Raw genomic sequence first — 69,017 nt, 5'->3', positions numbered from 1 at the left:
TCTGGAGTTTTGTTTTTTTATTCTCTCGTGCACACACACAAACACACACACACACACACACACACACACACACACAGGTTCCCTCTTTCAAAAAGGTGCTTATGAGCCAAAACAGGTACGACCGGCCAACCCAGCACAGGATGTAATGTCTGTGGATCATGCCTGCTCATAGCTAATATCCCAACGTGTAGGAGGCGTCATGTGCTTGGATATGCATGAGACTAAATTTCAAAAGAACCTAACTTTTTATCCGGGTCCCGTTGACTGTCAGAATAGTGCGACTGAGGTTTTAAATTGATGTGAAAATGTCCGGCCCTTTCAGATATCTCCATGGTGTCGTCCATTTCTCCTAGCTCATCATGGATCACTCCATAGGTGCGTGCTGCTTTTACTACATGAAGTATGACAGGACATGGCTTATTATCGCATAGTGGATATCTATATATATCTATGTATCTATATATGATATTAAAAAGGATTACTCGGTAACAGTGACACCCAGGGGAGGTTGCACGCACGCACCTGTGCCCATCCTTGTTTTTAATTTGTTTCTCTGTTGCGCGTGTCGTTGTCTGTCTCTCTCTCGCTCATAAATTCTCTGCTGAGAAAATTGTAGAAATGTATTATTTACAGCTCTGAAAAAAAACAGTTGTCACATCACCTTTTTTCTCTCCCCTCCGCTTCATTGTGTTTTTCTTTCCTTCCTCCTCTTGTAACATTCTAGTTTTCACTGTTGTGTTTCCTCTGTGCATTTACAAAGCTGTGCTTACAATAAAATAAAGAACTTGTACAGATCATGATAATCACTGCCTCTGGGATCTTTGAGCTGGGAATCAGTCCCGCGGTGAGACACCGTAACTGGAGCCAAAACAAACAGTCGATCCGTGAGTGGACAGGGAATGTATCTGTTTTGATGGAAAACAATTTGTTCAAGGAATTTTTTTAGCAGAAACACGAATAACATCAGGTGATTATCTGTTTAGAAAATTGGAAACTGAATATATTTGAGTTGTGGTCGAGCAAAGCCAGATACTCATCCACAACAATACCTCATTTTAGATTTATGAAAACTGCAAAAGACATTTAGTGTTATTTTCTAACATTTAACAGTCTATAGATGAATTAGTTGATAAAAATATAATAAGTAAATAATCAATTAAAAATAGTATTTTCTAGCTTTAGTAGTAGATTTTGATTTAGTCTTAACCATGGAAATTAATATAAACTATTAATGACAAATAAGTGATTAGAGCTTGACTTGTGTTTAAGGGCACCATTATGTTTTTATAAAATCGCTCTTTGAGTTAGTTTGTATCTCCAGCATGTTGTGATGACACTCATCTCGATTTGAAGTTGATCTGATGTAAGCCTTGGTATAAGTACCTCAAAGTACAGTTTCTAATCTTCTGCAAATTTGGGTAGGAATTTGAGCATGTTAAAACCCTCAAAAGCTAATTAATATGAATAATAATAATAACTAGTTGATGGAAACAATGTTATTTATTTGCGCAGGATGTGCGCAGTTCGCTTCTGCACTGGAAGTGCTCTATATTAGGATAAATACACAAGTATCCACCATCGCTACAACTGTGTACCCATCATCCATATTATGTTGTGTACTACTTTGAAGGAAGTTTTCTCCTGTTAGTACAAAACTTTTGTGTCGTTTGTACTGTATTCAGTGTTATTAATTCTAATTTTCTCCCTGACACAGTATGCTTGTTGCACACAGAGTACCAAAGGAGATGTGTTGGTAGTAACATTTAAACCAGGATGCTATGCTCTCAACGGATACTGCATGGGACTGTGCAGTATTCTTTCATTATCAAAGCTCATTCAGGACACAGCTGGAGTGCAGCTGTTTGGTCACAGCCATGGAAACCTAAGTAATGATACTGATGTGTTATGTATTCTCGTTTCTCAGGTTCGTGCTGCAGAAAGATGGCAATATAGTATGTTGGGCATGGACTGCCTGATATACCCCTGTAGTGTCCATGTTTAATTCATTTTCATGCCAGTGTTTTGTGTCAAAATGCTAAAAGTGTTTTTGGAAATACAGAAGGGACACATATTTGAATTTCAGGGACGCAGGTTGAGTAAAGCTTAGTGTAACATTGGGAGGACTAATTGTGTTGGTTTTGAATTCTATTGCATTTTCATTAACCCCAGTTCTTATATCCCTTTGTGTGTCTAACTGAACAGAGCTTTATTAGTAACTGAAGAGATAGGAGTAACCTTCATGGTATGAGAGTGAAAATCCAGTAGTATGTCCTGCTGCTAATGGTGAAATGAAACTCTTCTTTTCTTTCTGTTCATGCTGAAATAAAGTGGATTCACTTGGTCTGACATTTTCAATCGCATCTTTATAAAACACCTCATTAGCCTCACACTACAAACCCCGTGGGGGGGAAATGTTTTTTGAGAGAAGATTCCAGATTCATTCACTAGACTGGCACTCAGTAGAGCTCAACAGAGCCGTATAGGTTCATCTCTGATCCATGCAGCTTCCTTCTAGCAAGTTGTGTGGTTATTGGTCCAGTAGTTTATTACATAAACCTATTGACTGACAAATCAGCAATGAAAACATAACCTCCTTAGCAGAGGTAATAAAACCTCCACACATTTATCAAGGAAATATCACCAACATTAATAATAATAAGAGACATAACAGGAAATTAAAAGTAGAAATGCTTAGAATATCTAAATAGTTGACAGGTAATTTCTGTTGGTCGACTAATCAATTCTCATTTCCCCCTGCTTCTAAGTCTATAGACTTCTAAGCTTCTAAGTCTATAGACTTAGAAGCAGGGGGAAATGAGCTTTGGTTTTTATATTGTGTTTTATTTACATTAGACATATTGGTTTATTTTTGTCGTGCATTGATTGCTGGTTGTACATCAAATTGCCCTTGAAGGATAATAAAGATTTACTTTACTACATATATTTAAGATTTAAATATATGTAGTAAAGTAGAAAATATTTGCTCTGAAGTGTGGATCAAAGCAGCGTAGAATGACACGGACCGACACAAACACGATAATTTGTCCATCTTCTTATTGTGTATTTGTTACCAAAATCAGCAGGTGTTGTGGACTAGTTGGTAGGGCGTTGCTCTCTGACAATAAGGACCCGGGTTCGAATCCCACTCTTTCCAATTTTCATCCCGGCAATATAAAATTAAATTAAATGATAAAAAAAATGTAATTTAAATTAAATTAAATGATAAAAATTTTTTTTTATTTAAATAAAAAAAAAAAAAACTGCGCGCAATTCCTGCGCAAAGGGTTTCTGCGCAGAATGTGCGCAGTAGACTTCTGCGCAGGATGTGCGCGCGCAGTTTTGTTTTTTTTTATTAAATTTTATATAATTTTATTTTATTTTTATTTATTTTGTATTTTATATTAAAAAAAAAAAACTTTTATATTCATATTCAATTTGATATATCGACCCCTCGTCTTTATTGCCGGTACGAAAGAAAATAAGTTTTCACCATGTTTGCACCACGCACGGTCTATGTTAGATCTGTGTATGTGTGTTGACGTCTGCGTGCACGCCGAGGCGGGTCTTTTCCTGTCGAGCAGAAATAGCTTGGGCATGCGTGTTTCAGTATGTTCGTGTGCACCCTGGGCAGAGAAACTTCTCCACCCGGACACTTCCCTTGACTGTGTGCAGCGATCAGGGTCCGGGTAATCTTGGTAATAATTGACCAGGAGGACGCACAGGTCTGCAGACGGGTCAAGGAGGACGGGACGGGGCTTGTGTTCGTGTTCTCCGCGGACCTGAAGCGGACATGAGCTCCGGCGCGGATCCTCTCAGAAGCGGGAGTCTTGTTTATTTGTAGCCGCAGCTGGTGTGTGTGTGCGCGGGGCGCGGGTGGGGGGGGGGGCACGATGTTGTTCTGGCAGCCGTACACTGAAAACTTCCGAGAGGACACACAGAGACACGGAGTCAACTCTTACACACGGTACGATCCCCAGTGTGTGTGTGTCACATTATAGATCATAGCCACTTGTTTTGTCTGTGTGTGTGTCTGTGAGACTTGTGTTAAAGTTTGGAGCTTTTCCTTGTTAACAACGTGTCTGCAGCCGTGTTACAGTTCTCGTGAAGCCGCAGCCACACTGGGACACAATGACGGCAGCTCGGAGCTCCCTGATTGGCTCGTCCCCTCGCACCGGGGCACGGGAGGCGGCCCCCTGATTGGCCGGCCCGCGGCCTGACATCCTCCCTGGCAGTCCGTCCGCCGAGGGGGAGCCATGTTGATGCCCGCTCTTGTGTCAACCGCTGCGCCTCGGGTATGGTTAAAGGACTCGGAGAGTGGGAGCCTGCTGCGGTGATTCCTGCACCGCGACGCGAAGAGGAGAGCGGCCCGGGGACGGCACGGGGAGCGCCCCGCACAGAGTAGCGCTTCACCGCACACTTGATCCGGAGCCAGTGAAGTTAATGCTAGATAGCTTGTTAGCTGGGTTGGCAACAGCTGTGCGGACGTTGCGTGGGATGCGGCGAGTGGACTGAAACCTCTGGTCGGTTTCCTATTTCGTGGAGCTACGTGTGGCTAACCCGCTTCAACACTGTGTCCGGGCGGACACCGGCGATGCTGAATTAACGCCACTTGCCTTTGTGACGCTAGCTAGCTGTTAGCTAATGTTAGCATGCTGATAACTAGCCCGCATCTTCAGTCACGACCAACATTTTGTAGCTGAGCGGCCGCTAGCTTGTTGCTTGCTGCGTAAAGACTCTCTCGTCGGTCGTGGAGCAGCGTTTTGCGTGACAAACCCTCCCCGAGCTGGACAATATGGCTATACACCCAGTCTCTATGGAAAGCTACCAGTTTGCCTGTCTAGCTTGCCAGGGAGCGGCTAACGGGCTAGCAGCGTAACTTCCCCCCTCCCCTCACGGCGTCACCCACAAGCTGCGGAGCCCACTTCCTCGCTAGCCGACCTCCTCGTACCTGAAGCAAGCTGGCGGCCCTCCGAGTAGAAGCCGAGGACAAGGAGCTCGGCCCGATGGCCTGGGTCCTGAAGATGGACGACGCCTCCATCGAGTCGGGGCTGGTGCACGACTTCGATGCCAGCCTGTCTGGCATCGGACAGGAGCTGGGGGCTGGAGCCTACAGCATGAGGTCAGAGACGAGGGTCAACGCACCGAAGCCAGCTTGTTGGCTCTGTAGTCAGAGGAGAACAACACACACAAACACACTCTCTCTGGAAGTATTAATTCCACACACCCCATGTCTCTGTGTGTGTTATCCCCTTTGTACTGGCTGTGATGGCCTCTCTTTGTTTTGGGATTTGGAGTTGAGCAGGGAGCCATGATCAGGGCTGAAGATTAATTTCTCAGAGACCCACACTGAAGTAAGGGGGGGTTTGAAGTGTGTGTGTTAAAAAAGGGACCCACCGTTTGGTTGTTTGTTTCGAGATAACCCTGACAGTTATCAGATAGGTCTCTCTGGCTTTGTTTCTGTTGATTATTACTGTTTACTCAGTCTTTCATTGGATGTTTCTTCACGTCAATCAAGAATCTTCTCCAACTTTCGACAGGGTTTTTTCACTGAGCAATTTGGCAATAATCACACAACAGGGGCCCTGATTCATTGTCAGTGATATCAAATCATAACATCTCCCTGAGTGAATTTGAAGATGCAAATTTGCGCTTCTTAATAGTTTGATGTCAGCGTGCAACACATTTTTTGTTTTTTATACAATTACTGCAACAATGAAGCATGAAGTAGAGCTCAGCCAAAATAAAGCCTTTCTATTTGTGGCTCTTTATATATATTTGTTTAAATAGCGGTTTTGGTCCCCAAAAATCCATATCAATTTCTAGCTATTACATGCACCCCAGCTAAAAATGTGGGATTTGACCGTGTTCTCCAATGATGCATGGATAAAGCACCAGTGTCTGGTGACCCACACTTTGTTTGTTTCAAGATAACACTGAGAAACTCTGCAGGAAAGGCCCTGGTTTGGACTCTCAGGCTGTTATCAGAATAGGTCTCCGACTTTGTTTGCGAAGACCTAAGGTGTGTGTGTGGGTTTCTGATGATTTTAAACATTTATTAACGATTTCACACAAACCTCTTCATCTCATGTTTCCCTCTCGAGTCTGAGATTCCAGTTTATTTCCCACACATTTTAAACCCCATTCACAGATCATCAACAAGGAGTCCTGAGTTGACTCCTTGTTGATGATCTGTGAATGGGTTTTTAAAAAAAATGTCTTGTATCTTCTTGAGGTGGTTAAAGAATTACTCTATTGATATCAAACCAGTACTGATGTAAACCACCTGCTCAATTAGTAATCCATGGTATGTGTTCACTTAATTTTGTAGAGGTTTTCGGAGGTGTAGAAATTTATGTGATGATGTCAAGTAGTTCCCAGACTCATTCAGCCTCCTTGACCATCTGCTTTTATGTGCTTTTATCTTATTGGATGTCATTTTGCGTCTCCTGTGAGAGTAAGCAAGTTTACTGGTACTCAACTGATGGGTTGCATGTGTTTGTCAGTTAGTGACAAGTGTGCGTGTGAGTTGGTTGGTGTCACTGGCTGCACGAGTAGTGTTATCTGAGGTGCTGGGCTGGGTTGCTGGGCATCAGGGTCAGCAGTTGGTCGGAACAGAATGTTTCAGCGGAGCCACGTCCTCAGATTTCAGGAAGCAGAGGTAGGTTTCCTCTGGGCTCAGCGTGGTTGTGACACCCGGACTGCCGCTGTCTAGGCATAGAAAACACACAGGCGGTGATGAGTGAATAAATCTAGCTTGCTTCTGTTTAAAGGAAGGTGCTGCAGGATTGTCCTGAAATTGTCACGTTGTTGTTTTTTTTGGCTCAGGCTTAAAAAAGCATGATTAGTTGCCAGAAAGTTTTCAAGGTAATGAGAGTCCATGATCTGCTTGTCTTGTGAGTGGTTGGGATCCTTTTCCTGTACAGACACTGAGATCTACGCTCGTGCACAATGTGCCCTCATTGACACTCCTGCAGCATTTGTCAGGGTGAGCTGAGGACAGGTTGGTTGTCTGGAGTGGCTGCCAAGTGTGAGAGATAGTATGTGTCAGCAGCTCAGGCTATCTCTGGGTGTTTTTGTTCATTAATCCTACAGCAGCCTCATGCATACGTAATTAGAGAGCCATTTGATCGATCGGGAGTTCGCATCACTTATTCTAAAATAAGCCATCCATTTAATAATTCCACACGATGAGAAGTATTTCCTTTCTGAAAGTGGTGAATGCAACAGTGTAAACGGCACAAACCACCTAATTTATTTTGTAGAAATAATTGCATAGTTGAAAACAGGAACATCCAGTCTCTAGGAACAAAGGCAGGGTCTCACTTTGATTTCAGGAGGTCACAGTGATTATGAAGTCATCAGGATGAATCCCACATGATGCTGGAGTTTTAATTAAAGCCTCAAGCTTTTAGTCAATTTCAGACACAACGCAATACAAAAGGATTGACGGGTCAAAATTAAATACATTTCACGAAAATAAAGCTCTATATAAAAAAGTTTAAGCTGTCAAGCTTACTCTCTCTGGGGATTTATTTTTTCTCTGCCTGTCACTCCTGCATCATCTCAAAGCTGACGTGCTGTTTGTTTGTCTTCTCTGACTCTCTTTCTCAGTGATGTGCTGGCTCTACCGATTTTTAAGCAGGAGGACTCCAGCCTTCCGACCGAACGTGAGACCAAAAACCCCCCATTCCAGTATGTGATGTGCACCGCCACCTCGCCTGCTATCAAGCTGCATGACGAGACGCTCACATACCTAAACCAAGGTGAGACACAAGATACAGTACCTGCATTCCAAGGTCCTGGTGGTACTTCCCCTGGTTTCTCTTTTTGTTTAGTCCTCATTAAAACTGATTTGATCTGGTTTGTTTTCATGCAATCCATCTCTTTGTGTTATCGGGCTCAACACACCCATTATTTAATTATCACTTCCTAAATTTATTACACATTAGTACAATTACTGTAAAATATAATCTTTGCTGAGGTGAATAATAGCCTCTGCTGGCGTCCTGGCCCAAATGGATTTCTTTCTTATTTAATGACACAAAAGGATTTAAAAGAAGAACGTCTACAAACATGACAACAAACCTATTCTGTTGTTTTTTGTTTTCAGAAGTTTGAAAAGTTTTCAAGAAAAAATTGTTAGAGACAGATGTCATAAGTCCGTTTTTGAGAGGCACAGATTTAGCATTTTACTTCCTGGGACCATTTGGCTGAAAAGGAGGTTTTATCTTCAGTCACTCCCACAAATCAAACAAAGCCTGTACTCGTTGGAGAGGCTATTGAAGTACAAGGGAGATATTACTTTTCTGTTTCCACAGGTTTCTTTATCCCTCTCGATCTTTGGTTTTCTCTCTCTCAGGCCAGTCTTACGAGGTGCGTTTGTTGGACAACCGGAAGGCCGAGGAGTTACCAGAGCTCAACAACAAGATGGTGAAGGTGAGAGGATCCTCTCAGCTGGAGGAAAAACTTTTACTTTTTACGTCAAGTACACTTTGTACCTAAATGTGTGTGTGTGTAGAGCACAGTGCGAGTGGTGTTTCACGACCGCCGGCTGCAGTACACAGAGCACCAGCAGCTAGAGGGCTGGAAGTGGAATCGACCTGGTGACCGTCTCCTTGACATCGGTAATGACGCCTGGCAAGACTTGTTTACTTTACTCATCCTTTGTGTGATTTGGAGTTTAAATGTATATGTGCTTGTATGTGTCTTTTGTTTTTTTGCGGGACAGATATCCCCATGTCAGTGGGCATTGTCGAGCCGAAGACTCACCCCTCCCAGCTCAACGCTGCAGAGTTCCTGTGGGACATGAACAAAAGGACTTCTGTTTTTGTGCAGGTACATCCTCACCCACACAAAACACACAAACACACGCTCTCTGCCATCTGTAGGGTGTGCCACTGAATTTCCACATCAAACACATATTTTGATCTCCTGTCTGCAGGTGCACTGCATCAGCACAGAGTTCACTCCCAGGAAACACGGCGGAGAGAAGGGCGTTCCCTTCAGGATCCAGATCGACACGTTCGCCCTGGGAGACAATGGAGAGTACACAGAACACCTCCACTCTGCCTCCTGCCAAATTAAAGTCTTTAAGGTATGCAGTCATCCTCTCACAGGGGAAATCTCTCCACTGACTGAAATGTTTTCTTTGCCACCCCATGCGTCAGCCCTTGCCATCCCATGTGTCAGCTCTCACAGCAAAAACGTCTGTCCCTCTGCTGCATGTTTAGCCAAAGGGGGCGGACCGAAAGCAAAAGACAGACCGGGAGAAGATGGAGAAACGCACAGCTCAAGAAAAAGAAAAGTACCAGCCCTCTTACGATACCACTATCCTGTCAGAGGTCAGTATCCAGCTGCAATGGACTGTCTGGCTTCACATACATGGGTCTGTAGCTCTTACAAGGCTGGTGTATTAACAAGCTCACAGGTTCAATTTGAGGACCCTGACATTTTTACCTTGTACAACAGAAGAATCACTGCACAATTTATCTCAAACAGGCAAAGATTTATGTCGGCCCCATGAGCCGGTTAAGTTTGTATGTGAGTTTTTTGTGGGTCAGACAGACAGCACAGGTGTAGCCAGGATCCACGATGTGATTTCTAACACATTTTATTGTTGAACTTTAAAAGGTTAAAAAGAATATAAAAGCATGCATAGACTTGATAAACACTAGGTTTGGACAGATTTGATATAAAGTCTACACAGTTGATCTTCTTGTAAAATGTTTTTATTATACCTGCCAGCTAAGGAACACTCAGGGCTCAGGCCCTTCTTCAGCATCAACTGGTGTGCGGACATTTTCAAAGTTAATATCCACACATTTTTAATGGGGGATTTGATTTTATAACTGGGACACACAGAGGGAAGATGTTCTCCAAAATGTTTGTAGTGTGTCCACAACCCCACATTTGTTATGGGATATCCAAAGTGAAACGCTGAAACCATACTTGTATGATACACAAACATTTTCCTCAGGTTACTCACTGGATGATGGAGTGTGTGTCTTCTGTGTGTGTGTGTGTGTGTTTGTGTTGCTGACTGGCTGGTTAACCTCTGCTGTGTGTCTGTATGTAGACGAGGCTTGAACCAATCATAGAGGATGCGGGTGACCACGAGCTGAAAAAGTCCAGCAAGCGGACACTTCCCGCTGACTGTGGCGACTCCTTGGCCAAGAGAGGCAGTGTAAGCACTTCTCCTCCACTCCTCCCCATCACTCCATACACAACCTGAAGCTTGTAGGCACATTAAACCATCTACCTGACATTATGTGGGGTGGAGATGGTGCAACGCTAAATTCCTACCACACCCCTGAATATTCCTCAACCCTAAGCCACTTGTTTTTGTGAAGTTGGAGTTGGCCTTTAGTAATAGTTACCTAATAAGTCATCTTTGAGAGGTTTTGATATCACTGAGTATTTAGAATTGCATGTCTTTCCTTAGTGCTCCCCGTGGCCAGACAATGCCTACGTCAGCACCAACCAGGCAGCTACTCCCTCCTTCACCTCCACCCCGCTGTCCACCTACTCAACCTCCTCAGTACCGGACAGGTAACTGTGTATGTGCTGCTTTTGTGAGTGTGTGCGTGTGTGTCCACATAACCTAAGGTGAAGACGTGTGTTAAGGTTGCGGTTTGTGTGTGTGCTTGAAGTGAGATGTTTGTTGGACTTGTCTCTTAATTGTGACATCTTGTTTTCTAGTGACTCGTCCTCTCCCAATCACCAGGCAGACCCCACCAGCCATGGCAATTTGGAGGTTAGTCTGCACTTTACACACACAAATAAACTGTTCAAGAAGGTAGAGGAAGATTCTTTAAGAATTAAATGTATTTCACAAAAAACATAGAAATATTTTACCGGGGGTTTAAATATGAATTTGTATTAATATTGTCCTTATTTTTGGCATTTTCTTTAGTATAGAGATAAAAAAGGAAATAACCAAAATATGCAGCTCCATTTACGTCAGTCATGAATAGATTGTTGTTTAACATGATGGCTGATGATGAGTGGGGAAAGTAAAACCCAGATCTGCGTGTTGATGTCCTCTGTGTCTCTTCCCTCTACAGCAGCTGAGTCCCACTGCATCCATACAGGACGCACAGAAGTGGCTGCTGAAAAACCGCTTCAACTCCTACACACGACTCTTCTCTCACTTCTCAGGTACACACACATTGTCCCAACATAACAAAAACATGTGTGAAGAGAGAACAGCAGTGGTGCTAGTGACTCCACCTCTGTCTTTGTGTAGGTTCAGATTTGTTGAAGCTAACCCGGGACGACCTGGTCCAGATTTGTGGGCCAGCAGATGGGATCAGACTCTACAATGCACTTAAATCCAGGTGTGTAACTCTGCATGTTTGTGTACCTGCAAAAGCAACTGCGGGCCAGTGTATTCATTTCACTTTGTGCGTTCGTTTGTGTGTGTAGGTCGGTGAGCCCCAGGTTGACAGTGTATGTCTGTCAGGAGTCTCCTCAGGAGAGCCCTCTGCTGGAGAGGCATGGCAGTAATGAAAATGGAGAGCACAGCATCTCCTCTAATTTACAAGGTACAGATAGAAACACTTCCTGTATATCAACAAGATGTGGTATTTGAATGCTCTGAATTTTAAACCTGTCTCTGTTTGTGTGCAGTGTACCACGCTCTGTACCTAGAGGACCTGACTGCTGCAGAACTGATCCGCAAGATGGCGTGTGTGTGCAGCCTTCCACTGGGAACAATCAACCAGGTGTACAGGCAGGGTCCTACAGGCATACACATCCTGCTCAGTGACCAGGTACACAAACACACACACACACACACACACACACACACACACACATAGCGACACACAAACACACACACACACACACACACACACACACACACACACACACATAGCGACACACAAACACACACACACACAGGCCCTTTACCTCTCCCCTAGCACTCTCAGCTGTGAAGGGCTCTACATTAACTGAAACGTACAATTGAAAAAGTAACAAAGAGAAAACTGAGGGATACTTCAAACAGTCCACTCTCAGCAGGGAAACTGTCAACATGGAAATGAATGACTCTACACTCACTCTGTTTTCAAGATAGTATGTTGTATCTTTTGATGTTAGATCTGATGCATGTATTATTTCAAGTTTATTAAAACAAGTGAAGGGTCGAGGATTTAATAAGTTCATTTTAAGTGGCCGGCCTTCAACACATGAATTTTTTCTATACCCTTTTTGAAAAGCCTTTAAACAGAAAATATAGTCAGCTGTTCTTCAGCTGTTGAACATTGAGGTTAATATCTGCGACAGAAACTCAGTATTGCCCATGAATGTAAAAGTCAAACTGAAGTGGATGAGTTGAGAGTAAATGGCTGAGACAGTTACTTTGTAGAGAAAGATATTAACTGTTGGCCACTGTTTTGTACGATCTCTTATCAGGAACAATGGCTCCACTGTCTGTAGTGTCACTCACACTTTGCATGTCATTTACAGTCCTCCCTCATACACAAAATGTTGAGTCTGTGCTTTAATCAGAAAGGTCTGCCAATGCCAAGAAACCCATTTTTTGACAGTGACGATAGATGATGCAGCGATTCGTTTTGTCCTTTACAGATGGTTTACAACTTGCCGGACGAGAGCAGTTTTTTGATCAGCACCGTCAAAGGTGAGCTAATGAAGCAGCTCTCTCTATCACTGTATAGCTGCTTTCAGACAGTTATATCGCAGTTTCATGCGACACAGAAAAAAGAAACTCATGGAAAACAAATATCTCCCGGTGAAAAAACGCTGTCATACATATAGAAGTCACAGATGAAGATGTCCAGGGAGTTTGTGGTGATGAGAACCTACAAAGTTATCAGGTTGCTGTAAACAAGATCACGGGATCTACACAGCAGTGTTAAAGCACCACTTCCTGCCTTTGTCTGTTGCTGTTGTGAACCTGTCTGTGCAGAACCCCACCCCCCACCCCCGCTGTGTTTTGCATGCGTTAAATGCAAACTCTGGGTAAAATCCGTACCCAATTCTCCGGGTTTTACCTGGAGTTCATGTTTGAAACGACTTGTTTCACACAAAGGTCCAAATTAAAATAATGAATGTACTTCTTTCTCCTCCAGATGAACTAGGCGAAGGACTCCATCTAATCCTGAAGTAATGATGAGTACGGATGGCATCACTGAAACTCCACTGTCTGTCTTGGAGCAGAAGCCTCCCTCTGACCCTGTCCCTGCACCTTCTACTTCCTCCCTCTCTCTCTCTCTCTCTGAACGACGGCTCCATGGAAAGCAGAGAGACTGCGTTAAAGCCATGTTACTGTTAGAATCTGACATGGGTGTGTCCACTGTTTCATATTGAAAACACTATTAACGGAGGAGAGTTAAAAGAGGAGAGACCGGGGGGAATATGGGGTTTGGGGGAGTGATAACAATCTTTCTATGTATTTTGATTTTATTATCTTATTTTTTTGTCTTTTTATATGTTTTTTCGTGGGGAGGGAGTGGGAGGCCCCGGAGAGAGGGGGGAGTGATAATCTGGCTGACAGGAGGAGGAAAGAAAGCAGAGTTTCCTTATTGCTCGTTGCCCTTCCTTCACGACGCGCACAACCAGCATTAGGCCAGTATTTGATAACCTGTACTGCTGAACAGCATGCGATCTCGACATACTAACTTGCTTAAGGAGAATCCCAGCGTACTCTGCTTGTTTAACATTCTCTCTGGCTTGTCTTAGTAACCGTTTCTTGATCCCCGAGCTCGGTAACCCCTGAAATATCCCGGCTGATTTTATGGGAGAGGGGCGGCAACTTACTTTTTTTTCTGTCTCGATCTTTGTCAAATGGACTGATTTCAGTGACTCTTGCGACATTTGTCATCTCTCTGTTGACGTCACATCACACTCAGCTCTACACTCTGTGACTGTACGTCTTGTCTGGTCTGAGCTTTTACTGTTTTTAGTTGATCCTTTATTTATGGTTGGGCTGTTTCTATTGCTCTCACTGACATTTATCTGGTGCCATATCAAATTGTTAGCTCCATCTTTTACTCACGTTCTCACACACACACACACACACTGAGCACATTCATGTCTTTGACTCCTCTGCTTTCTGTGCTGACTTTAAAACACTGGTTCTAGAGTAGCGAGGGTTCACGTTTTCTGGGATCTCACACGTTTAAAAAAGAGGAACAAACCTCGATCTAAGACGGACGTGCAAAGTAGAAACGCCTATCCAGAAACTTCCAGTAATGTGGACCAAAAACGTTTCATCTTGAAAAGATTTTTCAATAGGCTCTGTTTAGCTCATTCATTAGAAGAACTGGTCTGAAGGTGAATGAAAGCCTCATCTTGTAGAGATGCTTGTGCACACATACAAAATAATTAAACCCTCCATTCCAGCATCTGCTCTTCAAATAACAAGTCACCACGCAGATGACTGGAAGAAACACATCAGTGCTGCCACCGGGTTTCTACAGACTTGTATGCTAGAAAGTCACATCTGCTCCACGTCCATGTTCAAAACCGCGTGTTTTTAATGTAGCCCAACATAGGAAGTACAGGTTATGTGTTTTGAGTGCCCTTTCTTTGAAAAATGACAGTAAAACCTCTCACACAGGTCGGGGAGTAGCAGGGAGGAGCTGTCGGTTTAGTTGACCCTCTTAGTTCTGGTGCCCGATGTCTGGTTTTGAAGTGCATTCAGTTTGCACGCCTCTAAGCATCAGAAAATATGTGTGTGCGTATCCTATTTTGTTCTTACAAAGCAAAGTTAATTATGTCGGTAGTTGTCACAAGCTTTTTTCCCTGTTGGAATAATGAAACTGTGTTTTAGCTTCCTGTTTAGTGACGAGCATGTGGGAGACAGGGAAGGGCGGGAGGGGGGGAAGAGCTTGGTCCTTGGTGTGTAACTTCTCCTTAATTTCCAGATGTTAGAGACCAAGCCTGCACTGAAAAATCACAAAACTAAAGCTTGATGTGTAGTGTAGTCCTACAGCCACACCCTCTTCTTACCCACCCAATGAGAAGGAGAAGAAAAATAATGTTTAAAAAGCGTCTGTTTCTGTCTCACGTCGCACCAGAGCCCAGGACTCCTGTGGCGTTTACAAGGACGCGAGCTCCACGGCACAGTGAAGCGTTCATCGACTCAGACACATAGTGAGAATATAGTGGATGTGATAAGAGTCAGGAAATCTGTGGCGAGTTGTTCTCATCACCTGACAGCCTGACCAATCGTCTGTCTGCGTGAGCGAGCGTGTGTGTGTGTGTGTGTGAGAGTGAGCAGGAGAGGTGACCACTGTTTCTGTACAGCCTAATGTCAATGATGATGCTTCTCATGTGCACAGTATCGTATGCTGGACGTGTACACAACCACGTGCTGGGAATAAATGATTTCATAACTTTCTCTGGTGTCTCATTGCATCATTACACAAATTGATTTATTATAAGAAATCTGTTTTCAAGACTAGATCTGTTCATGTGTTATATGATAGATATTTTGACTTACTGTTGGTGTTACTCTTTGGTGTTGCAGACAGTAGCTTCTGGTCGTTACTCTCCTTGTCTGGTAAAACCCTACTTACAAACTTCATCTTCCCATTTTGTTGAAGACCTTCTGTTCTAAATGTGTTTCCTCCAAGTCCAGATAACCTAGATGACATCATCTGAATTATTATCTGTGAATTATTAATCTCCCTCCAAAGCTGTGGAAGACAATTGGTCCAAAGGGATGATTACTTTTCTTCATTACGTAAATTAGTCCAGACGAATGTGCTTACACATCTTTTTGGCCATTAATGAATCTACCGAGCTCTTTTTATCATAGTGACCAATATAAACATTAATTATGTAGAAAACTAAAAAAAAATGTGGAACTGCATCTTATCAAAGGTGACTATTATTATTAACACCCTATTTATAATAAGCATTGTCATTGCGACTAGATTTCACTGGTGCTTTCATTATTAACACCTTTGCATCTTTAAGTATCACTCTTATTATTTTAATGATAACAGTCTAATTGAGATTAAAAATTATGGTTATGCAACTGTTCCTGGTCTCTTTCTCTTCTCTCTCTTCTTTTCCACCAACATCTCCTTTTCATCCTTTCATCAGATGCTGAATCGCATGTGGGACCTGCAGAGAATACAGCTTTGGCAATTATTAACCAGATAAATAAAAAATGTCTGTGTCTCAAAGTGCATCTCACTGACGGTTGTTCAGGTCGACCAGTTTCGTTTACATTATGGCGGTTTTAATTTTGTAGTTTAATTATAATGTTTTAATAATTTAACCTCATCAACACTCCCGAGCACCAGTTGAATATAAGGTGCAACTGCTTTGCAACTTCAGGCCCTCAAAGCTCCATGTTCACTGTGTGGCCGCCGGTCTGTGGTAATTTGACTGATTGGGAATATATGAATCATCTTTTATAGTCTTATACTGAAGTGTGGACCTGAGAGGGAATAGGTTTAAGACTTTAAATATTGTAGTTGGTATTTACAAAAAAGTGGTACAAATTAAACTACCTAAATAAATTAAGCATTATGAAATAAGTAAACAAATTCAGACATAATACTGTATGTGATGATGGTGTTTTTTCAGTTACTTCCTGTTTAGAGACTTGCTCTGTTCAGGGTTGGGTGGTTGGGAATTATTAGGGCCCGAGCACTGACAGGCACTGACAGACAGTGAGGCCCTGTTGAAATTGTAAGGATTATAATTATTATTTTTCAGGCAAATTCGTTGGCTTTTTAGGGCTGTAACATGCCCGAGTTCTTGCCAAAATTTGCAGAAAATTAGTAAGTGGTGATAATCTACTCTTCATTTATTTTCTGTTATTTATTTATTTTTAATTTAATTTTAAAGAAGATAGGATAGGAAGAAGATAGACAAATTATTGTGTGTGTGTGTGTCTGTGTCATTCTATGCTGCTTTTGATACACATTTCAGAGAAAACCATTGTATTTTCTACTTTACTACATATATTTGACAGCCTTACTTAAAAGTTACTTTTATATTTTTGGATTTTAGATACTGGATGATTTAACATGTTGTTAGAGAATAACCCAGTAGTTTCCAGCCTTGGCTTCGGACGCCTTACAAGAATCACAGTGTGGGACACATTTAATTTAATATAACTCTGAAAAATCAGGCAAAACCTTCAAGTTTATATTCGGTGATCAAATAAATGACATATTGTTCCCATCAACTAGCTCAAGGAGTAAGGGTCACTCATTAATTAATTATATATTTAATTTTTTATTGATTTTATTCTGTCTCATTCATCTGACTCACAATATCCTGATCATATTTTGGTCTATATCTCTTATTATCAATATATTATAATTATAATTGATTCATATATAGTAGGCTCATCTATTGATTGTTTAACTGTTTAGTTTCTACAGGTGACTTTAAGCTGCATATTGATAAATGTGTTATAGGAATATTACCCCACAAAGATCTAGAATATGAGGGAACATGTGGTTTATTATGAACCTGCAGGTACATGTTGTTAGTTCTCTTCTTGTAAGTTCACCTGAACCCTGGTAGAAATAAAATAACGTTTTTAATACATTTTTCTTCAGTGTTGTTGTTTCTAAATAAAAAAAAACGATCCCGATCTGGGCCGTGCTCGTCACCGCTTCCCAAATGACGTAATGTGACGTTCCCTGTGAGAAACCAGGAAGTGGGTCGCTCGCTGTTGTTTGTGTTCGTTGGTCGTCTCTCGTCTCTCTGATTCCGTACAGCTCGTAACACGGGCCGAAATGGCGACGTTTATTTCAGTCCCGTTAAAGAAGTCGTCCGAGGTGGATCTGGTGAAGCCGCTGTCTAAGTTCGTAACGGCGACATACGCGGGGAGCGAGGACCAGGCAGAGTACCTCCGATCCGTGGACGAGTTGAACAAGCTCCGCAAGAACGCGCTTGGGAGGCCGCTGGACAAACACGAGAGCTCGCTGGAGGTCCTGCTCAGGTACACCCCCCTCCCCTCCATTTTACCACACACCTGAACTAGCCCGCGTGGAACTGACACACGGAACAACTGTCACCTGTGGCGGGGGCTAGCCTAGTCATCGCCGCACCCAGCTGTCTTAGCCTATAGTTGCTAGCATGGGAGCTAAAGTTAGTCAAGCTAGCATGCTAGGAAGTATTTGTCCCCAAAGTATCGGCCTCGCGTGTCATTTATACGCGGTTTCCATGACAGGCGACCACTGACGTAGCTTGTTAGCTTGTTTTAACGACCGGTCCGATGCGTTCACGGTTAGAAAAAAGCCAAGCAGGCCGAGCTAGCTAACGTATATAATTCACTGACTCACATGATGAAACTACATGGTTTACGTTCACAGTAGAATTAGCTTCAAATTAACTTTATTGTCTCCGGGCTGAAAGACAAGGCCTTGTGTGTTCTATCCGCCAACCTGCTTGAACATGTGACATCTTAAAAGTGACTAAGATATTCATAAAATAAAACGTCATCCACACAAGCAACAAACAAGACACTCCGTCACTCAAACTCATCACCAACGTCATCGATTATTATCTTTGGAGGGCTGATTGTCAGCTGTCTCATTCTGATTTATTAATTGTAAAGCCGTGACACGAATAGAGGTTTTAGTTTTAAAATAAGTTATGTAAGTTTCTTGTTCTCACACACACACACACACACACACACACACACACACACACACAGTTAAACTGCTCAGCACACTGTCACATTAGCTTGATTAGCTCTGTACCGAGCCCTGTCAGCTCCAGGGTCAGGTGTCACTCAGGGCCAGGCTGTCACTCCACCTAGCGGCAGGGCTGATAAACCAGGTTTTCACATCGGTGTGAAAAATGTCCACACAGGTGTGAGTGTGTGGATCAGAAGAAAGGAGAAGCACGGAAACTCTGCCTGTGGATTGTTTACTAGAATTCACAGTTTGTAAAAATTTACAAAATGAAGGAAATACACACGTGCAAACTTATTAAAAGCGAAAGAGAGTCACGACGCTGAACCTTTTGCATAGAGGCGCTGAAGTAATGAAGGATTTATGTGACTGAACTTCCTCTCTGTCCCGTGCTCCAATGACAGCTCTAGCCTGGTTAACTACTCTCTGACTATTGTATAGCTATGCAGACTCTAAATTGTTTCATTATGACTCAGCTCTAATGGAAAATTCTCGGCTTAGCTAGCCTTATCCACAGATTGTCATTTATTCAACTCAACGTAGTAGCATACCATCCTCCCATCCTCTATATATAGAAGCAGACTTTGCCCTTTCTCACCTCCGTCTTTGTGACTCATGATTTATTCCATGCACAGGGTTTGCACTGATTACGTGAGTGGCCAGATATGCACTCGCAGGATGCCCCTCTTACGTTATTATCCACAGTTAGTCAGTGGTCTTGTATTTGCCAAGATGAGGCTCTTGAAAGATTAAATCAGCCGAAGCCGCTGAGTGTGAAGTACTGACCCGTGGAGAGCAGCCAAAATTGTACGAAGTGGGATTTGGTGTTTCATAAAGATCTTCCCACAGATTATTCTCTTCCTATAACCACCTGACTCACAATTCGCTACCCAACTGTCATTAGCCTACTAATGTATAGACCTTTGAACAGCCTTTATGTGTAAAATGTGGAGCCAGTGGTTCAGTAGCTGACAGGCTTTTGCTTATTAGAGTCAGGGTTGGAAGTTAGCATGTCTGTGCTGAACTGTCTGTCAGCATTGTCGCTGCTTCGCTCTTTGCACATGTCTGTTAGTGATTGTGCCAGGTAGCCAGGGCAACAGGGCCTACCCCTTTGATAGATTCACTAACACAGAGCTATTGTGACACTGTGGCGACCATGTTTTTTTTTTTCTTCGGTTAACTAGAAGGGCACACCTCATCTCAGCTTTCCTTGGTGCACGTGTGTCCTTATATGAATGGGAAACCTAAGCATAACTAACTGTAAATATAGGTTATTCTATTTGTAAATCCATTCTTTGTTTGATATTTGTTTGCATTCCAGTCTTTCTGGAAGCTAGAAAAACCGGATGGATGAGCTAGTTCTCTGGGATTCCCTAACCAGTCCCTCTGAATGTTGTCATTTCTCGTAAAAGACAGTTCACAGGCACGATACTTTAGTGTGCTTGTCTATTCTGTCATTCATGACTCATTGTCAAGTATCTTTGAAATGGCAGAGCATTCTCATTCCACAAAGCTCAGTTGTGTCATAACTTGATTATGATTTACTGTATGGACTCTTTTATGTATTTAAATTCAATTTGAACTATTCAGTAATAATCTAATATATAAATGTTTCTTCCTTTTTATGATAAAAACCTTGACATTAGATCTTTAAGAAACAAATACAACACACTTTAATCCAGTTGTTTCTCTCTCTTTGCAGATATTATGACCAGCTGTGTGCTGTTGAGCCCAAGTTTCCCTTCTCTGAAAACCAGGTAAGAGATTGGTCAGCTCATATGAGTGTGGGTTAGATGAAGTAGCCCAACAGAAGACACTCAACATAAAGCCTCTCTCTGTTTCCGTAGCTCTGCTTGACCTTCACATGGAAGGATGCCTTCGATAAAGGGTCGCTGTTTGGTGGCTCAGTCAAGCTCGGTAGGTGCAGCCTCTTGTCATGTACATTTTTGTTTGTAGAAGAAAATCTAGCTGAGTGCACAGGGCTGTAGTCAGCTCCAGATGGAGGACATGATGATACAAGATGGGCTTTGCCTTCAAGGTCCATTATCTGTAATAATAACTCCTAATCCATCACTGTTTGTGTGTGTCTGTCTCTCACACATTCGATGGGTAGCTAAGCTATCTCACGTTAAATTGTTTTACTTTGCATGCAGAAACAGGCCTGACAGGGGGTTAGGGTTAAAGAAAAACTCGCCTCTGAAGTGTGTGTCTCCGGGTTAGAAACTAACAGGTGGTCAAAGCAAAAAGGAAAGAAGATGTTAGATGTAAAAAATGAGACGGGAAAAACATGTCCTGACTCTTAAGATAGCTCTTTGTTGCAGTCCACACTCTGCACATTTATTCTGTTCACGCTGAATCTTTTGTCCTCTGTGGTGAATTGTGGGAGCTCATGACTGCAGGATTCTTTCCAGTTTACTCTGAGTGAGAAAAATGTAGAATGAAGCAGGAGAAAATGTCGGTTGGAGGAAAAGGCCAATTTCACAAAAACAGCTGTGTTCACCAAAGAGAAAGTGGTTGCTATGTGACAAAAATAACAGAACTATGAAATATTCTTGTCGCTCTATCCTCTTCACTGTCACTTTCTAGCTGTGAAAAGAAGTTTAAGTTACATTTAACTTATTTACCAATGAAAATGTATTATTTATCAAGTTGTCCCTAAAAATTACCACAATATTGTTGTGTTGCAGCTTTGGCCAGTTTGGGCTACGAGAAGACGTGTGTGTTGTTCAACACAGCAGCGTTGGCAAGTCAGATCGCCTCAGAGCAGAACCTGGACAATGACGAGGGGCTGAAGGCTTCAGCCAAATTTTATCAGGTAGGTCTAACAGCAAACAGTGAGACAGTAACGTGTACAGCATGATTTCAATGCCGGGTGGAAATTAGTGTTTAAAATATAAGTGTTAAGCTTGTTTTATCAGATAAATGCCTATTGACTACAGAGATATAAAGACACTGTCACTCCTCTGTTTTTGTTTAAATGTCCACTGGAAACCTTTCAGAAGATGAATGTCTTTTCATTAGAAACCACACTTCCACTATTATTAGGAGTTATATCGACTTATTGTTGTGTGTTTCACAAACATATTACAAACAATCCTGAAGCTCAATTATAATCAATATTGTAACGGCAATTAACTGGCGGTACTTTATTTATTTTTTAGATATGCATCAGAAGGAAAACCATACCTTTAATTCACCTGCTTCTCAGACTTTGAGGCAGGTGAGGTGAAATAAACAAGTTTCACTCTTATGTATGGTTCACAAGTCTAAAGCATCATCATTCATTTCAGTCAGTTGCTTGTAAATATGGGTATTGAACACCATGCGATTTTTGAGCATGAGCAAACAAAAGGCCAGGAAAACGTTCATATACATCTTCAATTTAAGACCAGCAGCCTTTTGTGAAACATGATGCCCCCACACTATCTTTGATCTGTGTGTAAACAGTGCCAGCAAATGGCCCCTGTGAAACCTGAAACTAGCACATAAAGGAAAAAGCTGCTGTTACTGAGACACTGAGTCTGTTGGATCCTGATTACATGAAGTCGTCTTTGCCTGAAGCCAACGGAGCGGAAATGTGATGCATTAAGTAATGATTCGGTAAAACTTAAGTTAGTGATGTGCGGTAAAAACAGTCTGGACTTATATTGAAGTTTAATACAAATTTAGGTAATGTGAATTTCATATTGTTGTTATTAGGGTCTCATCTGTGTTTCTATTTTTATTGAAATCAAAGTTGTTTCATTGGCTTAAAAGTTTCAAGAACAACGTTGCCAAAGCAACAAAATAGAACTGAGTCAAATAACCATTTATCTGTGTCTGTATGAAGCTGGCCAGTGGAGCGTTTGGTCACATTAAGGACACCGTGCTGTCTGCACTGAATAGAGAGCCCACCATGGACATCTCCCCTGAGACTGTGGGCACCCTCAGCCTCATTATGCTGGCCCAGGCCCAGGAGGTCTTCTTCCTCAAAGCTGCTTCAGGTACCAAAGCCAACTGCCCCCCCCCCCCCCCACCCCAAATGTGCAAGCCCACATTTTATTTAGTAACATACAGACACGTAACATTATATTATAGTCCACTGCACAGCCTTTCAATGCCCTCTCATTATGATTTATCTCTTTCTGTCATGCTGATTCTTTGTTTGTTTAAAAAGAGCATCGCACACAGAGGGCCAACACTTAGACTTTTTCCTAAGTAGTTTCATTGTTCTGGGACACTGGTGTCACACATCTACCAGTCTTGCTGATATAATGGAAGCAGAGTATTTGTGTGCACTTTTAATAAATAGCATCTTTAATTACACTCTTGTGATTTTGTTGCCCTGAGAGTACTTTTAGCAAAGGCAGCAGGCAGCTGAACACAGCCTCCGTCCCAGTTCTGTCTCCAGAGTTGCTTATAGGAGGTTTTAAAGTTATATCCCTTTAAAAAAAAAAAATAGACGCATTTTTTTTTGCTGAGTGGCGGTATTTTGTTTTTGAATTAGTTCTTACACTTTTAGTATTGTAAGGGCTATTTAATTAGGAAGACGTATTACCAATGTTAAATGGATGAAATGCACCAGATATCACAGCCACAGACCTCTCTGAAAAACACTTCTGCTGTTATACAATGTCTAATGTGTATGAATTAATGTCAGTGAAACCAAGCTGGTGTTATAAGTATGTTATATGTGAATAAAAAGAATGTAACTTCTTATGTGGTCTGTACTCAAGTGTCTTTTTCAACCAATAGATAGGATGAAAGATGCTCTCGTCGCAAAGCTGGCCAATCAGGCGGCAGATTACTATGGCGATGCCTTCAAGCAGTGCCAGTATAAAGACAACCTTCCCAAGGTATGTGAAAGACACGCATGCAGTGACACACTAACATAAAAACGGCTGTGGTTTAATAACAAACAACATGAAACACATTCGCCATGTGTTCATTGTGATGGAGACGCACACACTTCGGATTCTGTGTTGTGTGTCTGTTTGTGTGTTTTGTGTGAGACTATGGAGGAAAAAAGATTTGCGAGCGGTACTCAGGTTGTGGGACTGTCCACAATGTAATCTCTCTCTGTTCTCATTGATCCATTTCCATCCTGTTTGCATTCTGATTGGCTGGTTACCACTGAACTTCAGTTTGACCTGTTTCTGTTCTGATGCGTTTCTTAACATCTAATCAAGGACACGTGGAGAACCTACTTTCGGTCTTACACTTGTGCACACACACCTACACACACACACACACACACACACACACACACACACACACCAGTGTTAATTTCGTTGACGAAGACTATGACGAAATATATTCGTTAACGACCTTTTTTCCATGATGAAGACGAGACGAAGACGTAACGAAAACGAATCTTTGAAAATAAAAACTATGACGAAATCTATTTTAATTTTCGTTGACGAGACGAGACGAGACGAAAATGTTGGTGGTTGACTAAGTCACAATAATTTTTAAAACATCATCGTATCAGGCCGTCATGAAGTATCAGGAGCGGGCGAGTGTGTGTGTCTGTGTATGTGTGTGTGTGCGCCCCAGATAGCGCTCCGGTCCGTAGCTCCGCCCCCCGCCTCGCGCACTCGCTCAGAGAGACACAGTGAAAGCAGAGCGCGTTCTCGTGGAGCAGCCTCTCAGTGACCGACTGCTTCTTAACTATGGAAACAGTGAAAACCAGAGTTTCTCTGGTCTCAGCTGCTCAGAGATCAGCGCTTCAGCTTCTTCATCAGAGCAGAAGCTGCAGTTGGTTTGTACCGATGTTCAGTTTCTGTGTCCGGCTCCAGTCTGACCTGCTCTCCCTTTTTGTTTTCACATTTAAAATTAAATATATATTTTTAAGCTATTAGGCTGCAGCTATATGTTTTTATAGAAAAGGAGTTTAATGTGGCTATAAAATGTGACTAAAACTAGACTAAAATGGAATTAGTTTTCGTCGACTAAAACTAGACTAAAATGGAATTTGTTTTCGTCGACTAAAACTACACTAAAACTAAGAAGGATTAAAATGACTAAAAGGTGACTAAAACTAATATGCATTTTCGTCAAAAGACTAAGACTAAGACTAAATCAAAAATAGCTGCCAAAATTAACACTGACACACACACACACACACACACACACACACACACACACACACACACACACACACACACACACACACACACACACACACACACACACACACACACACACACACACACACACACACACACACACACACATACACAACCACAACCACAACCTCAGGTTCATGCAACAGGGTTGATATTTTCAGCTTAATGAAATCAAACTATAGTTAAAAGGAGATTATGTTTTTATTGGAGCCGGATGACGCAAAAACTACTGCACCAATTTCCAGGAGATTTTGTGAATGATTGGGGCTTGACCCAAGGAAGAACCTAGTGGATTTTGGAACAGGACCAGATAAACAAGCCGATGCAGGAATTTTTTTATTAAATCGCTTTTTTTTTTAAATATGCTAGTAGTTTCCATGAAGATTTCAGGGCTCCACAAATGGAAGATGTAATAATCATGGACGTGCGCTCAGAAAAAAAAAAAGATCAGGGTCTTAAAAGCAGCATCTGCATTTTCCCTGAATGCCTGAAACCAAGCATACACACAGTGTCGTAGACTCACTCAAACATACACACACTCACACACGGCTCTGGACTTTTGATGAAGGTGTAGCAGCTTCTGCTGAAAGGTTTAACACTCATGGCCTGTTCTGTTTTCTCTCTCGTCTTCCTCTCTTTCTGCATCCCTCGTGGTTTTGGTGGTGTTGGCATTGGTTATGTTTGTGTGGTTGCGTACGTGTGTGCGCATGCTTCTGACTGCTTTTGCATGTTTGTGATTGGCTTTCTTGATGTCATTTGTGGATTGACTTCCCTGGTGTGTGTTTGTCATTTTGTGGTTTGCCTTGCCATTTTTTGTGTGTGTGTGTGTATGTGTTTATATTTGTTTGCGTGCCTGTGTGTTGCTCTGTGGTTGCCTCTCCCTGGTCAGTATTTTTATTTTCAGGAAGTGATCCCGGTGCTGGGGGCCAAGCACTGCATCATGCAGGCCAACGCCGAGCTGTACCAGAGCCTCGTGGCCAAGCAGAAGAAGCATTTTGGAGAGGAGATCGCTCGCCTGCAGGTACGCAGCTTTCACAATTCTCTCTGCAAATAATCTCATTTATCATCATTTGGGTTGACTTCAAATAACAATTTCACCTTGACATTCAACATCTAAATAAAATAATTAACTTGTTAAGCTGCTATTTCTCTCCAGCATGCAAAAGATCTGGTGAAAACCCCTTATGACGAGTACGTGAGCGTTAAGGACCTGACTGACAAGATCAACCGAGCGCTCACCGCTGCCAAAAAAGACAACGATTTTATCTACCACGACCGTATTCCTGACGTCAAGGATCTGGAGCATATCGGCAAGGCAGCATTGGTCAAACCCACTGCCATCACAATGCCACTCAGCCAGAAATTCACAGGTATGATACACAGATACTCAATTTAAAAGCTATATAGGCTAAAGTCTGAGAGTCTGTCCCTCCCACAGAAAACTACTCCCGAGCCTGAAAAGCCTTATTTGCATTCCTGACTTTTTTTATTTCCATAAAGCATCTACGTCACCAAGTAACATGCAAAATACCTGCTTTAATCGATGAGGCAGAACTGACACTTTTGCTACCGTGGCTATAGCAGTGTTTACAGCCAATCAGGAAGCCCCTGGGTAACCATTAAAAATGCTGGGCCTATTTAGAACAGACTGGTCTTCGTGGAGTTGCTGTAATTTTTTTCTGTACATTTTTATGTAATCGCATATAAACCTATACTTGTAGAGTCCAATAATTATAATTTCAGTCACTGCCCAATTTTATTTAAGCACAATTCCATCCAAACCTCACCTAAGGCTCAATGTACAGGGAGCAGCTGATTATAGATGTGATCTGATCTGACCAAAAACTCTGACTTGTTTCTGATATTTGGCTGCGTTTTCCTCCTCAGACTTGTTTGAGAAGATGGTTCCCATGGCGGTGCAGTGTTCCATGAACGTTTACAACCAGAGGAAGGCTGAGACTGTGAACAGACTGGTGGGAACAATGAGGGAGGCGACCAACCTCTGCAACGGGTACGTTTTCCCGTGACTGACACAAAGCAGCGTTACAAGGAAGTTATAAATAACTTACAAACACATTGTGTGCAGCAGGTTTTGCATTACAGGGAAAGAGTGCTGCTACATTTATGTTATTCAAGGTCATACAATTTAAATCTTCTTGATTGTAGTGCTAGAAAAACGATAAAACCCTGAATATACATAGCAACATAAAATGTAAAGGTGTATGCACTCGTTATTGTAAAGATACTACTGTTGTCTGGAGAAAAGGAAGATAAATGCATAAAATGAAATTGTGTTATTAAATTATGGTGAAGGCATTGTGAGGCGATGTCCTATGGCAGCTGTAGGTCAGTGAGTGTGTGTGTGTGTGTTGGTTGGTACAGCGCAGTGCTCCCACCAGGCCATCCATAACATTAGAAAATATAAAATCGTCTTCTGATCATATTGATGTCGGTGGTCAGTATGTCAGGTTGATACACGCATTGAGGGTCGGGTGGGTTGTACAAAAAAAAACCTGACCCAAGCATAACTAATGTGAAGTATGCAAGTGTAATTGTCTTTCAATGAGCATGTCCATGAGTGCTTGTGTCTCCATGCATGGGTCGATTTATTAATAATTCATAACATAATGGTGCATTAAAAGTCAGTACAAGCACTCTGTGGTTTCATTGTAGTACCCTCAATAACAGTCAAGCACTTCATGGAAAATCATGGAGATGCTAATGAGTGCTTAACAATCTTTAGTATTTCATCCAACAAAAAAATTGCTTTAATATCCATTTGAATTAAAATAGTTTCATGGTTTTAGTTTTCCATTTTGATGTTAAGTGTTAATGTGAAATGATGTATAACAAGACAAGACTCAAAGTTAACCGAAACTTTTTTTGAGACCACAATAAATAACAGGTCATGGGAAACTGTCCAACAGGGTGTTGGCGTCCCTGAACCTGCCAGCTGCTCTGGAGGACCTGTCCGGAGACTCTATCCCACAATCCATTGCTGAGAAGGCCAGATCCATCGTGCAGCAGGGAGGACTACAGAGCATCGAGCAGCTCATCAAAGACCTGCCAGAGCTCCTGACTCGCAACAGAGAGATCCTGGACGAGGTTGGTGTTAGAGACAAATAGAAGCACACAGAATTATACACGTCTTCATCTGTTGTCCGTCTCACTCTCCTGCTACTTGTAACCCTAGATCCATTAAAAAGAGTAAAGAAACCACGTTCAGAAGAGCAGCCTCTTAAACAGCTTGTTTGTCACATGGCTTTGCTTTCTTGAAAACACAGCATATGAATCTAATGCTGCTGACTTGGACATCGTCAATGTTGGACTTCCCTACCACCACACATCAGAACACATGAACACTAAAAGCTCATAATCGTTTCTAATGGCGGAAATCCCAGATCAGGATGATCACTGAAATCTAATCCACTGATCTTTGGGCCAAGGACTGTCTGTTCACCAGCTTCAGCCAACACGTTTTTTTAGATAGCTTACTGACAAACAAATAAACAGACGGGAGGGAAAACATAAAGCACAATTTGCTTCCAGGTTTGTTAGCAGAGTTGAAAAGTCCAAACCAAACTGTTCTCAAAACTGAAAATAAACAATTTAAAAGTAGGAGACCACATTTATGATGGCAGAGTGTCAATAATTCATTTTTTATTTTTTTAAAAGGCTAACTTAAGCCATGATTTTTACATTTTGAAAAATATATATATACATTTAATAATTGGTTTTAACTTGTTTACCATTGAAACAATATAACATTTATGTGCTGATATAAGGTTGCAGCTCTGTTTTTCATTGACCTTGTTTGTTTTGTAACTCCGATATGTTCTCTGAGTTAGTAGAAGCAATTTATCTATTAGCTGCACTGTCCTAAAAAAATATGGACCATATTGTTGCCAGAAGAGTAATGATGCACTGAATTCTAAAACAGCGCTCAAAGATTAGTATTTATCTACACAGGACCCATGGCCCAAGCTTTAAAGTAATTAAGGCTCAGTCATCTTATGTGACCCTTGTTATATTTCCTGCACGTGCTCAGTGAGATGTTTTTATTTATTAGTCTCTGAAGATGCTGGACGATGAAGAGACGACAGACAACGAGCTGAGAACAAAGTTCAACCAGCGCTGGAACAGAACCCCCTCTGGAGACCTGTATAAGCCCCTTCGTGCAGGTACAGACACACACACACACACACACACAAACACACACAAATGTTTCTGTGCATTATTGACCATGGTCACTACTAACTCCCCCACCTCTTCCCCAGAGGGCGGTAACTTCCGGAACCTCTTGGACAAGGCTGTACAGGCCGATCAGGTGGTCAAGGACCGCTACAGCGTCCACTGTGACATGATCACCTTGCTGTGTAAACCAGTGGACGAGCTCAACGCTGCCATCCCCTCCGCCAACCCCACCAAAACCCTGCAGGGCAGCGAGGTCTGTCTGAGTTCTATTTTCCTCTTCATATCTTTGCTTGTGCCACTGGTTAAAGTAGCATGTAAACTTCTGCCGACTAAAACCTGAGATAAATACAGAAACCTGCTATATGCAAAAACCCAGTGGACATTGTGTACTTTATGGCTCGCTCCCTCCTCCCCACAGTCGCTCCATTTTTCATTTTGTGTGCTGACTTTGCATTGTTTTTCACTGGGGAACTTAAAGAAACGAAGCAAGCAGAACTGGGAAGGGGTGAGGTAGTGCGTGTCTCAAGCCACAATGCACTCGTGCTACAGTGGGGAAAAAAAGTGTTGAGGTGTAGAGAGCCGACATTATGACAAGGGTGAGAGGTCAGAGTCAATGAAGGACAGTTCACCATGGGGCGGAACATTCAAGCTGTCTCGTCTGTCTCCCGTCCAGGTCGTGAACGTGCTGCGCTCGCTGCTCACCCAGCTGGACAACATGAAGATGGAGCGGGAGACGCTGGAGGGCGAGGTCAAGGCCGTGACCTTTGACATGTCTGCTACCTTCCTGATGGCACTGGCCCAGGACGGGGCGTTCAACGAGGAGCAGCTCTCACTCTCCCAGCTCGACCAGCTGTACGGCACCTACAACCAGAGGGTACAAGCCACCCTCCGCACGCAGGAAGAGCTGCTGGGACAAGTTCAGGTATGTAAACGCACATGTGTTGGTGAAGAGACACTCTTCATGACAAGTTAATACGTCAAAAGTATGTGTTGGTAGTTGACTTTCTTCCGAAATTAAGCCAACAAAAAGGGAAATTCTGTAACGGGATCAATGAAACTTGAGCATAAGGAGTCAGTGGGCAGGTGCAGATGAAGTCCAACGAAGCCCAGTTCACCCTCTGAATCGTGCCCTTGTGTGTGAAGACAAATTATTTGTTTACTGTGCATGAACGTTCTAAGTCTGTGATCTTTCTTCTGCAGACATCCCACCAGGAGTTCAGCAGTCTGAAGCAGTCCAACTCCGAGGCCAACCAGAGGGAGGAGGTCCTGAAGAAGCTGGCGTCAGCCCACGACAGCTACGTCGAGATCAGCAGCAACCTGCGCGAAGGCACCAAGGTACTCGCTCAGCACAACACGCCGGCCCTCACGAGCCTCAGCAGGCTGTACTGCAGTAATGCATGTCTTGCCAGAAACGTTTTTTAATTTAAATATTACTTTTGTATATGTGTGTCAAGGTCTTTTGCAAGCCAGGCGATTTATTTTTGTCCCCCACTTGTTTTCTCTCCTCCTTCAGTTCTACAACGACTTGACAGAAATCCTGCTCAAGTTCCAGAACAAATGCAGCGACATCGTTTTCGCTCGCAAAACGGAGCGGGAGGAACTACTCAAGTACGTACATGTCCATTTTGTTTTTGCTTTTTAACTGCAGCTGAGGCAGGTGATGGCTAACATGCAGGAATATGAAGGAAACAGTTTTTGATGTTTCAATCCTTGTTTCAGGGATCTGCAGGTGAGCATCGCCCGAGAGCCCAGTGCTCCATCCTTCAATGTTCCTGCCTATCAGAGCAACCCGGCTGCTGGCCCGACCCCCGCACCCAGGACCGTATTTGTAAGCAGCACCTCACAACGCCCAGCACTGACCACCACTGAACTTTTATTAAAGTCTGACAGTTTCTTTGTCTTCTTCCCTCAGCAGCCTCAACCAGGCCAGCAGCCCCCAGCGAAGCCCCTGCCCCCAGCCCGGCCTCCCCCTCCCAGCATCACTCCTCAGGCTGCCTCCGCCGCCCCCGTCAACACACCAGCCGCTGGCCTTCCCTCCAACAACCCACCACCTCTGGCCCCATCCTCCACGGCCCAGGGACCACCTTACCCCACTTACCAGGGTTACCCAGGGTGAGTTTTTCACAATGGCATCCTAGTTTCAGTAGATGCATAATCTTTATATTGATCAGTCGGATTGTTTTTTGGCAGCTACTTCGTTTTTCTAGACTGTTGTGTTTGTGACTGCAAAATATAGTTTTCTGGTCTGTGTCAGACTTCTCATACCCAAACCACATCCACGCCACAGAGGTAGTCTCTCTTTCAGGTGTGACCTCTTCGTTTTGACTTGGTACAGTGAGGTTTTTGATTTGGGAATCTGATGAACAATATCTCGGCCCAGGAATTGGTTTAATATATGTTTTGGCCTGAAAATTTCTTTTGGGTGAACGTCAGATTTACTTTCTGTGTTGTGGTGTCCATGCAGGTACTTCCAGGTGCCGGTGGGATACCCCTACGGCTATGGTCAATACAACATGCCCAACATGCCCAACATGCCCAACATGCCCAACATGCCTAACATGCCTAACATGCCCTACATGCAATACCAGGCCCCTCAAGGGCAAGGAGGATACCCTGGAGCCCCCCCTGCTGGACAACCCTACCCTGGCTACCCCCAGCAACCACCACAGCAGCAACAGCCCTACTACCCTCAGCAATAACCCTCCTCTTCATCGCCTCATTCTTCTTCACACACGTTAACACCAAATAAAAACTTCCCCCCAGCAATAACACTTTATCTCCATCTACTCCCTTTGTTTCTCACTTTTAGCAGCTGTGAGTGAACAGTGACTCTAGAGCTGCTTTGCACTTCTTCTGAAACTTTTGATTACCTTGCTCTTCTGAAGGTTTTTTCTTTTCCATCTCTCACGTCCCGTGTTGTCTGGGCTCTGAGAGCACTTTTCCTCGACTATCTCAACTCTCACTGATGCACTAACCCCCTCCTCATGTTGGATGTACTCATATCCTTAGAGTTTTGTTACTTGTTTTAATTTAAACCTAGCCTTGTCTCCATCAATAACCGACTCTTCGTCCGGGCTGGACTGCTGTACAACACTCGTGGGGGCACGTAGGATCCCAGGATGGCTCTCTGTCTCCTGCTTTGAGAGTGTATGTCGGGTGGGTGGATGCCACTCATCCTCACTCCCCCCACCCACTCTGCTTCTGTATCAACTATAATCCTATTTTTGTAATAAATACCGATGCCGAGCTGATGTAAAAAAAACAAAAAAACTCTAAAAAACGAATGGCCTGCAGGTTTTGTAATGCTAATCAGACTGTTGAGCGCTCTGCTCTCTTTCTCTCTCTTTCTCTTCTTCAGCCTCATCCAGGGAACGTGGGTATATATTTTCCGTGTTACAATCAGACTGCATAATTGGGAGAAATGATTCTATTATATAAATATATGTATAAATAAGACTCCGTGTGTGGTTAACTGAGACACTGTGCGCTGCACCCTCATGCTCTTTGTGTTTATTTTTATTCCTTAGCTCTAATGTGATTAAAAACAACTGCGAGTCAGACTTTGTCGGTCTTTGAGACGTGTGTGTGTGTTTTACTGTGGAGCTTTTAGAAGCAGCCAGCAGAGGGCAGTCCTGCAACTCCCAGTTGAACCACAGCCTGAACAGCGCTCACTACTTCTGCTTCACGTGCCATTGTTGCTCTTTTCAGCCAATCGGGGAGCGAGTCGTCCCGTCCGACTAATCGGAGGCTTTTTGACCCCCTGAACATTCGGGGGCAGATCCCATTTAGATGACATGCAAATTCCGTTCCAGTGAGGTCGTGATCTCATCCAATCATATTTCCCCGCAGGCGATTTCTCCACAGACAAATTTCATCCCTAGATATTTATTCAGTGTCAGGAGAAGCTAATGATTTCACATATCTCCTCCCTGTGTGTGTGTGTGTGTGTGTGTGTGTGTGTGTGTGTGTGTGTGTGTGTGTGTGTGTGTGTGTGTGTGTGTGTGTGTGTGTGTGTGTGTGTGTGTGTGTGTGTGTGTGTGTGTGTGTGTGTGTGTGTGTGTGTGTGTGTGTGTGTGTGTGTGTGTGTGTGGCAGGAAGGCAGATGGCAGCGCAGTGTGATGTCTGGAAGGATGCATGGAGATGTTGGCAGAGAGCTGCTGGTCCCCTGCCTGCATCCATCACTCCAGCCCTCTCCATTTTCCTCTCTTCTCTCCGTCTAATCTGTTTTCACGAGTTCCAATCGGCTCGACTCTTTCTTCTAAAAACCCACCATATTCCACTTCATTTTCCCAGAGCGCTCCTTTTTTTGGGGGGGGGGGGGGGGGGCGGTTGCGGTTGCTCTCTTCATCATATTTTTCTTTGTAGCTCAGCTTTTCCCCTCCTGTTTACCACCTGTCTCTGTGTATGCTCATCTGCTCCCTCCTCCATTTCTCCCCTGGCTCGTCTGTTTAGTTATTCTTTTTTTGTTTTGCTTACCAACTCGTCTGTCCTCGCCATCAAAGCTTGCAAATCGCTGGCAGTGAGTGTTTTTCACTGGTCAGTATCTCCTGGTTCATTCATGTAGTGCAGCATCACGTCATTGTGTGTCTGTCTGTATGTGTGTGTACGTGTGTGTGTGTGTGTGTGTATGTGTGTGTTTGAGAGTGAAACTAACAGAAGGATACACACTTTTTAATCAGATCTAACAGCTCACATCCACTGGAGGTGACACAACACATACACACAACGCCGTATATCTATCTATACAGCATGCCGCTGCTGCCAAAGCCAATTGTAGTTCTGGATGTGTTTATCAAAGGTGTCTTTGTGTCTCAGCCGCTTAATTTCAACAAGACATTCTCCACTGGAGGAGTGTCATATTTTAATTGGTCTGAAACCGAATAAAGGCAGCGAGCAGCGCGCTGCGGTGACAGGTATTAATTACCTTCTGCCTAATGGCTCCCAAACTCCGCACTCAGCCATATTGGTGTTCACACTGTTCGAACTCCTCCACTCGCCTCCCTCGTCGCTCCGCTCTCCTCCTCACCATGTGTTTGTCCGCATTGGAGCCGAATCCAGGGTTTTTCTTTGGCCGCGATTCTGGATAAATATAGAGGAACATAGTGTTTTCTAATATATTTCTAATCCCTGCTGCCTGTTCTCTAATTTGACGGGGGCTGGCTTGAAAGACTGAGAAGTGGTTCAACTAAAAACAGGTTTCGCGATTGAGAAGTGTTAAAAATAGTTAAATAGGGACTCTGAATTTTAGGCCCTAGGTCTTATACCAGGTGTGTCTTCATTATGTTTGTTAGTTGATTGCTACTTCCACCTTGCTTTAGAAATGTTTCTATGATCTTTTGGCAAATGCATAGTTTATATTGCTATAACCAATCTGTAATAAAACTATAAGACTGACGTGGTAACTGATAAACACACAGGTAAAAAAAAAAGTCTCTGTAGAATATGAAACAACGTTGAGTTTCAAGGGTTATTCTCTACTAGGCTACTTAACCGTATGTTCAGGTTAAGGAATTGAGGAGGCTAATTCTGCATCTCTGGTCCTCCTTCATATCTGTGGTACTTCACAAAGGTACTTAGGTACTTGAAGAAACCTGTAGAAACCCTCTAAAATTAAAGATAAATGGTTGAAATGGCAAAATAAAATCAAAAAGTAATCGGTTCAAATTGCTTTTTGAAAGCCAATAATAAACAATTGGAATAGTTGTCTGAAAATGAATGAATTGCTATGGTACTTATTTAAAATATAAATGGTTGTCATTAGCTAAAAGTAATGGTTGTAACAGTTGAACTCGAATATCACTGAGTGAAGCACAACTGTCCCCTTATGAAACCACATTTAAATGCAATAGATTTATTTGATAATAGATTTTTATTTGGATCTGCACCTATTTGTGCACACTCATAAATAGCAATCCACTAAACATGTCTGATTATTTCATAATATCTATGAATTATTCTGAGAAATCGATGAAATCGTGAAAAATGCCCCGTTTCACAATGTTCCGAAAAGAGGAAATAAAATCCTTGGAACTGCCCCAAAATGTAATGGGTTCTTTCTTAAATTATACCTCATGTTTTCCCCAAATTTTGATGTGATCCATCCAGTTGGTTTGTTTGTTGGATAATCGGTTATAATTATGTTAAAGTAAAGGACAAATGGGTGAAACAGCTTCAAGTCCCACCTCTTTTTATTACTGCCCCGGAAATGCTTATTTTTGCTTAAAATGACGTATTCAAAAGGTTTGTAATTAAACCATAGCCAACCAATTTTCCATAGCCTTAATAGCCTAAATACATTTTAAGCTCCCGTGAATATTCTAATATGGCCCCGCCCCTGCTTCCCGGCTCCCCTCCCTTTCAGCGCCACCTGCAGTTGAGGAGCCTTTTCCCGTAACTGAGCCCCTCCCACAATTTGACAGGGGTATCTCCTTAGGGTTGTGACATCACAAACTCTGGCTGTTGAATCCGTTTTGGGGGTTTTCGGGTGTGTTAAAGTGGAAAAACCCAGCCAGGGTGTTGGCAGCTTATTTCACTCACGCTCATTTCAAAGGAGACACGTTGACATGTTTAAAACATTTCCCCTTTTCACCTCAGAGGGACTTTAAGTGCTGAATGAATACTTGAAATATGTTGTTAGAAGCAATTGGTTAATGCTCAGTTAGCCGACGTAAAAGTAACTTCCAGTTACAGTAGTTGGATCAAAGTAAAAAAGGATTTGATTAAAGGGTTGAATTAGACTTAAAGAAAAGTAATGGATGGATATGCATTTACAATAGTCTGCTTCAATTATCCAGTTTAACATCTCCTGAAATAAAATGAGGATCATGACGAGTGGTGTGGAGGAGGGGGGGGGCTGTGAAGCCTCGTCAGGCAGGTACATCACTTCCGTGAAGTGTGGTGTGAAGCTGAGATGCGAGAAGCTTTAAAAGGTAAAAATAACGCAGTGCTGAATTCAGGGTGTTAATTTGATCAGTCTCTCAGTTTACAAGTTGCCAGTATCAGTGCATGTGCGTTGGCTGATGATGTTGCCTCAGCGCCGCAGCTCTGTGGTCCTGGTGTTTTCTTTTCTTTTTTCTTTTTTCTTTTTTCCATAGAAGCAAGATGCCTGAAATAGCTCTGATTGACAGGTATAGAGACACAGTTACTATAACAACTACCTCCTGGCTCTCATGAGCACTTCTCTCTCTCCCTCCCTCTCTCCCTCTCTCCCTCTCTCCCTCTTCCTCTCTGCCTCCCCTCACCTCTTCTCTTTCATTTTCTTTTTTACCAGTGCTCCTTTTTACCCCTGTCTCCCTCTCACCCCCTCACAATGTGCATGTGTGGGTGTAGAGGGAAGAGATTATGAAAAAGAACTCGACTGCAATATTCCTTCACGCCGAGATGTTTGTGTTGCAGGATAGAGAGGCCTGGCACCAGCTATTGGATCTAACCCGAGTGGGTGTGGGTAGGCGAGAGTGGGAAGATGAAACATGCTTATACAACATGGGCAAATAAGCCTTTTATATTCGTTTCGTGTTTCCTATTCGGTGTCTGTTCCTCTGTCAGGTTGTGCTGCTCCACTTGTGTAATCAAGGCAGTCCAATGTGCAGCATTCCTGCCTGTGTGTGTGTGTGTGTGTGTGTGCATGTGTGTTTGTGTGTGAGGGGGGGTGTTTTTGCATGCATGCACGCCCTCGTGTCAGAAAAGCAGCACAGTGAGGCCACCCGATATGATGGGTGAATTTCAAGCACGATAGAATCTGGGGGGACTGACACCAGAGAGCACAGAGCGAGAGTGTTTGTGTGTGTGTGTGTCGGTGTGTCGGTGTGAGTGTGTGTGTGTGTGTGTGTGTGTCGGTGTGTGCACTGCTGGGAAGAAGACGGACGTCATTGCTGCCACCTGCTACAGCAGGACACAGGCCAAACGCATACACACACTTGCATATGCAGACAGCCAAGCGGAGGTCAAAGCAATCTCTTAACATAGCATTAATGATATGATTTACTTAACCTTCTTACGCTGAAGCCATCCTGGACCCTCCACTTCCTCCTGTCAGTGCCCCCCCCCCCCCCCCCCCAACCCTCTCCCTCTCCTCCCCCCCTGTCCCTGCCTCTCTTTTCATCTCTCCGTCTGTGAGTCATCACACAGGGTGAGAGGTCTGAGGAAAACAAGCTGCCAGAGTTGGACATAACATAACAATGCAGCACCTGTCAGTGTGTGTATATGTGTGTGTGTATGTGTGTGTGTGTGTGTGTATACCTGTGTGAGTACATGTGCATGCAGCTGTCTTGGTGTCTTGTCATCAGACGAATGCAGGGAACATATCCAAGTCTTACAGTAAATACAAAGGCACGCAGGTCGTGTGTGTGTGTGTGTGTGTGTGTGCGTGTGTGTGTGTGTTGCTTTCTCTAGAAGTTCCTCTGCCGCTTTATTGATTGCTTGTCCCGCTTTGTGGCAGGAAATGAGATGGTGGGTCTCGACACCTGTGTGACCCCAGCCACAGAGATCCTCTAATGATCTGAACTCGGCTGCCTGGGTCTCGTGCTGCATCCGGTTCCTCCGGGTTCCTCACTCGTCTCCGACCTGATCAATAGCGCACCCATCAGCCTCTCAGAAGACAGGTACTCCTAGCTACCTGTGTGTGTGTGTGTGTGTGTGTGTTTGTGTGTCAGATCAAATAACAAGAGCACCTGTAGTGGTCTTCACTCCCTACTTCTTGTTGCAGAAGTTCATAATTTAAAAAACACTGAGCTGTGCATCAGGCTGCATGTATAAGTGCTTTAATATTGATCCTCGTGATGCTCTTCATTGACGAGTGGAACTCTGATCTGTGCTTTTGATGTAAACTGGTTCTGATCACTTCAGCCTGGTTGGTGATTTCAAGGCATTTCTGCGCCGTTCACACAGCAAAGGGTGATAATTCAGAATTAATTAGGCTACAATGCGCGAGGGGGGAAAGGCACAGCCCATAATAAGACATATAAAACAGGATGGGATCTGGTATCCAAGTGCAGGGTATCCATAGAGACCGTTGCTATGGCGGAGAGAAATCTCACCTCATTAGGAACAAATATAAATAGCCCTGCGACTCAGCTTATGGTCATGATGCCCATGGCTGACGAACAGCCTCAGGGGCTTCCAGGTCAGTCACACAGGATGAGAGCCGGGATGTGGAGGAGAGGGAGTGATAAGTGAATAAAATGATTAAAGCAATTAGAAGGGAAGGAAGGAGGGGAAAAAATAAGGTTCAGATGGAGGGAGGGAGAAGATCGAGGATGGGAGAAAGAGGGGAGGAGGAGGAGGAGGAGGAGGAGGATGTATGGGGACAGAAAGACGACGGGTGAAGGGAAAAATGGAACCAGAAAGAAAGTTTGTCACCTCCGTCGAAAGAAAATTTCTCAAGTGTCAACTGGTTTGTTTTTTATACTCTGAGCTGAAAGTGTACAAGGAGACCTCAATTTTTCTGTGATAAACGGTGAATTTGAGGGAGTGAAGCTGGATCTCTGTGTGCGTGCAGTGGGATTCACAGTGCGGCAGCGTCACATGAGCAAAGACACAATCCCCAAAAACAGGTGAGAGAGAAAGCTTGACTAAAATAGCAATAATGAGATGGTAAGAACCACTTGTGAATATATATATATATATTTTTCTTCATCATCATCTCCAAGATCTGACTTTTTGCAGCGCCGGCATTCTCCTAGTGATGTACGTAACAGGCGAGGAGAGGAGAGGGGAGGAAATGAGGAGTTGTGGGAGGAAAGATGGAGGGAGGTGAGGGCTGCTGAGAGAGACGTAAAAAAGAGAGAGAGAGGTTGACAACCTGGTGGAGAAGAGACGGATGGGAGGAAAAGAGAAAACTGGAGACATCCACCACTGATTGCATCAACAGGTCTGAGCCCCTCCAGTTATGCTGCAGTGCACCACAGTATTACTACACTATTGACTCATCCCATTGTTGACCATCCGAAGGTCCTGGACTCTTATCCTCCTTACTTCCTCTTTGTCTCTAATCAGTGTGTGTGTGTGTGGGTGTGTGGGGGTGTGTTTAGTCATCATTTCTCAGTGACATAAGACCAAAGAGGCTGTGTGCACTGTACTGTACTGTACATTGTGTCTTGTTTAAACTTACAGACCTATTTTATTCCTCTTTTTTTTATTCTGGCTCCTTTTCCCTGACACTGTATCAGACACCTGGACTCAGGGGCAAATCCAGGGGTGGAGCCAGGGGGGAACTGGCTCCAGCTGAAATCTGACTGAAGAGCTCCTGTGCTGCCAGCAGACTTTTAAAAAGTCACATACTAACAATATTAACAATAAGTATCCCCCCACCAAAAAAAGCCATTTGATGTACACAATGTGCTGTAAAGAACAATATTCTAACTATGTTCAATGATATGTGGCTTAGCTCAAAGCTATAGCGCTATAGGAAAACAGTAAACTAGGAATAACTTCAATGTGAATTTTTTACCTCAATGGTTCTGCGCTGTTTTCCTGTCAAGCATGAAATAATACCAAATTACTGACACTGTTGCTCACTCTTGCTAAAGCTATACTACCAAAAAACACTTCTTCCCTGCTGACGAAGAAGGGATTTCTGGGAAAAGACAATTTTCCCTTGATGCAAGGCATCAACAATCTGCCTCCATCTGAGCCTGTCCTGGGCTACGTGTCAGATCTCCTTGTGATGTCCAAATTCTTTGCTTTGCGGTTCTGGTTCCATTCTGAGAACATTCCTGAGCCCTTTTTTCTGCCAACTTCTGATCTCTAGCTCCACACTCTTCGTCTTCTCGTACAGATCTTCATTTGAGATCTTTTTTTAGGCGAGGATGTGGCTTACTTTCCTGAGGCATGGGTGCAACAAATTTAAAGACGTGGTTTTGTATTGTTACATTGATTCGCTTACTCTCCGATGCCAGACCCGGCATTTCCAGCTTCATCAGAGGCATTTCTGATGCTGGTGGTAGTATCAGAACATCAGTACTTATTGCATTATGAAAGCCTCGTCTCCTCTTTCCTACTTAGCTGTAGTGAAATGCAGCCTCTTACATGTGAGACTATATTGTATCTCATAGGGAAAGTCAGGCACACATCCATTTGCATCGTGGATGCCCTCACATTAGTGGCTGCTGCGTAGCCTTTGTAGATTTTCGGGCAAACTGATGGGTCAATTAAGGCAGGAAAAAGCAGGCTCCCTCCTCTCCATGCAAATAAACCTTAAAAGCTTGTTGCAGCGTTCTGGTCTTCAAAGCTAAATAGTGTTTCTCTCCCTTTGTTGTGAACAGTGTGTTTTCAACCCTGGAACAAAGGTGTCTGCGGCGGCTGGATGAAAACTGCGACAACTGATGAAGATGGTATGGAGTTCAGACGTACATCTGTGTAGGCTGCCTAATTGAGGAGATTGTTTGATTCCTCTCCCACTGTGTTTCTCTCCCTCTGAAGACCTGTCAAACTCCACAATCAGCGAAAACAACGTGCATAGGCGGGTTTGAGGAGGAGCTGGGGGGGGGGGGGGGGGGGGGGGGAGGGAGAGTGAAGATGGAAAGACGGCATTTAGGAAGAAAAGGAGGGAGTTTACGCCCACCGACTGAAGAGATGAGAAGACAGGCAGAGGAGGGGAGAACGTGTGGAGGAAGCAGGGAGTTGGTTCCAGAGCTCGTCAGCCTGTCAAGCATCCGTTATAGACCACAAACCCACACAGCCATTGCACTGCTGAGGTCTCTCACTTGACAGGTGCACCTTCTGCACCTTCACACACGACTCTTACACTCTATAGACGTGTGTAGATGGCCACGTTTACGCACATCCAGTGTGAGCCTTGTCCGCAGAGCACAAGCCCGACTCGGATGCTTGGCCCCCGTGCAGCGGAATGCGATCCACTGTGCGTCACTGTGATTGATCAGAAAATAAAAGCAGTCAGGTGGATTCCTCTTGACTGAGGCTTCCTTCACCCCTACTCCCGAGCCACTCACTGTTTTAGCTCGGCACTGGCACAATGCGAGTGCGCGCGCTCAGCCCAACCCACGTTTGCACCCATATTACTCCTCTCTGTGCTCATACTTTTGTAATTCTGACTGCTGACGCACTGCATCTGAATTCATCATCCACTTTCCCTGGGGAGTTACATCAGGGATTCGTGCACTTTTTGTTTTTCAGTGTTTTTTTTTCGTACCTCAAGTAACCGCACACGTACAGTGGCAAGAAAATATACGTGACACCTTTGGAATTACATGTTTTTCTGCATTAATTGTTCATAAACTGGGATCAGATTTTCATATCAGTCACAGGCTATAAAACTCACAAACCATTATAATCTTGTTTGACTTGAACACATCCATTAATGTAAAGGGTGCATCAGAGAGTGCATGCCTACAAAGCTAAAGAAAGTGAAAAAAAGATTCCTATACATACAAATGAACGGGTTCTTCCTATTCGTAGCAGTTTTTGTGTAATCCTACTTACAAACAAACAAATGCTGACAAAAGCAACCTCGGTTGTACGTACTAAGTGAACCTAGTGACCCTAGGTGAAACCTCTTTTAGCAGCAACAACCATTAGCTGTAGATTAGACCCTGCAGCATACGGTCCACAGAGCTGCTTCAGCTTTGACTGAATCTTGATAACAAACAAATGCAGATGAAAACAGAACCTCCTTATTAGGGTTTATTACAGAATAGCGGACTAGCCTTTGAATATCCCTTATACGTTTCAAGGTTTTCTGCACAATTTAAGGTACCAACTACTAGCAGATGTGAGCAGGTGTTAGCAGCCACCAGCAGATGTTGGAGATATAACATCAGTTGTGCAGCTTGACGTCATCAAGTGTTTTTGCCTCCTAATCAACGGTATAAGGAGACGGAGACTCATATGGTTTATGAGGACAGTTTGCCGGGTTTGGTTTAGGAAGCCAGGTTCAGAGATGCTGGTAGTTTGTTACCAAACATGATGCGGACCATTATTCTTACACCGAGCCAGAGTTCATGAGAAAACAGAATCATAAAAATTATGTATTCTTAATTAGGATTAATGTGGCATGAAAGAGGGACGGTGCCGCAGCATCTCACCGAGGTTAAGAAGCAAGGGAGGAGGTCTATTTGTCTGTTTCTTGTCTGTGGCTGTCTAGTCACCCAGCCGCATGCTCCATCATAGTTTAAATATTCATAGTCCGCCCGCTGAATATTCATGAAGCCAACATTAATATTTATGAGCTTCACTTGTTGAGGTGTCACTCGATCTCTTGTACACACATGCACACAAAGACATTTACACACACTGAGGATCAGAAGAGAAAGCCATGTCTACTGATTCATAAGTGACGGTGTAAGTTAGTGTGGAGCTGTGGTGCAGCGGTGAATAAAAAACATGGCCTCCTCTTTGTGTTCATCGAACATATAAAACTATGGTTGGGTAGTAAAAAGAATATTGAGAGACATTTGGGGAGTTTAACATTTTACCCATCTCTGTTAGACGAGAACAATGATGCCACTCTCATGTTCATTCACCTGCTATATAGTTCATTGGTGGTACACAACCTTTCAAGATACATTGTGGGAAATAAAGAGTGCACTATATAGGGTCTTAAAAAGCTTTGCTAAACATTCGGACAAACAGTACAAAATGGCGTTACCCACTTTATAGCGATAGGTGAGTAATTTCGGACACAGCCTCTGAATCCTAATGCGCAAGGCGGGGTCGAGAGAAGGAGAGAACTGCAGCTAATGCAGCTTCCTATTCAACACAGACACATGATAGCAACACTAAGCTTACCATTATGTTATGCTATATTATTATTATTTTCCTGTTGTGTTGTGTACATCATGATAATAAAAAGTGTTGTTTGGGTGAATGGGCCGATCTTTGAGAAGCATGGTGGAGCAACGTGACACTCGTTTCCAAGGGTAAGGCTGTAGATTAACTTTGCTTGACTTTATATGTCTCTGTCGCAGAAGAGAGAGTGAGTTTACCCTCCACGGCCTCCCCGAGACAGGGGCCGCTCGAATGCCACTTCCAGTAAGATCTTTAAACACACGTCCCTGCGCCGACAGCGAGGCCCTGGAACTGATGTAACACTATGACACACGAATACACACAGACGGTCAGCTGTGCACTTTCTAATGAGGCGTGTTCATGTAACGTGCCACAACAGTGGAGGTATTTCTGTGCGCGTGTAACGGGAAACGAGCGCCACTGAGTCTCTGTGTTCGGCGTCCAACATGCCAACCATTCTGCCAGTGTGTGTGTGTGTGTGTGTGTGTGTGTGTGTGTCTGTGGTTATCTGCATGTCTCTGTGTATGTCTGGGTCTGTCAGTGCAAACTTTATATTATCTTCACACCTATGGACAAAAAAACATCACAAATTTCACTTTAACTGTCAAAATGATGTCTGCCAGGTTTTGGATGACGCACATCCTGAAGCTTGTGCTCAGTCATTTCTGTAGCTTGTGGTCGAGACAGTGGGTCTGTGACATTTTCCCCATGCAGTGTGTATACGTTTGTTTTTACCTTTGTTATACCTCCACAGAGCATTGTCACAGAGACCAAAGTTTTAATGTGTCAAGTTTCTTTAAACTGCCAAAACTCCCTGGAGTGACCACACTTATTGTGAGATTTATTAAGATGCAGTACAAGTGCAGTGGCTGAAGTGAAAGTGACAGTCAGTGTTGTTGAATGAAGAACAACAAATAACTTAAAATTCAAATCTGAATACAGCTCTCGACCCCCTGGATTAATGTTTAATGCCTGGAGGTAACAGATGAGAGGCTGCCACATCTTATCAACCCCAGAGTCTGTCACTTACAAGAGACTTCTGCTTTCAGGGGGTGCTCTGTTGATTCATTCATTGAGACATAATCAGACTTCTCTCCGTGCAGTGCATGAGAAATACTCACAGTAATGATGAAGCAATCAGAGAACTTGATGTTTTGTCATTTACAGTGTTGAAAACAGCCCTGAGATTCCAAAGAAAACCGAGTTTGGTTCAATACAGATAATAATTAGTTACCTCAGAGTGTAAAGGGTGAAGCTGTGGAGTAGGATTAGCCTCCTCCAGCCCACATTTATCACAGTTCTCGGGTTATAGCTCTTAGTGTAATTTTGTCTTTGAATAATGGAGCCAGTGAATGAATTTGAACTGAATGAGACTGGATTTAATGGAACTAGAATGAATCTCTTAAGGACTCGATGCTCTTACCTCTTCACCGATCTGTGTTTCCACTTCTCTTCCCTATTTGCTCTCGATTGCTTTCATAAAACAGATCGTTAAACTTCACAGAAATACGGCAGTGTCTAGTAGGAGTTGTGTACAAGCAAGACGAGTTAAAGCCCTTTACACAGTAACCTTGTAGGCGTGCACATGGTTTCCACATTTGTCTCACAGCTAAGCGAGGAGCAGCCTGCAGTTACAGTACATGCAGATGAAGGTGACTTATTGTACATGCAGTTATGCTCATGTCCTTCAACTGAGAGGGACTATTAACAAGTCAAGGTTATGCAAATGCTGAAATTCCATATATCGGAGGGAGACTTACAATAGCCGCCGTCTCCAGAGCCCAAACTTAATTTGCTCTAAGATTCCAATCGAGCTGTGTAGGTTCACACTGACGGTGGTTTTTCATTTTAAGAATGAACACCAAGAAAACAAACTATGAAAATCCAATTAATAATCATTATAACCCGGAAAGAACTAAAATGAAGATTTGATTAACCTTGCAAAATGGGCAACTATCGCTGTGACCCTTAAGATCCAGTATTACTGTGTATTAACTGTTCTGTGCAAAGGAAAAACAGTATCCTCTGACATAAAAAGAGCTATTAGAGCTTAATTATCAAAACGTAGAATCAAGGGAGGTCCAGTTTTGTCCAGCTTCTCACCCTTTTGTCAAAATCTAAATCCTTTATCACTTTATAAGTTCCGTATTTCTAAACGAATAAGTTAAATCTAAAGATCACATAGTAAATCTGGCACCAGGGATTGTTACGGCATTAGAATGATAATCAAATATACATTGCATGGGAAGGAATGGGAGGATTAGCAGGGGCCGGACAGCTCATTCCTTCCCCGGACCCTCAGTGGGTTTAACTCGGCCACGTTCCTCTTCATTATCAGGGGCTGCAGACCTCACCGAACTTGGACATATGACATCAGAAATTCCAAATAGGACCTGGCTGCAATACTCGTATGAAGCTTGGTAGCACTCAACAAGGTGTCATCCATGTAACAAGATACCTTATTACTTGGGCCTGTGTTGTAACCACAGAAAGCAACAGGCGGATGATTCAGATGCAGAGGGACTCTGTGGTGGTGGTGGGTGTAAACACTGTCTCCTGTTGGGAACACTGTGGACCTGTCCTGCGTGTACAGACTCATCACGCATGTTTGTGGATTTCCTTAAAGCGAACACGGATATTTTTAGACTTCATACTGTGAACTTTGACAGTTTGTTTTTTAAAATCGACTCACCGCCACTATCCCTTAAAAAAAACTCACCTAAAGTCGACAGAATAGAAAGGCAGAAAAAAGGGACCCACCTGTTTGGACTCAACTGTAAAAAATATATGCATGGGTGGATTTATTTGTATTTGTACCATGCATTAGCCACACAAATAAACGTTTAAACATTTTTCCACAATAAGAGTACTTTAGATTATCTTCTTCATCAATTAAATACATATTTACCTGCAGAGGCTCTTAAAACATTTGAGGTGACATTATGGAACATGTCTGTGTCCTGCGTCTGGATTTAGTTGCAACACATCGTGCAAATAAAGTAACTTCATCACACTCTCTACGCAACAAATATAATGTGGGGTACATATAAAACATATCAATCACCTCCTCTCTGACCTTTGGTATTTTAATCCAGTTTAGAATGATCTGTTGCTGTGCTGCCAATTAACTGTACATCTGTTCTGTTTACTTTTTGTGCAGGGTTTTTAAACCGTGTCATTACGAGAACTGAGAACTCTCTTCTCAGCTATTGTTGTTGTTGTTGTTATTATTATTATTATGAAAGACGTGTGCTGCTGTCATTAATAACAGCTGTCTCCTGTTCTTCTTCTCCCTCCCCCACTCTCACATTTTTCTCCTCTCCCCGAGTGGAGGCAGATGAGTGTGGTTCTGTTTCTTCCTGTTAAGGTGTTTACTTATCGTTGTGACTTTTGGTTTCTTTACAACACTGTAAGGTCTCACTTTGCAAAGTGAGTGTGAGGATATATGTTGTCATTTGGTGTCTGTGGGCGGGGGTGTGTGTGTGTGGGGGGGGGGGTGTCTTGCTCCTCCAGGGGCCTCTTTTCTTGTGCATGTTCCTGTTGTCTTATATAATTACTGCAGTTTACACTGCAAAGATGAGTCTTGTTATCTTTTATAAAGACATAATGGAGGATTTATTTCTGAGTCTCCCTCCTTACGTCAGTTCAGGATATGATTCAGGGCTGAAGGAGCCTGCAGACGGAGGGATGGTGATGGAGATTGTGGGATGGAGATGTAGAGAAGGGTGGTGATGGAGATGTGGGCGTGGAGATGAAGGGAGGGATGGAGATGGAGATGGAGAGATGAAGGGAGGGATGGAGATGGAGGGATGAGATGAGTGTTGGTGAGATAGAGATGAGAGATGAAGGGATGGAGATGGGGAGATAGAGGGAGGGAGGGATCGAGAGGAAGGGAGGGATGGAGATGCAGATGGAGATGAGCGATGAAAAATGAAGGGATGGAGATGGAGAGAATAGACGGGGACAGAGATAGAGATGAGTGGGAGCTGCTGCTGTTGTAGCACGAGCACCAGCTCTCTACATTCCTTTCGAGTGTGTGGGCGTGTGGCTCCTCTCACCTGTCCTCCTGTCCTCCTGTCCTCTCCTCTCCTGTCCTCTCCTCTCCTCTCCCCTCCTCTCCTCTCTCCTCACCCCTCCTCTCCTCCTCACCCCTCCCCATCGCTCCGACGCAGACAGGCAAAAGGCGGAGGAGGAGCAACGGACCTCCACAGTCCACAGACGCCTGGTTTCGGTGGCAGTCGATCGGTCGGTGGTCGGCAGCACACGGCAGCACGAGCCCCAGCGGAGGGAGGGAGACTCCTCGCAGCTCCACGGTAAGATAACCGACACTCACCGCGGCGGATGACGCCTCGTGCGTTTGGCGTGTCACTCCGCCGACGCGTCTTGTTGCCTGGTGCCCTCTCGACAGCACTTTCTCGATCTGATGATAAAAAAATCTGACAAACGAAAACCGAAGCAAAAATTACAATGACGGGTTAATAGCGAGGCAGAGACTCCCGAGCGAACGCGGCTACATGAGGGTCTAACTACAGCGATCAGTCGCAGTTCCCCCCCGGATCTCTAACGGCCGCGACACCGATGAATGAAAGATAACTGACGTCGCCGAGCCGGTAAATGTGTTTTATTATGTTTAATCTTTAACACAGCTTGTGTTACGTTGACCCGCTGGAGCTCAAACTGGTTTTATTCACCGGGGGAAATGTTCGATCAGCTCGTTCTCTCTATATAACCCGTAGCTCGGGTGTAAAAGGTGAGTTTAAAAGCCGGTTCCAGTCACAGTTTCCCTCGCTTTTTCACGGCAGGTTAACGCGTCTTGATGTGAGCAGTTATACAAGTGAATTATTCCCCCAGCCCCCCCACCCCCGGTACTCCTCCGCCCGCCGACCTCCGCAGCCCACACGCAGCTGACAGCGCGGTGAAGTCCCGGAGCAGGAGGTCCGCTCCCCGCCTGGCCGGGAGTAAAAATAGCCTGGAGCTCCAACTTAGCCCAGGTCACTGTAATGCGACACAAACCCACAGACACATGTCCGTCTTTCTCTCCGTGTGAGGACACGTATTGACACAATGCACGCAACCGGTAATATCGCAGCTGACTAACACAACTGAAACCTTATTGTCATTATGAATTTAATCAATACAAAATAACTTTGAATCTGTGGAGACAAAAAATGTCCGCATAAAGAATTTGAGTCCGAATTAGTCCTCACAACTACGTGCACACACTCAAGTTTGCGCACCGAACCTTGTTAGGACCATGCCTTGATTTCCATTCATTGTGGACAGTCTAGTTAAAACCTGATCCTTAACCTTAATTATGACCACTTCTAATCGTAACCTAATCATAACCCATACCCCAAAACAGATCACATTTTACCACCAGCTTTAACCAGGACCTCAGAATTATATTCTCGCCTAATTCGGACCTGGCTTTAACCCCGGTCCCCATGAGGTCCACTGGTCCTGAGAAGGTCGTTATATATGCTGGAGAGGGTCCTAAAGATACAACAAAAACAAGTACACACATGCCTACACACGGGCACAGCTCCCACTATCCCCAAAGTAGCTCACACTTGCTCCATCCAGCCTTGTCACTGCTTGGCCCCGTTATGTGGGTTAACAGGATGCCTCAGAGTTGTGCATGAAGATGACACCTGTTTCTTTTTGGCATACTCAACGCATCCTCCATTTAAACGTGTGTGAGCACAGTCACTCAGTTAAGATGGCAATCCGTTTTTTTTTTTTTTATTGTGAGCAGCAAACGGTGCTTAATTTTGTGTGAAGTCGCCCTTTAAAAGCATCCCTGCGTACACAGTAGTGTGTTGTGTGTATGTGCTGGTATTCCCCTCCCTCAGCTCAGGTTTGAGTTTGCAGCTGTCGCACCCACAAGTCGCTGCGGTGATATAAGGCTGCTGTGGCTGCCCAGGTGCTGGGAACTCAAAGGACAAAATAACCTAAATTCCACCAGCAGCCTACTTTCTGTTCTTTGTCTTAAAGTGGAGGGCGAAATAATTCATGACCTGTTTTATTTGACTCAAAAAATGCTGCGGCGAGGAGGTGAAGTAAAAGCTACCTAGAAATAAGATGTCTCTTACGGCTGCAGATGTAAAAAGAAAAAACAGCACAGAGTATGCGCCAAATATTTTAACCTAAAAAGCCATAAATCCTGTTTATGAGAAAACAATTGTAGCCCAATTAGAGGCTCAGGGGAGAAAAGCCCTGTGCGCGTTATTGATAAACAAAGCGCTGCAGGCTCTGAGTTTGCCTCGAACTTCTCAATTATTATTTCAAACCGGAGAGACCTGCTCTTTTCAGTTTTTAGTCTCTCGCCGAATCGTTTCCTAATGAGCTTCCAGTCCCCCTTTTAAATGCAGCTGCCGCCTCAGAGACAAAACACAAACAGCAGCTTCTGTGGCCACAGGCGATGATGAAGTCTGGTTTTTATAGGATTTTCTCACAATGGAAAACTGCAAAATAAAATGCTAAAAGAAGGAAAGCAGATTGTCCTAAGGAATTGCAAGATATGTAGATAAAGGTCTACTAGAGGATGAACAGAGGCATATTCCGTATGCAATGTGAGACGTCTTTGTTAAACAATGCAACAACCAATGTAATCCTGCTATTCACAGATACATTCTCAGCAGTCTTAAATATAAATTGGATGTCACTGGACTTAAGGACTTAATATAACTTGCTTGAGCTGACAATGACCATCTAAAGTAGCTTTTGGATGTTGTCCCAATTGCCCGCCTGTGTGTCAGTGTGGATGAGCCAGGCAGCTTTTGGCTGGAGAAGAAAGGTGTCCTGGTGAGTAAGTGGCTCCGAGGCTGGAGGCTTTGGGGAGAGCAGCAGATGGATGATGATGTAGCGGGTACTGGCGCTCCCTGCCTCCTGCCGCCATCCGTCACGCGCTAATGATCGTGTCACACCTTCTCCCCGGGCGGCCTGCTGCTTCTGCAGCGCTCAGCTCAAAAAACCTGGTAGCTCCACTCAAATCCCGTCTTCACGGACGTTGGCTGAAAAGCCCGGAGACAGACTGTGCCGCAAGCCTCTCCATCGCCTGCCTTCACCCCTCTTCACCTTTAAAGTCCCCGCAGACTGTTCCCTCATCTCTCCCCATCCCCTGCCTCCCTCGCCTCCCATTAATCTTGTTTTCTCTGTAGTGTATGTCGTTCTTTCTCCTCTGTCTTCTAACACAGTGTTCCCATTCCTCTCTGATTGCTGTACAGTCACAGCTCTCATGCATTTCGATACCTCCATTCTTCCGCTTATATTTTATTCACTTTTTCTTTAATTATAACGATTACGGGCCATTTATCACTTCTATCCCTGCCCCTCCTCTATGTCTGAGGTCAGCCACAGTGCAGCACATGTGGAGCTGCTCTGCTTGGTCAAAGGACACCTCAACAGGAGCCTGTCAACAGCACATTAGGAGAGTTATGTGTCCTTTAGAGTGTTTATATGAATCCAGATCGTGTCTTCTTCCCTGGACTGCAGCAGACACATCCCTGCAGCATCCAGCTCTGATAAACAACCAAGCCACGACTAACAAGTAGATTCATTATCGAGACGGCTGATTATTCCCTGATTAGTTGCCTTGTCTATAAAACGTCAGAGATGAGCAAATCAAATCATGATCATATATGACGGAGACAATAAGTAAACTTTCACATTTGAGAAATTGGAACCAGGAAAGTCATTTCTGCCTAAAAAGTAATTAATCAACTATGAAAATAGTCTCCGACAAGAATGTCTGTCTATCAATACATCAATACTTATTGAGAAAATGTCACTATCAAGATGAATCTTTCTGAAAAACCTTCATACGTAATGTTTTTTTCAATATTGGTTTGACATTAATCAATATATTTACCTATATATCAATAACAAACAAATGGATATGCATCACACCACAATGAGATTATTTTTATCAAACAAACCAACCAAACTACAGTTTTGTTTACTGCCTTTGTAAATATATTAGGACAAATTGTGCATTTTTATGATGACACCCAACACATCGTAAAATTGCTGGAAACAGCACGTGCAGGGATCTCAGACGCCTCCCCTCCCTACTAAGAATATTTTTGTTCTTGTTGGAATCGCTGCTGTGGCGTATTGTGTTTCATTGAGGCGGTGTTGCTTTGCTTTACTTTAGAAGTAAACACCACTTGGTACATGCGCTTAGAGGGGGCCTTTAAAAAAAACTGCTCTTATCTCCATTCGGGTGTTAAATAACCATGCTGTGGGACTCGGCATCCCCCGAGCTCATTATCCTGTCCCAGGTGTTACAGCAATAAGAGTCCCCATGAGCTCTATGTTACAGCGGAATGCGTCCCCACTGAACGCAGTTGGCCCTTTGAACAAAGATGGTGGAATGCCACTTCCAAAGTTTTGTCTGTCCCTTTGGTCTTAGCAGTATTCTCACCACCGGGACGACAAATTCAGCCCAGCATTCTGGGAATATCAGCGTGGGCGGATCGGATGATACCCTCCACAGCTGCTGCTTCTAAGAAAAGCTCGAGGGCAAACTCTAAACACGCACACACACCAGACATGCGTACACATGAGCCACACACATGTAAATACACAGGCAAATACCACGTCCAAAGCACAGGCCTATATGTTACGGTCACAGATGCACAGGCCCAGTTATAGTTCATTTACGGTAGCAATTAACTGTCAAGCCTGGGGAGTGTTTGGGACAGGGGTTAGTACACAGACATTGGCTGAGCTACTTGATATTATTCCCAGCAGCTATTCTTTCAAGCTCGAGCAACTGTTACGTATGAGTGTGTTTGTGTGTAGTGGTGTTTCTGTTGTACAATGACCACTAAACACATTTTTTTGTTTTTCAATCTCTTCAGGCTGTTTTCCATTGACCAGTAAAGAGCCAGCAGAGAGAAAAGCGGCATAGAAGGCGAGCACGGGCGGAGAGAGAGAGAGAGAGAGAGGATAATTGCGTTTCTGGCTGCCCTGTGGGAACATGGGATATATGACCTCATCATTCACCTGTGAGGCTCTCCAGTAAACAACTAGGTTCGGAGGAGCATACACACATACACACATGCAGGCAAAGATATTTCTACACAGTGAACAAGGCAAATGCCCACAGCAGACCCAGTCAGCATTGTGTATTTTTTTTAGAAAGATGACTGAGGCCGCTGTCGAAAGGGCAGATGTCCTCCTTAAAACCTGCGATGTGACACCGTGTGATGTCCTCGGCTGTTCCCCCCCGCCGCCATGCCTGCCGCTCTGCAACCAGAGGGAGGAAGAGGAGTGCCGCCATGACAGCAAGAAGCCAGAGCAGCAAGTAAGTGACACAACCATGCCTCCCGTTAAGTACCACATTAATAATACACCACCAATTTATGCAGCCCTCCCCACCACCACTCCTTACATGCTCACTCCATGACAAATTGTGTCCCTACTCGCAGAAACACTGTAACCAGGTGCAACCAAAGAAAAAAGTCAAGGTAAGCTAAAATAATTGCGCCGCTCATTATTCATCCTCACTGAAATATCGATTGCATTACACTCTATGAATATGTAATATTCTGTGTGTGTGTTTGTGTATTTTAGGCAAAAGGAAAGTTAGTGCGCAGTATGGCCGTCTGCGAAGAGTCCTCGCCCTTTGAAGAAATCCAGGTAACATCCACATCATCATCCGCTTCCTGCTCCTCCTCCTCCTCCTCCTCCTCCTCCTCCTCCTCCTCCTCCTCCTCCTCCTCCTTGATGTTCATCCACACACTGAAATGATTCTTTATTCTCCTCTCAGGAATCTCCAGACACGAACATCTCATCTAGCTGCCAAGACAATGAGAGAACATCCTGTAATGAGGAAGAGCAGGAGAAGAGCGCACATCCAAAGAAACATTCACTGTCCAAAGGTGTGTGAGTGTGTTTGTATACCCCCGTGTGTGTGTGTGTGTTGTGATTGATGTCTCATAAAAGGGAAACAGGAGAAAACAAATACAATGTAATAAAGTGGAATTCTGTGCCACTATTCAGATGCGGCTCTCTCGGGGTGTTTTGATATTGCAGTGCGCTTTTTTGCGTTATTATTTCTATTGTCTCGTAACTCATCCCGCCCGCCTGTGTCGCCGATCTCTCAGAGTCCAGCGCGGAATACACCGACTCCACCGGCATAGACCTGCACCAGTTTATCGTCGACACCCTCAACAGCAACCCCAGAGACCGAATGACGCTGCTTAAACTGGAGCAGGACGTGACTGACTTCATCAGCAGCGATAGGTGTGTGTCCGTGTCTGTGTGGGTGTGTGGGTGGAGCAGAATTCATAACCTTATTGTGCTATCTACCTTTTGAATGTGCTGAAATGCTGCTTGAATTGTGTTGACTGAAAATGGGTTTTTGTTTAGCTGACTTACTACAATTCAGTCCAAACAGCTCATTTAGCGTATTGATCAATATATTGATCCGGTAACGTTAGTGTGGGCGTGTTTGCACCACAGGGGATGAAACTGGATTAAAGCCACACACAAAAAAATACTACGAGTCTCACTTTACCTCCTTCTCTCTGCCTCTCCCTCCCTCCCACTTGCATCTCTGCCTCCTTCTATTTCCTCTCGGCCTCCCTCCTCCTTTCCACTATCAATCCCTCCTCCCTTTTCATCCCGCCTCTCTCTTTCCCCCCCCCTTTCTATCACCCTCAGCCCCTTTAAAAAGTTCCATCAAATGTCGTCCTACCACCGTATGCTGGTCCATCGGGTGGCGGCCTACTTTGGCATGGAGCACAATGTAGACCAGACAGGCAAGTCTGTCATCATCAACAGGACCAGCAGCACACGCATGTAAGCATCTAGAATGTATCTGTGAGTGTATGCATGTGAATCCTTGCCTGCTCGTGTGGACTTACAATGGTCGTTACTTTGTTTGCCTAGACCGGAGCAGCGTTTTTTGGACGAGGTGCGGGACAAGACCGATGAAATCCACTGCTGGAAAATGATCTTAAAGAGAGACAACAGCTCAGATGATCAGGTCTGTCTGTGCGCCGATATCTATAGTCGCCCGTCTCTAGGGACTTTACTCCCACGCTTGACATTTATTGCTTCGCGTCAGCAAATTGACTCGTTCTCATTACTCGCTTTGCAGACCCGAAACCAACCCTTTCGAGAGAAGCAAGGCAAGTCAATGGAGGAGAGGGAGGAGGAGTACCAACGAACACGAGACCGAATCTTTAACCAAGAGGTGAGACAAGGAGACAGAGGGAGACGAGGAGAAACAAGACAGAGACAGAGGGGAGACCTGCTAATTTCTCTGCTCTTGTGTTACAGCCGCTCTACACCCAGGAGAGCGCCCATGTAGAAACCAGGTAACCTTGCCTGTAGTGCATTTTCACCACGTGCTTTTTCAATTCTTATATTTAGCTGAGAACATTAATATATGTGTGTGTGTGTGTGTGTGTGTGTGTTTCTGTGTGCAGGGCTGTGGAGGAGTACAACCCATATGCTGAAACCCAGAGGAGAAGACAGCTCTTCAGGTAAAGCTCTGTCGGCAAAGTGTGGTCATTCATCATCTTAATCTGATCAGCCTGGCTGCCACAGACTTTATCAGAGTCTGCGGCAGAAACACAGAGGGGACCTTTATTTGTGTGTGTTTGTCCGTGTGTCATTAACTGAAGCAAAGTCTTTGAAGATAATTTACGTCAGTGAATGTCATGTAAAACCCGCGGTGCGTCACTGTGCCGGAATCGAACCACTTTTGAATGAGGTTGTAGGATAATTCTGGACGTGCCCCACAGGAGGAGCCGCGGCAGCTCGGGCTCCAGTGCGACGGGCAGCAGCCGGCAGAGCAGCACCGACACCGACTGTCGCTATGGCAACGAGCCCCAGCCCTGGAGCAGCACAGACTCGGACTCCTCCTACCAGTGGACAAGCCCCGCCCCAAAACCCCGTCAACCTGCCAACCACAGCTGGGAGGGACGCGGCTCAGGTGCGTCCTCACAATTAAAATGTGGCGACTTTTTTGTCGCCTCTTATTTCACACCTTCAAGGTGTAGATTCAGAGGGTGAGACGCTTTGCTCCTCGAACTTATCCCCCAGACTTCACCACCGCGCCGCACTCGGGAAAATCGCTGTTTATAAATTAGCAGTTTTTTTATATCTTTTTTTTAATCAGCAGCAACTAATTAACAAAAAACAGTGGAAGTTCTTTTGGTGCGAAAAAATTCCAAATCCACGAATGTTCACACCAAGGCTGTAAATTTTCACACGACACCTCCAGGATTCATCGCATATTCAGGAGGAGACATACATCATCGCTGGGGGACTGTTCACAGAATGTTGGAGCACGGAGGGTGGGGGGTGCGGAGTGTGAGGTTCATCAGACTGAGATGTTTTAAGGGGGATTTGTCATGTGTTGTGATAATAAGCTCCCTCTCTCCTCTCGTTCTTCCTCTGCTGTGCCTCTCAGGCTCCGTCTCTCTGTTCAGACTGCCACCGGCCGGCCCCCACCCCCCGACTCCGCCCATCGTAGAAGAGCCGGCTCACAACTCTGCCTACATCTTTGAGAACGGGATCCCACCTGGCAGCATACTAGTGAACCCACAAACTGGTAGATGACACACACACACTAACACACACACACACACACATATACACGTATATACCAGTGAGGTTTTTGTACACACCACACTTATAAATGATCACACTCGAACCTCCCTCCTCTCAGGGCAGCCATTCCTGAACCCTGACGGATCCCCCGCTGTGTACAACCCACCAGACGCTCAGCAGCCAATCAGGAGCCAGACTCAGCTGCAGGGCTCTCTGCCTCAGCAGCAGCCACAGCAGCAGGTAGCGAGCGCACAGCAGGAAGCGTTTGACATGCAGGATATGTTCACGAATGTACGTACACACAAATGTCAGTGTTTGTGCCTTTATCTGTGTCTCCACATGTGTGTGTCTCCCTCAGGTTGTTCAGTACTCGTCCGTGTCCTACCCAGCTCCTCAGATGTTGCCTGTCACTCCCTCACAGCCGTACTCGACAGTATGTATCACTGCACGGGCCGACAGCTGCTTTACACATGTGTGTGTTTATGCAGAATGCGTGTGTGCGTGTGGGGGGGTTTTGACCTTCTTTCTTTGACGGACAGATGGAGGACTTCTCCTCGCAGTTCGCTCGCATGACAGGGAGCTGTCAGTCAACTGGTGAAGCCCCACCTCTCTACCCTCCCAGTCAGGGTTACATCTATGCAGCTCCTCTCCCACCTCCCCTCCCCCTCCCCCCCAGCTACTGCCAGCCCTCACCTCAGGTAGGGAGACGAGCAACCAACGCGATCCATATTTGTTCCACTTCTTTGCTGACTCCTCACATAAAGCGCCCGTCTTGTGACTGATGTGATGCTGTTTTATGAAGGCTGCATTGATCGAGCATTCACTCCGACACCAAAATCCTCCTGTTCAAAGGATGAATTTAATGCTACACGGGGGAAAAGTCATATTTTTGATTATAATATATTATCCTGTAGGTGCCCGTGTTTTACTACGGCCAGTACCCTACCTCAGCTCAGCAAGGATGCCGGCCAGTCTCACCCAGTCAGCACATCCACAGCCAAGTAGCACAACCAACAGGTACTTTCCACCATCTGTGTGTGTGTGTGTGTGTGTGTGAGCGCGCGTGATTGGGTGTGTTTGTGTGAAAAAGGCCCAGACTGTGGCAGTAGAGGAGGGGGCCGTTACACTGTCAGAGATGTAGTCTGAGGGTCTCACAGTGAACCGGTCTCTTTCCCTGCTGCTTCTTTTCTGCGCAGGGATAAAGACCAAAAAGACGATCACACCTCAACACTGTGTTAGATTTGACAGTTAATCACAAACTGCTGCATCCTCACTTCTCAGTCAACACCTTCTGCGGCACCAGTATCTGTGAAAACAACTCAAGCTGATGTCTTGAGTTCTGTCTTTGTTGCTGTTATGACTAATGTTGAGAATAAAGGTATATATCCAACCAAATCCACTCCTGCTATACAAATTATGTAGTATTCTTTATTTTCAACATAGGATTTAAGTAAATGATAATAAAACAGAAAAGTACCCACAGCTATAAAAAAATGAATAAAGGACATTTACAGATTATAACTATCGCCGTAAAGGTATCGGCTGAAGCTGAAGCTTATAACAACCATCCTATATTAACACAGTTAATAAACTCACTTCATGTTAAATACAGGTTATGTTCATGTGCAAATGTTGTTTGCTGTTTGCTGTTTACATTTTTATATTTGCTTATTAACAAATAAAGAATTTGTGGGTCATTTGCTTATTTATTTATTTCAGAATGTTTTTACTAACGCTATATGTTTACAAGCCTCATGTTGTTCTCCACAGCTCTTTCTAATATGTTCATATATAACTCGTGAGCTCTTTCATGACCTTTCTCTTCAATTCAAAGGAAAGGCTGGGATAAAATATACATCTATTAATAATTGTCTTATTTACATGTGTTTGCAGCAGGTTACCCTCCCACTGTGGGGGTGCAGCAATCCTCCCACACTCAGGCCCAGGCTGTGCTGGGGCCCTACTCACCAATGGCCTCTCATCAGTGTAGCATGGTTCAGGTAAACACAGAGCACCCAAGGGTGTCATTCCACGTCAGTGTTGAAGTTCACAAAGTGCATGTGCAAGCAAATTCTTCGCTCTAACTTTAACTTCCGTCCTGCAGGGGGGCGTTCCTGTGTCCTACCCCCAGAGTAAAGTTGTGACTGGGGTAGGCGGGGAGGTGGGTTACTGCATGGTGGCGCCCCCGTCCTCCCACCACAGCGGCTGCCATCCTCCCAGCTGCACCAGCCTCGGCGCTCCGGCCTGGAGCGCACAGTACTGATGCCGCTGCAGCGGATGGAGCGATGATAATTGTGGTTCCTGCGTGACCTCACCGCACACACTTAACGCAAAGGCCTTTTTATTTCCCACTCTCCCCTCCATCCCTCCCTCCCTCCCTTCTCACCTACACCCCCTTCTTCCTGACGACGCCCACAGGGCTCACTGTTCACACACACACACACACACACATAAATGTACCACTGTACCAAAGCTTAATAGTATATATATCAGAGCTGCTGTATTGAATGCATTATTTATATACACAAATGGAGTTTTATAAATATATTATAAATTATATACTGTGTTTTAATGCACTGTGTGAAGAGAATAAAGTGTTATTGCTGGAGTGACTCGGTCGCCTTTCTTTGTCGTCCTGGTGTTAATGGGGGAGGATGCAGCCATGATGAGACATACATCAGGGCAGAAAGTGCTTCATACACTCAGAACGTCAAATAGAAACTCGGTGGTGGTGGTGGTGGTGTGTGCACAGTGGGAGAGCACAGATAAGGTTGTTAACCTACCACTGAGATCACTAATGGGAGATGAATGTCACTGCATTAAGATATGAATAACTAACGAGCCCACGAAACATGTTGATCATTGGGGACGTTTGGTTTTCTTTACGAAGACGTTCACCCAAAGAGATTGTGACGACGTTCAGGCTCAAGTCAACATGACATGTGTAACATTTTATATAAATAGCAAAGAACATTTCCAGTTACCATCCCAGATTAAGCTGCAGAAGAATTTCTATTTTGAGACTTGAGCGCCCCCTCCTGCTCTAATACTCTCTGTGCACCATCCTAACATCTACGTAAAGGAAAACAGGTAATGTGATGTAACCAGTTCATTTACTCGTCTTACTGAATAACTACAGCACTAGTGTTTATTTATATAAAGGAATGCAGCTAAAATGAGCTTCTATTTATTTAATCTGCTAATTAGCTTCACCATTAACCAATTATTCTACAAATAATTTCAGCTCTGATTCAATCTGAAAAGTCATTATTCTTTTTCAACACAGACAATTTGACTTGTATATGATATTATTCATTATTTATTTTTTGTGCCTTTTCTATTGTCACAAATATAAATGTTGAGTCAAAGACATGGATCAGCATCCAACTAAAACCGCTCAAAACTAAATGAGTCTTTACAAATGTACAGAATCACTGCATCATTTAAATGGCTCCTCTTTCAAGTCCTCCTCAACCGACGTGTTACATCACTGCGATAAAACTACTTTCACTGCCATGTGAACATTAACTGATGGGCCAACGTGTTATTGTTCAGATGCTGCGTAATTCACTTTGTCCTGGACCTGATTCATATTCCACCCCCCCCCCCCCCCATAAAATTCAATAAAACATTTCCATCATCCACACGCGGCTTCCAAATTAAATTTGGGCTTCATGACTGCCGTATTGAATGCATAATTAATAACCGAGCGACGGTTTCACAAAGCCAGCTCTATTTCTGTCCTTTGCACACACAGACTTGAGCAGCAGCAGTGCAGGTTCCATGATCTTTAATAAAAGGCACATGTACAGCCATAGTGAGATGAGTGAGTCCACTGGCAGAGAGACGAAGCATTAAAACACAGAAATACAGGAAGTAGAGGTCAGGAGGAGAGAGCTCTATCTGCTTTACAGTAGAATCTACGTAACATCTTCTCGTTCTTGTTCAAGTAAGTCTAACACTAATATGTTGCTGTGTTAAGGTAAACCCCCCTCCCCCCTCCACACACACACACACACACCCCATCCATCACCACCCAATGTCTGGTCTTCCAGAAGGGTCCTGGTCGTCGAGCTCTGAGCCCACATGGATGTCCAGATCACCCTGAGCCTCCGCGCTCACAGTTTGGGTTTTTATTCCTTTGCTGTCGCTGACTCGTCACCGTGGTCGGATCAGTCTGTTTCGGGAGTAAAAATAGTATTTTGGGCTCCTGTCGTCCTCAGGTTTCCATCAGCTTCTTTATATTTCACACAAGGACCCAGAATCCAACCGGTGCTCTCATACCGGAAAACTGCCCGGCCCCAGGTTGTCTGTGTGTCACACCGTTTGTTGTGAGTTTCATGGAACACAATTTTATTTGAGGAAAAATGGACCAAAGCAGTAGGTTTCCCTTGATTTTTAACACTCATAGTTTTGGATGATTGTTCAAATAAACTCAAAAAGGTAATAGGGCATGATGAGAAAGTATACAGTGTATATATGATTGTGTCATAAAGAAGAAAAAAATAGTGGGTCGCCCATGCGACCAGGTGACCTAGCACATATGGAGCTGGAGTCGTCATGCAGTGGCTGTTTTTAGGTTCCAACATCCCTTTGACGTGTGTCTTCCCCATTTCACGCTCGTACTGTTCGATTAATAAATGCCCAAAAAATATCTTACAAATAAAAAAGTTAAGCACATATTGTGTAAGCATCTTAATATCAGTAAAAATAATCAAAGTGGTGGACATAGATTTTGTCACAGCCCTAAATTTACACTGTAATGTTACAATGGGGCAAATTCCCAAACAAATTAGCAAGAAATTAAATAACCAGTAACCAGGAGCTACCCTGATTAGTTCCACAAAATAAAACACAGCAATATGATATCAGCACTGTTCTGATAATGGATTAATCATTTCAGTCACTTTTAAATATGCCAGACTATCTAGTTCCAGGCTTTCAAATGTGAGGAGTTGCTGATGGTTAATAAAATATCTTTTAGTTTGTTGGAAAAACTCTCACTTTGTGCGGTGATGGTTTTATCCAATAAACAATGAATCCTTAAGTAAAATAGTTGGAGTTCTAAAACTGACACACAGTGAACCTGGGGCCCCCGCAGCTCCGTTCCAGTCTCGGTGGTCCTGGACTTTCAGGACTGCACTGTGTTTAACACACACTCACGTTACACTCACACAGGCATTCCCACGCTACAACCCATCTCAAAAGAAAGAAAAAAGATATTACTGTCGAAGGTTATATATAACCACAGCTGGAGGATTAAGTTGAAGAACTAAAATATGCATGCAGCCAACTCTCCTCTTGTTGAAATGTAAAAGAAGGTCGAGGTTGGGATGCCGCCGCCTTTTGTCTGCTCTGGCCAAGTCTGAGAGCGTCTGCCTAAACAGGAAGTGACTAAACTTTGTAGAGCGGGGGGGGGGGGGGGGGACACACACACAAGCACACGATCATGCTCTCGAAACCCCTTCACATGTCTTCAGAACAGCTGATTAGTTTCAGACGCTCTATATTCACATTATCACATGGTTTGGGACATTTGAACATGCAAAGCAGAGCGTGGGCCGCACCCCAGGGTCCGTCACATAACTCTCTCTGTGTCACACACGCACACACACGCACAAATACACAAGCGCAACAACTGCACCCAGCGAGTCCTGCTTTGGTTGGTGTGTGTGCTACCTTTGGCTGCGGATGTCACAGGGTGATAGGTCACACAAAGCCTGACCTCAGAGAGCCTCCTCAAGGTACACACCAACCACCTCACAACGTGCTCTACCCCCGCTCGCTGCCCCCCCAACAACCACAACACCTGTACCCCCCATCCAATAACAATGCCCACCAATCTCCATAGCAACGCACAGCTCCCCCCAAACAAGGGGCCTCACTATCTTGTAAAAGGAGGTAAGTGTAATTAGTGGCGTGTGTGTGTGTGTGTGTTAATATATATAAATGTGTGTGGAAGCGTGTGTACCCTGCGTGATTGTGTGTGTAGGTGTGTAGGTGTGTAGGTGTTAAGAGGTATCAGTGGTTCAGTGGTGTCTCTCTTTTATTTTCATCACATCCTTCCTCTCTGCCCATCCTCCTACGTCGCCATCCTTCCCCCCCGTCCTTTCCATCTTCCTCCTCCCCCTCTTCTTTTTCTTCCTCCTCCTACTCCTCTCCTTCCCTCACTCCTTTATTTTTGGACTTGGAAGATGAACAGGCGCAGGTTGATGTTTTTGGCAGCCAGCAGTTTGTTGCACTCCACCGAATCGGAGATGGGCAGATGGACGTACTCGGTCTCATTGGTGTCGTTGCTGAAGGAGTGGTGGTGGATGACAGGCTTGATCCGCACGTCGTCGTACGGCCCCTTCAGCAGCAGGAAGGAGCACTCCAGAGCAGAGTTCACCTGCACACACAGAAACACCTCCTATCAGCCACGACACCGACTCAACAGAACTGAAGTTTTGACACTGACGTCAGCAAAGGAGATCAGATGGGAGTCCAGATTCGTTTTTTACCCATAAACTCAAAACAGTCTCCTCATTTTATTATTTTATATTATTATAAATGCTTAGTGACAATATTGATTAGTTGAAATCAAATGTATCTTTATTAATTCAATAATGTTTCCGAGTATGAGACACAGAACAGTAACACAACTGACGACACCAAAGTGGACACATGAATTATGTGAATGGAAAATGTTCTGTGACACATGAATTTAAATCTTGACTTTATCTCACAATAACAAGACACTGTTGCCCTGTCAGCTCCAGTGATGCCACTTGTCTTTTATCTTGCCATGGTAATTTGTCCCAGCAACAACAGAAAAACCCAGAGTAGCAGAAACATTGATTGAGAATTGTGATGAGGTGGAATTTGGGAGTGGAAAGGAAAATGTGAGCCAGCAGAAAAGCCCAAACAGTACATTCTCATGACTGGTGTTATCGGGAGATTTCAGTCTATCAAGGATATAATTGTTTCCTATCAGTTCCTCTCTCTCCTGTCCTGTAGCTCCACCCTGATTCTACCAATCAGTCATCACTGAGTATTACCTGACCTGAGAGGTGAGGCACAAGCTCCTGTGTCAGGATGAGAAGAGGAGGCTTCCAGTGTGGGCACTGCTGGTTCTGCTTTAACATTGTGTTTGTCTTTTAAGGTTAATAAGCCAAAGCTTTGTATTAAAGGTTTTCTGTGGTTATTTCAGGTCAGAGACTTTACGTGCCCCCCCCCCCCCCCCCCCCCCCCACAAGGGGCTACCCAAACGAGGGGTGCAACAATCTGGAGCTCGTCCAGAACAGAACATCGATGAGGTGAGGTAAATGTTTGTGTATCTTTGTCTCTAATGACCTTTGCATTAGTGTGGGACTCGCCTGTTTTCTGGATCACTTGTGGTTGTAGCTGCGTGTAAATGCTTTTGAATGATGCTGGGTTCCTTTATGATGATTGAGGCCCCCCTTTATGTACATTTTATGAATTTCTCTTTTGAATTGTCTCAATTGTGATTTTTCTGTGTGTGCATATACATGTATATTTAGATTTAAATTTGCTTAGTCTTATGATTGATGCCTGTTGAATTAGAATTTTGCCAAAAAGAATAAATGATGTAACCATCTGTCAAACTTGAGTCCATCAACTTTGTTGTTTTGACTGTCTTCTTTTTGGTGGTCTACCTGCTCACCTATGTAGGTAGATGTAGTAACATTTGTCCCCCTCATGGTGGTAGCCATTTTGTGTTAAGTGGGAGTGGCACCCAGTTGTATGTTTACCTGTGTTGGTGCCTCATTCTCAATCCAGCAGCAGCAAATGAGTTGGCCCTCTTGTGTTATGATCGTGTTTGTGCCTCTCTTTGACTTAAGTGAAATCATAACACCTTCATTTATTTTTTAACGGTTCTAATTTTTCGCTGTTAAAATGTTTACATTTACACCTACATGCATACGTTCAGCCAGCATTGGTCCACATGCTCATAAACTAATTGTGCTTGTTTTTTTTTAGAGATTTGCAAATGGCTTCTGTTTTGTACATCATGATGACTTGTTAACATACAGGCTCACTAATTATTTGCAATGGTAAAATGCATTGTAAAATTATCTTTTGCCAGTGAAGTTTAATACAACTTTATATTGTTTTAAGGGTGGGGGTGTTTGTGTTTGTGTTCCTGTTCCTTTCTTGTCTCTCCTGTAGCTACTCTCTAATTCTACCTTTCATCAAAGAGGTGCACTTGACCAGGAATGGGGGTCCTTTTCAAAAGGTTCGGTGCCAGGATCAGAAGTGGAGGCTTCAAGCATTGGGACTGCTTTCAAGGTTGTTTACTTTGTCTTTTAATGTTATGGCGGCTGATCGCACACACTGATCCATGTTCAGTCATATTGTTTTCACTGTTATTGTACAAAGCCTCCATTTTAATGTTTCTGTTTCACTTCTGATGTCAGAGGTAGAATCCTTTTTTTTTTTTTACCACTTTGGTAAAATATCAAATGGCAGCTGACTTCTGTTATCATGCAGATAATGATCACTTCGTAAGCTATCAGCTCCAAACTCCAAACCAGAAACTGGTGGACAGTGACTCATCTTAAGCCCTGAAAACTAGCTCCGAAAACTTTAAAAATACACACAGACAGACGGGTGACGTGTTGTACCTTGCTCTTGAGGAGTAGCTGGAAGGAGAGGGTGCGCTTGCAGGAGAGGTTGGGGTTGCGCTCGGAGTCATTAACGCGGGCCTTCAGCACCCACGTCTGGTTGAGAACTGTGAAACGCGGTGTCTCATAGTACAGGCGGGTGATGAAGTCATCGGTGCGGTACGGCCTGAACTGCACCTCTGGATGGACACAGAAGTGGAAAACAAGTTTTGGAAAGGTGAGAAGTGTCACGAGTGGGAGGGAGAGAATAAAAAGAGTAAGGAAGTGAATCATACAGTTATTTGTCTTTCTATTTATCTTCCCTAAAGTTCACGATCAGTTTGCCACATTCAGCTCTAATATGTTTGTACCTGTAAACCCGATCTTTTCGTAGCACAGCAGGCCAAAGATGGTGTTGTAGAGCTGCATGTCTCTGCGGTGGTTCTGGTCCATCTCTCCCAGGATTCCCATCAGCTCTGTGCCAGTCTTAGTGGGATGGCAGCACTCGCCCTCATGCGCCGGCAGCTCGTGGAACGGACCTTGCCAAGGGCAGCCGATCCTCTTGTACTTGCACTGTGTCACCCTGAAAACATGAAAATGAGTGGACAAACTGGATGGAAGGAATGACACGACTTTGTATAAATAAATTCCTTCAAAGACGTGCCGTGTAATGAAGACATGCTACTTTAATGTACTAAGATCGGCGGTGGCTAATTAACAGTGGACTAATGAGTGTGCACTTATAGCCAAGATCATGAAATAAATATCAATTACATCCTACACAGAGGTGCGTTTCAAACAATACCAGCTACTTAATTCCAGTGAAAGTGACGTATTAATAATCTGAACGGTACAAGATAACTTCAGTAGTGAACTAAGAATAATTGAAACCACATGTGCGACTTTCATCCTACATTAACCGCCAGGATTTATTCAACCACAAGCAGCTGCTAGAGATTACCAGTTTTTTTTACCTAGATTCAATACTTGATAGATTTTTTTGTAAAATACGTACCACTTATGGTAGTTTCTCTAAATAAAATACAGTTTCATTTTCAAACGTGCATATCAAAGAAGTGCTGCTGGTCATCTTCCTGAAAACAGTAAGATGACATTTATGTCAGTGGCAGCCAGAATCCCCACAGGAGGCCAGCAGCACATTTATTTTTCTGCCTGACCAAAAACACCTTGTGACTGCCATGGTTGTTGTCATGGCAACACCAGCACTGGCGCTGCTGTCCTACACGGGGTCACCTGTTGCTATAGCAATAACCCCATAGGATTTCCTGCATGCAAATTTAAACAGCCCGAGTATCACAGGCAACAAACGCATGCAGCCAGTAATCACATCAGCTGGTTCATCTGCTTTTATTGCTCCTCATAAGTCACACGCTTCCCTCCCAATCTTCCACAACATTAACCTCATGTGACAGGAAGAGGCACGCACACACTGATCCATGTTCAGTCATATTGTTTTCACTGTTATTGTGCACAGCCTCCATTTTAATGTTTCTGTTTCACTTCTGATGTCAGAGGTAGAATCTTTTTTTTTTTTCTACCACTTTGGTAAAATATCAAATGGAAGTTGGAAATAGAAAAGTAAACCTTCATGGTGTAGTAGAATTCATAAAGACTTTTAAAAATCTTAAAAGTTGGAGATTTGTTTTTCCCAAAATAGAAGTATGCGATTCTTTGCTAGCTTTATTTGAAAACTGGGCATATAATTTAGCAAGCAAAGGTAAGAGTCCCATTCTATTTCCAATACTGATTTAGTGAATGAATAAATACATTTTCTGAATTTATTCTATTGGTGAATCTGATGGAACAGACACATAAAAGTTCCTTCCGTTTTACACAATAATTTGATAGTTTTGACATATTTGTGGGAAAGCTAAGTAAATTTTTCCACAAATAAAACACTAAAATAAGACACTGTTTCATCCTTTATAGTAGGATAGGAGTTTTTGTAGATTTATGACCTTGGGGAAAATATGGTTCTGTGAGTTTGTATGGCTGTGTTGTGTGTACCTGTCTTGACACTCCTCTTTCTGGTGCCTCTCTAGGCTGGAGCGGGGGAATTGTTTTAGGCAGAAGGTACAATCTGTCGGCAGCTCGCTGACAGCCTTCTCCACAGCCAGGTTCCTGCAGCACAGGTTTTTGCTGATCTCACACCTAAACGAACAATAATAAAAAAACACAAAAAAATGTAAGTATCGCAAGTGTGGATTTAGGTATCTCAAGACAGGAATCACTGCATTTTTGTCTGAAATAACAATATATGAATTTCATAGTTCCTACTACAGAATATAAAGGGAAGAAAAATCTTTATTGAGGAGAAAGTATTTTAAAATATCTAAAATCAATATTTTATTTGACAAATCATCTGTTATTTTGCTGCAAAAGCAATTGTCTAATGCTAAAAGTATGTGGACAATACAAATGTCTTATTAACTCTTCTGGAAATATAAAAGAAAATGCATACAATCAAAATATGAACAATATTTTAATTAACAACTATATAACAATCTCTCCAGATCCACTTTGAGACTTCGATCATTAACTTCAGTGACCAAGATGCACTCTGTAATGCTCTGTATCTACACTGAATTCCTGTCCGCCTCGCTCAGGAAGTGCTCGTGTCCACAGGGAACTTTACCTGCAGTTGGGACACGTGGCCTGTTCCTCCTTGAGACGAGAATCGGCCAGGAGGTGGATAAAACAGCCTGCACACATCAGGTGACCATTGGTACACTGGTGGTGGAGAAAAGGTTGACGGGTCAATAAAATTTGATTTAAGTGAAAACATAAGTTGTTGATTTTTTTGTTAGTTTTTTTAATTGGGTAGAGGCACAGGTTCTGTGGCTAAAATATCTGAGCAGGGCAAGCTGCAAAAAAATAAAGTTGGACAATTTAAGGGAGATTTAAACTTTGTGATGCCAAATTTACAATAAAAATGCCTGCATAATTTATTACAAGGGGTTATTGTATTACGATTATTTTGGGACTATATGACAGATATTTTGTGAAAATGATTGAAACAGGGACTTGTCATTAGGCGCATTTCCATTGATTTCTGTTTGGGTTTATAATAAATTGGATCAATGGATTGGATTAGGTCGCCCAACAATAAGTGTAAAAAATATTACAGCAAGATTACAACTGAATATGTACTTTATAATGGGGAGTAATGTAGAAGTGTTTACTTTGCTCTGTAAATGATGGCAAATGTCTGTGGGATTTATGTACCTTAATTAAGTGTCTATGTTTACAGCAGAATATTGTGTATAGGAAGAAAACCAAGTTTTTTTTACTGTTAATAACTGTTAAATAACTTCTTATAATCTGTTGCATGTCACAACAATAGTGAAACTAACTGATCAATCATCAATTACAAGTGTGATTACTTCACATTGAAAACAGTTTGAGGCTATTAGGGGGGAAGTGGGCTGGGTTGAAGGGCAGGGGCAGACTGAATTCAATCAAATTTCAGTTTAGATGTGTGTTTAACCCTAGATGGTTGTGTTCTGGGAGTGGGGGGGCTGGCAGTGTGGTTTTGGCCGAGGGTCATTTGAGGATAATTCACAGTATAATGTTATGAACTGGAGCCTGCACAGCTGACCACCAGGGCCTGGGTGTGTCTGGTCTCAGCCTCATGGCTCAGTTTACTGTAGACACTAGGGCCTGTGTTGGATCTAGTATCACTAAAAATACATGGAGATGGCCAACACATTCAACAGTTTGACTCTGGGAAGGGGGGGAGGGGCATTCGGGGTCTTCTAGTGTGAGATCCAGCTGCTTTGCTGTTTAGGGGTAATGAGGAGTGGGGGGTTTATGATTGACACCTTGTTTACCTGGTATACAGACGCCTTGGGCAAGTCTAGGCACACGGTGCAGCACAGCACTGAGTACAGTCTCTCCTCCAGCTTCCCTGACTCTCCCTCGGGCACTCTCACCCGCTTCTTGGGTGGCGCGTCCGGGTCAGGCTCGGGCCCATCTCGTCTCATGCCGACCTCCTCCTGCATGGCAGCGACCCCGGCGACAGCCTCCACCGCTGCCCCCACGGCCCCGACCCCCAGGCCTCCCGAGGAGGAGCCAGGGGCGGCCGCAACGCCCACGTCCCTCTCTTCCAGCGAAGACATGGCGACGGGTGTCTAGGAAATGTTCGGGGTGAACCTGCAGCGGCCACACTGAGCCCGAAATATTAGCAGGTTAGCCAGTGACTAGCTCGCAGCCTGTCAAGCTAACGGTCAGCTGACAGCTATGCTAGCGTTAGCCGGGCTAACGCGACGGCAGCAGGCTGTCAGACAGGAATGCGGGCTAACTTGTTATTAATGCCGCCGCACACTGCGGAAGTTGAAAACGCGTAACAAGCGAATGACCGTGTAATAACGGGAGCACGAGAGAATATATTACAAATGTCGACCAGTAGCAGTTGACTTACAGTGAGGCTAGCAGACTGTGCGCTAGCTACGTTGACACAAACACAGCAGTCCTCTCGGGCAGAACAAAAACAACTCGGGCGTCCCTCAGCTGTTGTTGAGCGCTCGACGCCGTTAATCGCAATGACAGCAGATTACAGCCTCGTACCGCCGCGGCCCAGCTCGGCTGCTCGTCTACCGTCCCCGCTCCGGTACCCGCAGACTGTCCACGGCACCCACGGGACCTGTCGACGATTCAGATCCGCGGCTGGAGACAGTTCTGTTGGAACTCGTCTCTCCGGCTACACAGCCATCTTTGTTTTTTTTTTTGGTTTTTCCTCCCTTGCCTGTCCGTCTCCCCCGACTTCACCCTGTGCAGCCGCTCACCACTCCGGGTCAAATTCGCTACAGCTCGGGCAGGTTCTGAAGCGGCGTGTTAAGACGTGAATCTGTCTTTTTGCTGCGCGTATCTGTGGCGGCCCCTCTCTGTGTTGCTCCAGCAGTGAACTGGCTGACAGCGGAATGTTTTGTTGTGGCAGATGACTTGGGGTATTTAAAGAGTTTTGAACTGCGCGTGCGCACTAGGCACCTGCGGGTCAGTGTGTGGCAGCGCACGAGAGGTGACCAGAACCTGATATGCGACAAATGTAGGCCCCTCCGCTGCAAGGACGCCTTAATGTATACTTCCACAGCGCGTATTAGCCACATCTGTGTGTTATAACACATGAGTAACACTGTGACAACTTCAGA

General features: G+C 44.0%; 5 protein-coding genes and 1 long non-coding RNA gene across 19 annotated transcripts in view; 5 read left to right on the top strand and 1 right to left on the bottom strand.

Moving 5' to 3' along the window:
• Positions 1 to 803, top strand: part of clasp2 (cytoplasmic linker associated protein 2) — a 48,474-nt gene extending 47,671 nt beyond the window's left edge. For all 7 annotated transcript variants that reach the window (XM_053446662.1, XM_053446660.1, XM_053446659.1 and 4 more), the window contains one exon: positions 1 to 803. This exon is cut by the window's left edge and continues 714 nt beyond it. The gene's annotated coding sequence lies outside the window, so the exon portion shown is untranslated.
• A 2,791-nt stretch (positions 804 to 3,594) lies between these two features.
• On the top strand, positions 3,595 to 15,363 carry ubp1 (upstream binding protein 1). 2 transcript variants are annotated; one of them, XM_053446664.1, is made up of 16 exons: positions 3,595 to 3,964; positions 7,612 to 7,763; positions 8,360 to 8,436; positions 8,519 to 8,624; positions 8,729 to 8,835; positions 8,942 to 9,094; positions 9,231 to 9,341; positions 10,076 to 10,183; positions 10,442 to 10,548; positions 10,699 to 10,753; positions 11,064 to 11,157; positions 11,246 to 11,336; positions 11,425 to 11,543; positions 11,629 to 11,771; positions 12,589 to 12,640; positions 13,092 to 15,363. In XM_053446664.1, exons 1-16 carry the CDS (start codon positions 3,891 to 3,893, stop codon positions 13,127 to 13,129), a joined length of 1,587 nt encoding a protein of 528 aa, XP_053302639.1. In that variant the 5' UTR covers positions 3,595 to 3,890; the 3' UTR covers positions 13,130 to 15,363. The 2 variants fall into 2 exon arrangements, with proteins under 2 accessions (XP_053302639.1, XP_053302638.1); XM_053446663.1 differs by lacking the exon at positions 3,595 to 3,964 and adding an exon at positions 4,272 to 5,119.
• A 2,265-nt stretch (positions 15,364 to 17,628) lies between these two features.
• pdcd6ip (programmed cell death 6 interacting protein) lies at positions 17,629 to 32,504 on the top strand. Of its 3 annotated transcripts, none has more exons than XM_053446889.1 (18): positions 17,629 to 17,935; positions 20,335 to 20,389; positions 20,480 to 20,549; positions 21,320 to 21,447; positions 22,462 to 22,615; positions 23,367 to 23,467; positions 25,644 to 25,760; positions 25,896 to 26,109; positions 26,627 to 26,750; positions 27,667 to 27,844; positions 28,809 to 28,920; positions 29,017 to 29,186; positions 29,607 to 29,855; positions 30,134 to 30,268; positions 30,447 to 30,541; positions 30,653 to 30,761; positions 30,846 to 31,045; positions 31,398 to 32,504. In XM_053446889.1, exons 1-18 carry the CDS (start codon positions 17,730 to 17,732, stop codon positions 31,630 to 31,632), a joined length of 2,652 nt encoding a protein of 883 aa, XP_053302864.1. In that variant the 5' UTR covers positions 17,629 to 17,729; the 3' UTR covers positions 31,633 to 32,504. The 3 variants fall into 3 exon arrangements, with proteins under 3 accessions (XP_053302864.1, XP_053302863.1, XP_053302862.1); XM_053446888.1 differs by having other exon boundaries at positions 25,629 to 25,760; positions 30,849 to 31,045; XM_053446887.1 differs by having other exon boundaries at positions 25,629 to 25,760.
• Positions 32,505 to 37,198: 4,694 nt separating this feature from the next.
• Positions 37,199 to 40,417, top strand: LOC128461654 (uncharacterized). Its single transcript, XR_008342283.1, has 3 exons — positions 37,199 to 37,533; positions 40,195 to 40,263; positions 40,352 to 40,417. It is a non-coding gene; the product is annotated as an uncharacterized LOC128461654 (long non-coding RNA).
• A 6,417-nt stretch (positions 40,418 to 46,834) lies between these two features.
• Positions 46,835 to 57,859, top strand: arpp21 (cAMP-regulated phosphoprotein, 21). 4 transcript variants are annotated; one of them, XM_053446676.1, is made up of 20 exons: positions 46,835 to 46,989; positions 51,541 to 51,712; positions 51,825 to 51,986; positions 52,111 to 52,149; positions 52,256 to 52,321; positions 52,452 to 52,563; positions 52,789 to 52,927; positions 53,348 to 53,485; positions 53,576 to 53,672; positions 53,787 to 53,882; positions 53,969 to 54,006; positions 54,118 to 54,174; positions 54,436 to 54,626; positions 55,107 to 55,247; positions 55,365 to 55,486; positions 55,605 to 55,679; positions 55,786 to 55,944; positions 56,161 to 56,263; positions 57,140 to 57,246; positions 57,351 to 57,859. In XM_053446676.1, exons 3-20 carry the CDS (start codon positions 51,825 to 51,827, stop codon positions 57,507 to 57,509), a joined length of 2,001 nt encoding a protein of 666 aa, XP_053302651.1. In that variant the 5' UTR covers positions 46,835 to 46,989; positions 51,541 to 51,712; the 3' UTR covers positions 57,510 to 57,859. The 4 variants fall into 4 exon arrangements, with proteins under 4 accessions (XP_053302651.1, XP_053302652.1, XP_053302649.1 ...); XM_053446677.1 differs by having other exon boundaries at positions 51,821 to 51,986; positions 57,143 to 57,246; XM_053446674.1 differs by having other exon boundaries at positions 51,821 to 51,986.
• A 1,160-nt stretch (positions 57,860 to 59,019) lies between these two features.
• Positions 59,020 to 68,811, bottom strand: zftraf1 (zinc finger TRAF-type containing 1). Of its 2 annotated transcripts, XM_053446679.1 has the most exons (7): positions 68,291 to 68,811; positions 67,701 to 68,036; positions 66,506 to 66,600; positions 65,878 to 66,021; positions 64,221 to 64,432; positions 63,871 to 64,049; positions 59,020 to 61,634 (listed from the first exon to the last, which is right to left on the bottom strand). In XM_053446679.1, the coding sequence occupies exons 2-7, from the start codon at positions 67,986 to 67,988 to the stop codon at positions 61,422 to 61,424; spliced, it is 1,131 nt and encodes a 376-aa protein (XP_053302654.1). In that variant the 5' UTR covers positions 67,989 to 68,036; positions 68,291 to 68,811; the 3' UTR covers positions 59,020 to 61,421. The 2 variants fall into 2 exon arrangements, with proteins under 2 accessions (XP_053302654.1, XP_053302653.1); XM_053446678.1 differs by having other exon boundaries at positions 67,701 to 68,811.
• Positions 68,812 to 69,017: the final 206 nt, after the last annotated feature.

Source organism: Pleuronectes platessa, chromosome 18, assembly GCF_947347685.1.
Source record: "Pleuronectes platessa chromosome 18, fPlePla1.1, whole genome shotgun sequence".
In the NCBI taxonomy this organism is placed as follows: Eukaryota; Metazoa; Chordata; class Actinopteri; order Pleuronectiformes; family Pleuronectidae; genus Pleuronectes; species Pleuronectes platessa.
The sequence above is the reverse complement of the archived record's forward strand: the minus strand, read 5'-3'. Positions and strand labels throughout refer to the sequence as shown.

What these genes read in the sequence shown, in the direction of transcription:
- arpp21 (XM_053446676.1), top strand. Translation starts at nt 51,825, where the DNA reads ATGACTGAGGCCGCTGTCGAAAGGGCAGATGTCCTCCTTAAAACCTGC. An exon ending in GAAACATTCACTGTCCAAAG is followed by an intron (nt 52,564 to 52,788) that starts GTGTGTGAGTGT and finishes CCGATCTCTCAG; the next exon opens with AGTCCAGCGCGGAATACACC. An exon ending in ACTGCCAGCCCTCACCTCAG is followed by an intron (nt 55,945 to 56,160) that starts GTAGGGAGACGA and finishes ATTATCCTGTAG; the next exon opens with GTGCCCGTGTTTTACTACGG.
- zftraf1 (XM_053446678.1), bottom strand. Translation starts at nt 67,988, where the DNA reads ATGTCTTCGCTGGAAGAGAGGGACGTGGGCGTTGCGGCCGCCCCTGGC. An exon ending in GCCACGTGTCCCAACTGCAG is followed by an intron (nt 66,022 to 66,505) that starts GTAAAGTTCCCT and finishes TTGTTCGTTTAG; the next exon opens with GTGTGAGATCAGCAAAAACC. An exon ending in CGAAAAGATCGGGTTTACAG is followed by an intron (nt 64,050 to 64,220) that starts GTACAAACATAT and finishes GTGTCCATCCAG; the next exon opens with AGGTGCAGTTCAGGCCGTAC.
- ubp1 (XM_053446663.1), top strand. Translation starts at nt 5,004, where the DNA reads ATGGCCTGGGTCCTGAAGATGGACGACGCCTCCATCGAGTCGGGGCTG. An exon ending in GCCAAATTAAAGTCTTTAAG is followed by an intron (nt 9,095 to 9,230) that starts GTATGCAGTCAT and finishes CTGCATGTTTAG; the next exon opens with CCAAAGGGGGCGGACCGAAA. An exon ending in ATACCACTATCCTGTCAGAG is followed by an intron (nt 9,342 to 10,075) that starts GTCAGTATCCAG and finishes GTCTGTATGTAG; the next exon opens with ACGAGGCTTGAACCAATCAT.
- pdcd6ip (XM_053446887.1), top strand. Translation starts at nt 17,730, where the DNA reads ATGGCGACGTTTATTTCAGTCCCGTTAAAGAAGTCGTCCGAGGTGGAT. An exon ending in TCGCTGGAGGTCCTGCTCAG is followed by an intron (nt 17,936 to 20,334) that starts GTACACCCCCCT and finishes CTCTCTTTGCAG; the next exon opens with ATATTATGACCAGCTGTGTG. An exon ending in GCGACCAACCTCTGCAACGG is followed by an intron (nt 26,751 to 27,666) that starts GTACGTTTTCCC and finishes ACTGTCCAACAG; the next exon opens with GGTGTTGGCGTCCCTGAACC.